The sequence below is a fragment of the Paramisgurnus dabryanus genome, chromosome 14, assembly GCF_030506205.2.
Source record: "Paramisgurnus dabryanus chromosome 14, PD_genome_1.1, whole genome shotgun sequence".
Lineage (NCBI taxonomy): Eukaryota > Metazoa > Chordata > Actinopteri > Cypriniformes > Cobitidae > Paramisgurnus > Paramisgurnus dabryanus.
In genome coordinates this window covers 8,139,163-8,211,251 of record NC_133350.1, presented here as the reverse complement: position 1 = coordinate 8,211,251, position 72,089 = coordinate 8,139,163, and the positions used below count along the sequence as shown (strand labels likewise).

The 72,089-nt window shown below is 38.1% G+C and overlaps 1 protein-coding gene and 2 long non-coding RNA genes across 4 annotated transcripts; 2 read left to right on the top strand and 1 right to left on the bottom strand.

Annotated features, from left to right (window-relative positions):
• Positions 1-31,687: 31,687 nt before the first annotated feature.
• Positions 31,688-56,159, bottom strand: nkpd1 (NTPase, KAP family P-loop domain containing 1). 2 transcript variants are annotated; one of them, XM_065241023.1, is made up of 5 exons: positions 56,061-56,159; positions 39,263-39,329; positions 38,564-38,698; positions 34,245-36,010; positions 31,688-32,830 (listed from the first exon to the last, which is right to left on the bottom strand). In XM_065241023.1, the coding sequence occupies exons 2-5, from the start codon at positions 39,276-39,278 to the stop codon at positions 32,570-32,572; spliced, it is 2,178 nt and encodes a 725-aa protein (XP_065097095.1). In that variant the 5' UTR covers positions 39,279-39,329; positions 56,061-56,159; the 3' UTR covers positions 31,688-32,569. The 2 variants fall into 2 exon arrangements, with proteins under 2 accessions (XP_065097095.1, XP_065097096.1); XM_065241024.2 differs by lacking the exon at positions 56,061-56,159 and adding an exon at positions 39,671-39,817.
• On the top strand, positions 44,557-45,376 carry LOC135719402 (uncharacterized). The gene is made up of 4 exons (XR_010521079.2): positions 44,557-44,612; positions 44,762-44,822; positions 44,974-45,035; positions 45,198-45,376. It is a non-coding gene; the product is annotated as an uncharacterized lncRNA (long non-coding RNA).
• LOC135719403 (uncharacterized) lies at positions 48,807-52,169 on the top strand. The gene is made up of 5 exons (XR_010521081.2): positions 48,807-48,866; positions 49,130-49,201; positions 49,782-49,832; positions 50,190-50,343; positions 50,634-52,169. It is a non-coding gene; the product is annotated as an uncharacterized lncRNA (long non-coding RNA).
• Positions 56,160-72,089: the final 15,930 nt, after the last annotated feature.

The window sequence follows — 72,089 nt, the reverse complement described above, 5'->3', positions numbered from 1 at the left end:
TACAGCACATATATAAGTTTTGAAGGCTCTGTGGATGTTGAAGGTTCTTTATAGAACCATACAGCATGAGAAGGAACATTTTAGGACCCTTTATTTATTTGATATCTTTCCAATTTTTGATAGCAATGTCGTCATGGTAACCATGCCTCCATGCTACTAAATGTAATAAGCATTTGTTGAGTTTCAGCTTATAGAAAGCCTATTAAGTAGCATTTGTCATAAACAGCTTACTTGTATACAGTAATTACAATTTATTGGCAATAAATTCTAGCAGACTGCTCTTTTTTTCTTTACGTCCTACTCTTCTCTTTCAACATACTGTACTGTTATGGCAGACTCACGCAAAGGGGTTTTAGAAAATGAGGGTTGTCAGGTCTGCTTCTTCATCAGCTCTGAGTCTCAACATCTCAGTGTTGCCAACACAGTTTTCAACAAACACTTTCTAAAGCTTGAGTCTGTACCTCAGAGAAAAGAAATACTGTATTTGAAATCCACTGTACAACTAGACCTCATATCCCATCATGCCCTTTCTTCACAGCTAACATTATAGCACTGTAAAATACTTTATTACAGTGCAAAATCATAACTGTAACATCCCTAAAGGGTTTACAATGGGTTTGTCCAAAACTTTGAAAGCGCTCGCTTACGAAGCAGCATTCTGAGGAAGGTAGACCAGTCCATATTATAAGTTTGTGTCCTTTATTTACAGGAAGTGTAGATTTTCCAGATATTCCAGAATTCTGTGTGTGTTTGTTGGTAATAGAAAAGAATATAAATTGCATCTGAATCGGTTCATACATAAATGCAGTGGGGTAAATTTCATTAGACCATTTGAGGCATGTTTTAATGAATCCTTCTGCATCCAATCTATGCCAATGATACAAAGAAACTCATTTAAACCTTAGGATGTAACAGGTTGGGATGGGTAAAACATTTTTGTCTTAGATTGATTAAATCTGGTGAAAAGTGCATATTGTTAAATAGCATATTAGATGCAGCATTTCATAATAAACTTTAAAAAAGGCCTTATAAGGGCAAACAGTACATTTGTCGGAGATCGTTCGATTTTTGGTTCATTCACACTGCCGTAAAGATCCCGGAAAGACACGTGACGTGTTTAAAGTCCTGCCCTTGGTAGTTTTTTTCTCTTTTTTTTCTGTTTTGAAGAGCTGAACAATATATCTTGTTGCGATGACGCGCGGGCATTTTTGTTTTTTACAAGCTCATATGAGCACATGCTATTCTTTTATTCTGAATAATCTCAGATTCAGTCCAGTTTGCAGACATTTCCTGTCGTGAATGTTGATCTTGTTCACACAGCGGGTTTTCCAGGAATGTAAGATGTCCTCTTTCCAGGAGCGATCCCAGAACATTTACCGGACGTGTTTGCGCTCACACAGAAGTCTTTCTGGCAATTTTATGGGTAGTTACTGGGACCAAAGTGTTCTTGAAGTGGATTCTCGAAACTACTAGAGAGGGAGACGCGCACATCCAAACACTAGCAGGTGCTGGAATCCGAAAATACAACTAAATGAGACAAAAAAAGTTTCTTGAAACTACACCAGGACATAAATGTATGCTTTCGCCATTGCTTGCTTAAATTAAAAATAAGCATCATACACTGTAAAAATTTACATTACCATAATTAACATTAACATAATTAACACTGTAACATTTTTAAGTTTAATAAACTTGTAATTACAGTTCATTCCAAATTTCTTGACTAGTGAGGAGTTGTTAAATTATAAAAACTGAATTAGATTATTTTAACCTTTTTATAGCAACTCTCTAGTCAAGAAAGTTGAAATGATATTGTAAATTCAAGTTAAGCATTTAAGTGCAACAAAGATTTTTTTACAATGTAGTTATTCAAAATTTGCAAAAATTCCATGCAAATGTTAAACTTACCATGAAAAAAATGGGTTTTTACAAAATGTTTTCTACTATACTGATATCTCGGATATCTCAGATTTCCCCCCAGCATAATTACACTGTAAAAAAAAAATTCGCTGCAATATTTTTTGTTGAATCAACTCAGATTTACATGTCATTTTAACTTACTATTGTTTATCTTGAAAGAGATGAGTTGTTATAACTACAGATGTGTTGTTATAACTTATAAAATATAGTTGGGGAAAAAGTCAACTTCATTCTATAAGTTGTAGCAGCTCATCACTTGTCAAGATAAATAATAGTAAGTTGACATGACTTGTAAATCTGAGTTGATTCAACAAAAAATTAAGGCAGAGAAGCTGCAGCTTTCAGACTTGTCATGTAGTTTTTTCCTCATAAATGCATTCAAAATTTTTAATACAAAAATATTTAATGTCATCCTCCTCCATTTGTTGCGCATTGTTGCTTCTGGTTTGTGCATTTAATTAACAGAATTCCTACAAATTATGTTGTTTCCTAAAATGCTGGAATACTTCCCTTATCTAATATAGACTGATATTTTTCAGATGAATAGACTTAGGATGTATAGGTTTAGGGAAATATAAACATATAAACACAAATACATTTTCTGGGAATTTATATTTAAAGGTTTGACTGAAAATGTCACATAACCTTGGGCAAGAGCCAATTACAATTTTGTTTAGGCTATGAATAAATTACATTTTCTTAAATTTTCTCGTCTTATTAGTTTTTTTTATGAGGAACTTATGGCTTTTATTTATGGTATTTTAAATTACTATATTCGAAAACCAAGAAGCCCGAATTTTTCAGTACACAAGTGGGCTTGTTCTGTTACTGCTTTAGGTCAGATATGCTAAATAGCAGGCTAACTAAACAACATAAATATTCATTGTTGTATTTTAAATAATTCCACAACCTAAGGAGTGGAGGGCTATAACCATAAATTCTAAGAAAATGCTGGTTTATTTTCACAGCATTGGGTCAAAAAGGGAAAAAACACTAATTTAACCTATGCTGGGTTGTTTTAACCCAAAATACTGTTTTTTTTAACCCATTGTTGGGCAAATATATTTTCTGGGTTAATTTAAAGCAACGGCTGGACTCAACCCTTTTTGACCCAACAGTGGGTTAAAAATTACCATGCATTTTTTAGAGAGTAAAGTAAAATCAGTGCCCATCTGCCGATACCCCCAGGCACAAAATTGAAGCTTTACTTATGGGTGTGACTCACTACTGTGTGCAGCACGGCAGGCGCTTTCTGATTCAGTCACATTCAGTGTTGAACAGTAGTTCTCTTCTGAGAGAATGAGTATTTTGAGATCTGTGAATAGCCTACTTCAAGAAGCTGAGAGCTCTCTGAAGCTCAGACGTACCTCGTCTTCTGAAGACAGGTTAAACCGCAGGGACGGTAGAGCTACAGTAGTGAGTCTGAAGAGCAGATGTCCCTCACGGTGTTGTATTCTTATCCTTTATGTGTTTTTACGAGAAGCTGTTCTTTTCTTGTTCCTGCTTGACATCTTTAAGGCTGCTTCGCTATACAGTATTTGCTCTCCTCCTCACGTCTTGTGGAGCAGAAAGGTCTCTGAAGTAAAGAATAGAAGAGATTAAATGGCGTCAGCTAGGAATTCTGGGGAGTGACTTATTACTGCGTATACATTATTGTATAGTATACTACTTTTATACATGTACAGATACATGCTGTTTTATATAGAATTTCAACAACATAGAAAAAAACACGCTTCATTTGCTATCTTAAATTTTTAAGTATAGTTAAATTCTAAGTCATTTTAACCAGGCCCGGCTCCACGGGGGGCTAGAGTGGGCCTGGCCCACCCATTCAGAGGCTTGGCCCACCCTGGCCCCACACCACATAACAGCCAAAAATCTGTAATGTTATACGATATTAACAGACGTGAAAATAATTCTTAAGAAAAACAGCATTTTAGATAAAATTAATATTTTTAATTTTTAACAAGTTTGTTTTAGTTAATGTTAATAGTTATTTTAAAAGTACTGCCCCTTTTTAACAAAACATTACAAGAATAAAATTAATTCTTACAGTTCATGCTTCATTCAACTAACAGGTTTGTTTTAGTTAATGTAAATAGTTATTTTAAAAGAACTGCCTCTTTTTATCAAATCTGAAGTTCCTTAATTGATACAAGATCTGTTAAGGGGTCAAAGAAATATGTTTCAGATGACTTTTTATTTGTATAGCTTTTTCATTGCCTCTGTTTTTGAACAGAGTAGACATGCTGGCTTGTTTACTTTAAATTTTCTCTTCTCACGTCGGAGATGCGGGTTGTAACTTACTGTAGCTTTAAAAAACAATTCCAGTCAGATTTATTATTTCAAACTGCATGTATTCACCAGAAAAACACGAAATTTCGGCTTGAGTAACGCTCTCATTCTCTCTCTATGTGTGTGTGCACGCACATCTGGACCATGAACAACGCGTGCCACTATTCTGAGAGAGACAGAAGACAGAAATGACAGATGTGATTACGATCGGCTAAAATGCTAATGACATTCATTTTATGCCAACAAACACACATGTAAACACTATGGCAATATATCGACAAAAAAAAAAAAAAAAACTCTACCGAGGTCATGTTCACTTTTCATTATCACAACAGGCCTAGGTTTAATCAAACTGTCCTAACGATACATTTTCCCTTCAAGCAATTTCAACTTGTTTTCAACTCATCACTCTACACAATTTTAAGTCGAAATGACAGGCAGTTTGACTAAACTTAAAAACCTAAAAGTTGCTAATTAGTTTAAAAGTGTATAGCAGTGAGATGCTGTAAAATAAAATTAGTTGAAATTAAAAGTTTGATGAGTTGAAGTAATGAGAAACATACATTGGTGGCATGCCTTACAGCACTGAATACATCATTTTTAAAGTGTAGTAATTTTTCTTTAGACTTCAAAAAGTTTAATTGATGGCAGACTTTAGTGGTAGAAAATACAGAGCTCAGATGCAAAACCTTTTTAGTGCATCTAAAATGTATTCTTATAAATAAGCATTTTCTCAGACTTTTTAGTATAGGTTCAGTAATTTCACTTTAAATGGACACTCTCAAGGACTTTGCTGCCGTAACATGGCTGCAGGAGGCACAATGATATTAAGAAGTGCCCTGCCATTGAAAGTTACTAAGGGGACTATTTTCGGCTGCTGTGTGATATCATTGCGCCTTCTGCAGCCATGTTACGGCAGCAAAGTCCTTGATTATTACGCCAGAATGAAAGTATAGTTCCTAGCCATATCTGCCTAGAAAATCGCAACTTTTAATTTTCCATCAGTTTTTGTACACAATGTAACTACAGAAGAGTCACTTTAGTCACTTTAGTCATTTCATTGGTATTTAACCAATGCTAGCTTTTTTTGGCACAATATCCACTTTAAAAATTAAAACAAGACCAAAAAAAACAAAAAAGTTGCAAAATCACTAAAGATGCAACCAATAACATTGCTAATGAAGAAAGTCAGAATTATTTTTAAATTAGCAAACCGAACCGCACATTAGCAGGTGCTGTGATGCATGTGGCTGCCACATTCATGTTTTATCAGGTCCAAGTACTTTTAAGGTACCCAAAACAATGTGACCCATGGTCGTTTTACCTCCATCTTCCATGCATTTGAAAACATCGCATTTAATGGATTCTGCCAACAAAGCAGTATTGCTGAATGACCGGAGGGCGCGGTTTAGCAGATTTGAAGAAAAACTATTTGATGAACATTATAATTTTTGACAGAGATGGCATTCAGGGGCTTTTTAATCTGAGCTCTTCAAATAAAAGCTTAGTATGTAACTCAATTACATGTTGCCAAAGTTACAGTGGATCTCTGTGTCACAGTTTTTTGTCTTTTTTAGAATCCCAAAATGACTCGAGGGGGAGATCAGATTACTGTGTGGGCCATACCAGCTGTTCGGTCTTGTTTAGAAATCAACACTCTTAAAAATAAAGGTGCTTGTAAGGTTATTCACAGCGATCCCATAGGGCTTTTTTGTAATTCTTTAAAGGGATAGTTTACCCAAAATTGAAAATTCTGTCATCATGTACCCACTCTAATGTTGTTACAAACCTGTATACATTTCTTTGTTCTGATGAACACAGAGAAAGATATTTTTTGTGAATGTTTGTAACCAAACCGATCAGAAGCACCATTGACTTCCATAGTATTATTTTTTCCTACTGTGGTTTGTAACAACATGACAGTGAGTTAATGATAACATATTTTTTATTTTTGGATAAACTATCTCATTGGATTAACTATCTCACCAGACACGGAAGAGGCGGCAAAAACGCGCTATTTGTGCATAGTTGGAAACTTAAATATTTGAGTTTACTCGCTTCTAATTCTAGTCATTCAAAACATTCACGTGCAATTTGCGTCATGGCAGGGGCTTATATAGCTCAAATTGAGTAAACTAACCAGATTGTTCGACCTCCTCACTCACTTTCTTCCAAACAAGATCCTTATAATTCCTGTAAAAGTATGAAGATGTCTTGTGTAGCGATGATGATTGTCCTCACGCAGATCATGCAAGACTAACCATAAGGCAAATTCTGGCATGCTTGATATCGTTGGACTCTGCAATGATTCAGGAATCCAAGGAAACAAGCCGCATGAAAATACTTCAACCGCAGCCAAAGTTAGGCATATGAAACTTTCGTCTGACCACTAGGTGGCGCTATGACGAAACTGTGCAGGCACCCTCAGTTCCTAACTGTGATCACAAGTACAAAGTGTCATGTCATTAGGCGTAAGTTTGGCAAAGAAACAGCCTTTAATATTTAAAAAAATGTGTAACTTGATTTTTGCAAGTTTTGGCCATTTCTGAAGGAAATTTTAACATAATCCCAATAGAGTCTTACCATGCTGCAGGATGCCCATTCGTGTTTTTGCATTGACTTAACATGTAAATCACTCGCGCTTGCTGCCTTTTCCGTGTCTGGTGTGAACCCACTGTAAGAAAATAATGCACACCCAAAGTGGTAATGCTACATTGCAGGTTTGCATTATTTTTGAATAATTCAAAGGACCGGAGTCATTTATTCCACCTATACCACAGAACATTTCTCAGCCAATCAGAATAAAGCATTCATCAGCCCTGTGGTATAAGGGTGATTCTCACGAAATTAGACTTATGAGATGTCATGAAACATTTTGATAAAAAGGTAAATGCTATCAAAATAAGAAGCATACAGTTACAAACATCTCTTCATGTAGTATTTTGCACATGATTTCAAATGACATCATACAAACCAATTTTGTTGTTTTTTTTTTACACATTTTTATGGGAAAATTTTCATTACCGCAACATGTCCACGACTGGATTTGGGTTATTTGACATGGAAATATTTATAATTAAAAAATCTAAAAAATTAAAAGCTTCAGTGCATGTTACAGTATAAACATTTACAATAAAGAAACATGTGGTATTTGGTGATCATTGTTAAATGTAGAGACAATAATAAGGAATATAAATGTGTCCAAGACCAATTTCCTCATCCTCCGCAACAATTTTCAATAATTGTTTAAGCCCTCAAGGAACTAACATTTAAAAAAAATTGTTGGAAGGGACATAATTGACTGTGACACTTAAGATGTCTACCAGGTAAGCAGTTCCTATTTTTCTCTTCATACAAAAGTAAAAAAAAAAAATTGTCATAGTACCTACTGTAGACACCCTTTTAGTTCTCATTACCGAAACATGAGTTTGTAAATGCATATATTTAATGTTATATTATGTTGCTGTAATAATAATTTTTGATAATGATAATCAAAAAAATGTAAATAAATCTAAAGGAAATATTTTTAAATTCTCTAAAAATAATGGTTATGGTAAGTTCAGACCTTAATCTTATATGTGCAAAAAAAATTGGCTTCAAGGACTTTTTGAAAATCTTCTGTGGCATTGTGTAGCACCTTTACTTTTAAAAATGTATATTTCCTAGTGACAGACTTAAACAAAACATATAAAAATTATAAATTATAAAACACTTAAAAATATATTATATAACACATGTTTAAACCAAATAATTGAATTAAACCGTTATGTTATGTTACAGTATGTAATACTTTGTTTACTCCAAACACTGGTGGTGCCGAGGTTACGTTTCTATCTCTTACATAATTGTCTCTCCAAACAAGCTCTTCACGTATAACCTACAGTTAATGGCCAACCACGTTAATTAAAGAAAAAGCATCGCCATAGATACCACAACAGTCTTTCATCCGCCTCCTACTCACTGTCTCCATGGCAAACCGGCCAGCATTAGAAGCTCTCGTGCTCGAGTAAGATCATCAGTGCTCCTAATGACTGTAAGGCCACAAACTCCTAAACCACCCACCAAGGTGCTTTGGCATCATCAGACCTCGCAAGACTGAAATGGACAATTAGGATCCCAGCCAGCTACTGTAGCTTCATTACGAAGCAGCACATGGTCATCACTGGTCATTAATACACCTGTGTCACTGAGGGCCACCAATTAGGATCTGTTCCAGCAGACCCTGAGATCAGCTTTCAAATGCTAATATGTGTCTCAGACGGTCTTTTAATGCCTCCGCAGCTCTCCATCCATTTCCCAAAAACAGACAGTCTGCAGTTTCATAGGAATGAAAGCACGTAAATGAGTCACATGCATGCTTGTTTGCCAAATGATCACGGATACAATGAGGGCGAGTCTATTAACGGTTACATTTGACTCGAGCTGCGCTGCAAAAGATAAATCTCAAATTATGAAAGGTGAGGGGGATGAGTTGTGGTGACATTTTGTCCGAGCGAATGTCCTTCATCACAATCACAAAGGCTTAATTAGGAAGCCGTGCAGTGGGAGGAATGAAGAATTAGCTTTCATTTTACCTCCATGGCAGCTGAAGCTGGGATCCGCACCCTGTTTTGTTTCCCGGAGGTCTGAGTCGTCTCCTAATCTCTCAGATTAATTCACGGAAGCATTTGGGCCCTTGAGAAAATGAGAAAGCAGAAATGCGCAAGCGGTTTCCAAGTCTTGCCGTTTCCAAGTTTCTTTTATTTTTTTTCCAAGTAAGCAGCCTTGAGCGGTGCAGGTCTGACTGACACCAGCTGACTGCTGTTTCATGGTATCAGTGCCATGACTGCTAATGTCTTTATAGCTGAGGCACATCTGCCAAATCAAACATCAATAAATAAAGTATTTTCAGTGAAAAGAGAAATAACTCTCTCATTCTCAGGCTGACAAAATAAAAACTTGCATTTTATTGCTCTTCAGAAGCTGTATATGATATTTACATATTTTCCAGAAGACACAACCCAGTTGGTTTAAATCCAGGGCCTTAAACTAACTTTTTGCAACACCTGCCAATGGCTGTGACTTGAAAAAACTTACTGGCAATAAATAGTTTTTACTGGCCATGACACTTTTTTTATCTGCACTAGGGATGCACCGATAGGATTTTTTTTGGCCGATACCGATTTAAACAGACAACTTCTGGCCAATACTGATGCCGATACCGATATTAAACACTTATATACAATACTATACAGTCGGTCTATTAGCTAGTTTATTTCTGCATCAAATTATTTTTACTGAACATGGATTGGATCTAATTAACATTCAACTGACCAACATAATAAGAGAGGCACAAATTAAGCTAAAACAAATATACAGCATGACAACCTTCAAAGGTGGTTTTTGCTATTCAGCATTTATTTTTTTAACAACATTAACTCATTTTTTACATATAATGGATTTCTTTATGCAGTTAATTAATAAACAAACGGTATCGGCCTTTCTCGTGCTATTGCCGATATGCCAATGGTTTTAAATTCATCAAAAATAAATATTGGCGGCCGATACATCGGTGCATCACTAATCGGCACTAACTATACATTTTTAAGTAACACTATGCAATAAGGTACTATGTATTAACATTAGTTAGCTACATTAGTTAATCTGAACTGACAATAAATAATACTTCTACATGATTATTAATCTTAATACTCTTAATGTTCTCATGAAATGTGTATAAATAGCATGCAGTTGAAAGTCGTGCAATATGTAGGGCAAATTCCAATTTTCCATGCATATGATACGCCAGTCCTCCCCTGTTCACTTATATGGCACATCTGTTTTTTTATCATTGTCCCTTGAGTTTGGGGTTAGAGCAAGTTTTTGTTAAATAAAATGACATCCAAAACCCAATTGTAATTTCAAGCGACTATAGTTTAAAAATAGAAAAAAACGTCTCGGTTACGTATGTAACCCTCGTTCCCTGAAGGAAGGGAACGGAGACGTCACGTCGTGACCGACGAATTGGGAACCGCTCCGCGGGTGACCTATCTACTTCGAGAAACTATAAAAACGCCAATGAACTTGGCATGCAGGTATTTGCATAATGCCGGCGCCGCCCCGCCAGGTGCGTATATAAGCCGCAGGTGCACAATACCAAATTAGCTATATTATTGCTGAGAAGCCGAGCAACAGTGCCCGGCCTGAAAAACAGCAATGGAACAGCAAACTGTGGCGACGGGACGTGACGTCTCCGTTCCCTTCCTTCAGGGAACGAGGGTTACATACGTAACCGAGACGTTCCCTTTCAGTCGGTCACTACGACGTCACGTCGTGACCGACGAATTGGGAATCCCTACCAAAACGCCACTGCAGCTGAACCTTTCCAGTGTCTGTAAAAGCCCTAAGGCGAAATGCAGAAGGCCGGTCACTACCTGTTCCTTAACCCACGATAGTGAAGCAGCGAACTGGGGAAGCGTCTAAACTGAGCGGAGCTAGAACACTGCGGAAGCCATCCCCTAAGAAGGTTGAATGGATGACATAAAAATATGAAACAACCGATAGGTTGCTCATAAAAAGTCTCTGAACAAAACATAGTATGCAGAGAGATGCAGAGCAGGCTCTGCTAAGGAAAACGTGGAGGATTAGTACCCCACGGAGTATACACACAAATGAACCCCACGTAGGGGACAAATGTGGACGCCTAGCCTACACAGGTTTACAGAGAATACATCAGTGATAGGTTGACAGCGGATGCTCCGCAACACCAGCTATCAGGGCGGTGGAGGAGAGGCAAAAACAGTTTTTTTGACGTTTTTGCCCCGATGGCCTTCCATATTGGTGCAGATGTGCAGCACCAAAATAGAGGCTCCAAGCCGACACACGAGCCGACCCTCGGCATTCTTAACTAGTTAGTAGAAAGAACCCGAGTGGAAACCGGTTCGACACGAACACTATAGAATCTTGTGAACGTATTAGGTGTCGCCCAGCCTGCAGCTCTACAAATATCTGTTAGCGAGGAACCGCGAGCCAGTGCCCAAGATGATGCCACACTGCGTGTAGAGTGGGCACGTAAATTAAACGGACAAGGCACATTCTGCTTTTGATATGCAAGGGCTATAGTATCCACAATCCAATGGGACATCCTCTGCTTGGTGACAGCTTTTCCTTTCTGCTGACCACCGTAACAAACAAAGAGCTGATCTGAGGTCCTAATGCTTTGCGTCCTGTCTATATACACACGTAGTGCACGAACAGGGCATAACAAAGCCGTGGCTGGGTCTGCCTCCTCCAAAGGCAGCGCTTGGAGGTTCACCACTTGATCTCTGAAAGGAGTGGTGGGAACTTTGGGCACAAAGCCGGGCCGGGGTCTCAGTGTTACGCTGGATGCAGCCGGCCCGAACTGAAGGCACGATTCGTCGACCGAAAATGCATGAATATCCCCTATCCTCTTAACAGAAGCCAAAGCAAGGAGAGTTAATGTTTTCATTGTAAGAAATTTAACACTCACACTATGCAGAGGCTCAAATGGGGCTTCCTGGAGTGATTTCAGCACCAAGGACAGGTCCCACGGAGGAATAGAGGGAGGACGCGAAGGATTCAGTCTTCGAGCGCCTCTGAGAAATCTAATGACCAGGTCGTGCTGACCCACTGTTCTACCGTTTACGGGTGAATGGTGAGCTGATATCGCAGCGATATCGACCTTAATAGTGGATGGTGACAGCCTATTCTCCAAACGACGCTGGAGATATAAAAGCACAACACTAATCGGGCATTCTCGGGGGTTTTCACTTTGGGAAGAACACCAGTCGACAAACAGGTTCCATTTAAGCGCGTAAGCCTTTCTCGTAGACGGCGCTCGCGCTGCAGCAATAGTGTTAGATACCTCTTGCGGTAAATCACTCATTTCCTCTGTGCCCCGTCCAGAGACCACACATGGAGGTTCCACAGGTCGGGGCGCGGGTGCCATAATGTGCCCTCTTGTTGAGAAAGAAGGTCCTTCCTCAGGGGAATCTTCCAAGGAGGGGCTGTCGCGAGGAGAGAGAGTTCTGGAAACCAACTCCTGGTTGTCCAATACGGTGCCACCAACAGCACGCTCTCCTCGTCCTCCCGGATTTTGCATAGGGTTTGCGCAATGAGGCTCAACGAAGGGAACGCGTATTTGCGCATGTTTCGCGGCCAGCTGTGTGCCAATGCATCCACGCCGAGCGAGTCGTCGGCTAGTGAATAGAACAGGCGACAATGGGTCGTCTCTGGGGAAGCAAACAGATCTATCTGCGCTTTGCCGAAACGTCTCCAAATCTGCTGAACCGCAATGGGGTGGAGTCGCCATTCGCCGGGACGCGCAGCCCGAGAGAGCGCATCCGCCTCTACATTGAGCGCGCCCGGGATGTAAATGGCACGAAGAGACCTCAAATTCTTCTGACTCCAAGTGAGGAGATGACGGGCGAGATGCGACAGGTGACGCGAGCGTAAACCGCCTTGACGATTGATGTACGCCACGGTCGCAGTGTTGTCTGTGCGAACTAATACATCTTTGCCCTGTAACTCGTTGCTGAAACGGACGAGCGCAAGATATACAGCCCACATTTCTCGGCAATTTATGTGCCAATGCAGCTGGGGTGCCGTCCAGACCCCCGAAGCCGCAAGCCCATCGTACGTGGCCCCCCACCCCGTGTCCGAAGCATCTGTGCATACTATTGCATGCCTGGAGACCTGTCTCAGAGGCACACCGGCTCGGAGAAACGCACGGTCTGACCACGGAGTGAAAGTGCGACGACACGCAGGTGTAATGATAACACGGTGAATGCCGCGCAGCCACGCTCTCCTCGGGACTCGATCGTGAAGCCAATGCTGAAGCGGTCGCATATGAAGCAGTCCGAGCGGAGTTACAGCTGCGGCTGCTGCCATATGCCCCAGGAGCTTCTGAAATTGTTTCAGCGGGACCGCGCTCTTGCTCTTGAATGTATTCAGGCAAGTCAGAATCGACTGTACACGCGCTTCTGTTAGACGAGCTGTCAAATCGATCGAGTCCAGTTCCATCCCGAGAAAAGAGATTCTCTGCACGGGGCAAAGCTTGCTCTTTTCCCAGTTGACCCGAAGACCCAAACGAGCGAGGTGTTTTAGAGTTAAATCTCTGTGATCGCACAGCGTCTGACGTGTTTGAGCTATTATGAGCCAATCGTCTAAATACGCGAGAATGCGCACACCTTTCTCTCTCAGGGGTTTTAAAGCCCCCTCCACTACTTTGGTGAATACACGGGGAGACAGAGAGAGCCCGAATGGGAGGACTTTGTACTGGTATGCTCACCCCTCGAACGCAAAGCGGAGAAACGGCCTGTGCCGGGGGAGAATCGATACGTGGAAGTACGCGTCCTTCAGGTCGATGGATGCGAACCAATCGTTTGGACGAATGCATGGAAATATGCGCTTGGGCGTCAGCATCTTGAACGGCATTCTGTGAAGTGCACGGTTCAGCGAACGCAGGTCCAGGATCGGTCGCAAGCCGCCGCTTTTCTTGGGTACAATAAAGTAAGGGCTGTAAAACCCCGACCTCATCTTGGCTGGAGGGACCGGCTCGATCGCGTCTTTCGCCAATAAGACAGCGATCTCCGCACGGAGGACGTGCGCATCGGCAGCTCTCACCGTAGTGAAACGAACGCCGGAGAATTTGGGGGGACGCCGGGCAAATTGGATTGCATAGCCGAGACGAATCGTGCGTAAAAGCCAACGCGACGGGCTGGGAAGCTGTTCCCACGCCCCCAGACACCGTGCGAGAGGGACTAAAGGCACGATCGGTGTACCCGCGGCGGGCGCAACGGAGGTGATCGCCGGTGTGTGCGTATTGGCCGCACCGACAGCAGTGTTGTGCATGATAACACTCACCTGAGTCCGCTGCTGGGTGGGTGAGTAAGGGAGGCTCTGCTGAAGACACCTCACGCCACTCGATGCACCCTCTGGCGAAGGGGGAGGAAGATGATGGGTTATGAGCCCGTGATTGTCTTCTCTCCCCTGAGAAGACAGAGAGCGCGGAGGGGTTATGAGCCCGTGCGTTGCTCTCGTACTCCTCTGATGAGTCGGAGAACGAGGGGGGGTTATGAGCCCGCTCGTGTCTCCGGCGCTCATCTGAAGACCTAGAGATGGAAGTGGAATTCGCTCTTTTTGTGGAATTGTGGGTGCCGACTGAAAAGTCGGCGGAACAGAAAAATGAAACAAAAGATTCCCCAACCGGCCCTCCTCCGGTGGGGGGAGTGGTGCCTTCACCATCTCCCGAAGAGCGATCCCCTCCATCTCTAGGTCGCCCGTCTCAGGGCCGCTTCGATTTTCTTTTTCCACCCTTTGAAGCGGGCTGAGCGGGCGGGGCGGGCTGCTGACGACCGGTTCCTCGCTTCTTAGAAGAGCCCCGGGGAGGAACGGAGGCGGCCGCCGCAGGACGCCCTCGGCGAGGAGCAGGCTGAGGTGCCGACGTGGACGGGGCAGGCGCAGGACGCTTCCGACGTGGCATGATCTGAGCGATGGCCTCAGTCTGCTTCTTGGCCGCGGAGAATTGCTGGGCAAACTCCTCGACCGTCTCGCCGAACAGGCCGGCCTGGGAAACCGGAGCATTCAGGAGCCGGGTTTTGTCAGCATCCTTCATGTCCGCCAGGCACAGCCAGAGATGGCGTTCCTGGACCACCAGGGTGGACATCGCACGACCGACGGCACGTGCGGTGACCTTGGTCGCACGAAGCGCCAGGTCAGTAGCCGCACGGAGCTCGGAGAACTCCGCCGAATCGTGACCCCCCGCGTGCAGGTCCCTCAGAGCCTTAGCCTGGTGAACCTGCAGCAATGCCATGGCATGCAGGGCTGAAGCTGCCTCCCCACAGGCTTTGTAAGCAGCGCCGGTTAGAGCGGACGAATGCTTACAGGCCCGTGAGGGGAGAGTAGGCTGGTCCCGCCAGGAGGAAGCGACACCGGCCGGACACAACTGCATTGCGACCGGCCGCTCCACTGACGGGATACCAGTGTACCCCCTGGCATCTCCACCCTCGAGGGAGGTGAGAGGTGAAGGCTGAAACGGCCGGTTCCGGGAGGAAAACAGGGTTTTCCACGACCGCGTCAGCTCTTCATGGACCTCGGGGAAGAAAGGCACCCCCGAAGTACCAATCGTCGAGGCGGGACGGTTCGGGTGGGGGAGGTTCAGTCCACTCCAAGCCGACCGCCGCCCGAGCGAGCATGGCTGCCATCTCGGGGTCGAACGCAGGGCCCGCAACCCTTCCCGAAGGAGGGAGTGGGTCTGGATCGGCGTCCGAGATTGACAGCCCCCCCTCCGATGCTACGGTGGACAAAGTCTCCGGTGGAGGCTCGACAGAGCGCGAGGACACCGTAGAACACGGGCCACTCGTCTCCATCGGGACCTCCGCTGGCAACGGATCAGGGCGCTGGGAGCCACTGGACGAACCAGCAGACCGACCCAGCACCGTTATACGGAGATCATCCTTCGCAAGCCTAGCAACTGCGCTCTTAGCAGTACCAGGCTTGGAAGGCGGGGGCCGTTCCCGGAGAAACGACACCCGTCTCCGCAAATCCGCCATAGTCATGCCCTCGCAGATGGAGCATGAACTATCACGCAACGCTGCCTCAGCGTGCTGGAGCCCCAGACACGAAACACAGCGCTCGTGGCCATCCCGGGGAGCGATGAACACACCGCATCCAGAAACGGAGCACGGGCGGAATGCCATCTTTAAAAAGACGCACCCAACCGTGACACGAATGAGTGGCTGTCTTTAAAAAGACACAAAGCTCAAACGTGCTGCTCTTTTAGGGAAATCACTCTTTTGTGCGAGCTGGTGAAACACACAGGGAGAGGCAAACGCACTCACTCGAACTCAAGTCCTAAATTAAAGAGACAGAGAGAGAGAGAAGGGTGGAGAAAACACTGCGAGCCTCCGCTGAGGTGTCTTTGCCCAACCAGCTTCAGCAAGCTGAGATTTTTCTTTTCCCTCTTTAGAGACAGGATCTACGAAGATCAGTTTAAACAGCTTCTCGAGAGCAGATGTCTGCCGGCTTCGAAACAATAAAGCTAATTTGGTATTGTGCACCTGCGGCTTATATACGCACCTGGCGGGGCGGCGCCGGCATTATGCAAATACCTGCATGCCAAGTTCATTGGCGTTTTTATAGTTTCTCGAAGTAGATAGGTCACCCGCGGAGCGGTTCCCAATTCGTCGGTCACGACGTGACGTCGTAGTGACCGACTGAAAGGGAACATGAAGAAACCTACATCCTTAAGCTAATCCCAAATCTTACCCAAAACCCAAGCATCAATGGTTTTAAAAAAAGAGAAACCAACAAAATAAAACGACACAAAAAGATGAGCCGTATAAGTGAACGGGAAGGGCTGGCATATCATATGCACACATAATTGAAATTTTGCGTATGTATTGCATGTCTTTTCAACTGCGTGATATTTTTACTAAGTGGTTAAATGAGGTTAAACTTGTATACAGATCCTTAAAATTGTTTAATAATAAAAAAGCCCTTAACCCTTTCCCCGCCAGCATTTTTCATGATTTTCACAAAAGTTTGATGCCTCCCAGAAAATGCTCTTCTTTACATATATAAACATACAATATATCAAATCAAAGAACAGCTGCTTTCAAAAAAAAGTTTTATCCTACCTTCATTAGTTCTGTTTTTATCACCTCTCAAATGTGGGTAGGTTTCTTCAAAAACACCAAATTTTGAGCAAAAACTTGAGATAATTCCATTTTTTAAGGACTTTTGATAGAGGTCAGATTCAGAGTGATCCTCAAAACTTACACAGAGATACAGCTGTTTGCCCTAGGGCGATAGTTCAGGGTTTTATAAGTTGCTCGTCAATGGCAGGGAAAGAGTTACATTTATTTTACTTTTCGATGAATAAATGCTAATTTGAGTAAGCCTCGCTTCTAAGCTTTTTTTTCTTGTATTTCTTTTTATTTATTTATTTTTTACTTATTCTGTTCCATGTTGAGTTTGTGCTCTTATTTTGTATTTTTGTAATTTCCAATTACTTGTTTGCTCAACCTTTGAATGTTTGTAAAATAGAACGAATTCATAAAAAAGGGCATTCTATTTATATGCATTTTTAATATTCTTTACGCTAGTCTCTCGCTAGTCGTGAGTTTGAGTTTCAGTTTTGGTGGAATTTCGACTTTGTGCTGTGCAGAACGATCGGATTATGACGTGGAAGTACAGTGGGAGCGATAAGCACTGTTTACAACTTGTTCTCCCTAAACCTTGATGTCATAATCACCGATTGGTCTGTGCAGCGCAACCAATGAAGTCGACAACACCTGTTAGCGCTGTGCCTAGAATTTATAAAAACGTTACCTGCCAACAAGCGATTGATACAGTTTCATATACTCGCCAATGTTCATTTTAAGCCCTGTTTACATCCCTGTGGCTCATGTGTTTTACCTTCTTGAGCATAAATAAATATCTGCAGGCTTTTAAAATAGTATATGAGTCCCTCAAATGTCCTGTTAAAGTGACGATTTATATATCAACACTGTATAGTGCAGAATATAAAAACAAAGAATGTGCTGTACTGTACCTGAAGGATTTTTAATGTCGGGTTTACTGCTGAGGATAAATAGGCACAACAGTTATAATCCAAACACATGCACATGCCGAATAAACAGAGCAAGGAATGTATGGATTTGTAGGAAAATGATTTGAATATAAAGACACTTTCCATACAATAAGGATCCATTCATTACAAATAGTTAAAGGGATAGTTCACCCAAAAATGAAAATCACCCTCATGTCGTTGATGCTTCAACACATTCTAACTGACTCACTGATGTCACATGGACTACTTTGATGATGTTTTTATTACCTTTCTGGACATGGACAGTATACCGTATGTAGATTTTCAATGAAGGGTCAACAAGCTCTCGGACTAAATATAAATTATCTTAAAATGTGTTCTGAAGATGAACGGAGGTCTTACGAGCTTGGAACCACATGAGGGTGAGTCATTAATGACATTATTTTCATTTTTAGGTGAACTACCCCTTTAAAGCATTAGCTAACATTAACAATAAGCAGTATAGGTTGATAGTATTTATTATTATTTATCAAGTTTGTTAATACCATTACAAAGGTTTCTTTGTGTTAGTTCATTGTGCATTAACTAATGTTAACCGTTACAACTTTATATTTAACATTTAACATTTATTTATTTTGCAGACACTTTCATCCTAAGGTGAATTTGAAGTATACAATTTTTTTCACTATTTGCATTCCTTGGGATTGAACCCACAACCTTTTGCGCTGCTAACGCAAAGCTCTACCAACTGAGCCACAGAAACACTAAGGACGGTTTCACATTTGGTGCGATTGCCTGGTCCGAACCCGAGTTCGATTGCTCCCCCCTCCCCATGCCCCCCATGGACTGTGTTCACATATTATTTTTGCATCCGAACCGCAGTACGCTTGCATCATCAAGCTGCAGCCGGCGCGTTCTCATGTTGCTTGGTAACCGCTGTAAACGAGAAGACGACAAGAGATGGGCTGCGTCCCAAACCGCATACTTCCATACTATATAGTAGGCGAAAAGCACTACTTCTCGTACTCTTTGCCTACTATATAGTATGGAAGTAGGCGTTTTGGGACGCAGCGATGATTTCTGAATGCCTCCGCAAAAATTGACGTCGGCGGACAGCCCGTTGTCATCGAAACGACTTTAGTATGTTTGGGGCAGACAGACGCAAGTGCGTTTCTGTATTATTTCTTTGAAAACAAAACCAAAGGTTTAAAAAAATAAGAACAAAAGTCAAGCAAGCATTCTATCCATTTTGTTGTCAAGGTAAGTGCACGCACACAAACACACGTCTGTTTTGGTGGGAAATTCCATATAATACGTAATTAACAGTGGTTCACTTCCGCGATTTGGTACGATTGCGCTCACATTAGCAGCGAACCGATCTGGAGTTCACATGAACCGGACCCCAGACCACCCTTTTTAAGTGGACTTGAGTACGTTTCGCGGGTGCGCACCCGAGTTCGGAAGACAGCGTTCACATCATCCAAATGTACCGAACTCTGATGTCAATCGAACCCGGGTGCGCACCAAAAGTGCTAATGTGAAAACGCCCTAAGACTTTACAATAAGGTTTCATTCATTCATATTAATAAATGCAGTATAACGTCAATGTGAACTATCATAAGCAATATCTTTTTACAGCAAGATGTGGTTTTAACAAATGTAAACGTATTGTAAAGTATTAACATATAATTATGCTAAATTATAGAAATATATTTATTTCCATTTTAACATCTGTTTGATACAGTATTCAATTTCAGAGCTCTCACATAACCCAGGATTTTTTCACCTGCACATATGCTAAAATGACACTAGTGGCACGAGCCTTTTCCCTGCTCACAAGTGTTCATCTGGCTTGATAAGTGAAAGTGAGCTTTTACTTTTTGAAGTACTGAGACAAGCACTTTTGAAGAGACAGAGGCCCGTTCCTTCCTACATTCATACAGAATTTTGATGAGGGTCATTAATATGAAATAATAAAACCACATGCAGCAAATGCTGTAAATGAAGCAAATGACTTCCAGTCATGAGGTGATTTCACTCATTTGATTAATGTGTAAGATCTGCTTACATAGTTTAATTGTGTTGAATGTGAAAAAAATCAATAAATACTGAAAGTACAGTATAAATAATAAAGCAAAGGTTACGTGGCCAATGTTAAATTAAACCTACAACAAAAAAATGAGTGATAGTGCCTGGAGTATACATTATCCCCGCTCAAAACTGGTTTGTTTACCAGTTGATTTCAAAAGACCTGTTTCATCTTAAAGTTAATTTGATTGATTTCCCCGAAAAGTCTGTGGCAGTATGTTAATATTGAATCATTGAACTGATTTAGACAAGCCCAACATAGCAACACCGGCTCGATCAATGACTTGGAGACGTGACTGTCTGTTTTTGTCTGATTCATGGCAGACAGACGTCATTTGCCATTCTGTTTGGTGTCACCAGTGATGCAAAAATTACACCCTTTACAGTAAAAGCAAATTTAACTTAAATTAAAGTCTACTCAAAATATTACTCCATTATTCTGAACAATAAAACAGTAAACACATTAAGATGCATTTAATGAACCTGTAGCTCAATTGGTGGCTATTCACTTCAGCATCGGATCAATAAGGGACAAACCCATTGGGTTGTAATTTAACCTATGCTGGTTAAATAACCTAAGTACGAATTGTTCAAGGTGGCTAATTCATACATTTTTGTACAAATTGCCTTTGCCCTTGGGATGTTGGGGATAGAGGCAGGGCTGGGTGGGGTTGTGTTATTGTTTTTTATGATAATCCATACATTTTGCATGAATAACTTTGTATGAATTCATACGATTTAGCAAACTAGTAAAATATGTATGAATTCTCATGAGATCAGCCTGGCTGGGTTGTTTAAAGGGACACTCCACTTTTTTTGAAAATATGCTCATTCTCCAGCTCCCCTAGAGTGAAACATTTGATTTTTACCGTTTTGGAATCCATTCAGCTGGTGTCCGGGTCTGGCGGCAGCACTTTTAGCATAGCTTACCATAATCCATTGAATCTGATTAGACCATTAGCATCGCGCAAAAAAAATAACCAAATAGTTTCAATGTTTTCCGACTATTTTTCAGGCAGTGCCCGAAAATAGTTCCTTGCTATTGAAAGTAACCAAGTGGACTATTTTCGGGCAGTGCGTAATATCACTACGCCTGCTGCAGCCATGTTACAGTAGCAAAGTCCTTGATTATTACGCCAGAATGAGAGTATAGTTCTTAGCCATATCTGCCTAGAAAATCACAGCCTTTAATTTTCCATTTGTCTTAGAACACAATGTGACTACAGAAGAGTCATTTTTAAAATAGGAAAAATATCGAAACTCTTTAGTTATTTTTTTGCGCGATGCTAATGGTCTGATCAGATTCAATGGATTATGCTAAGCTATGCTAAAAGTGCTATCGCTAGACGCGGAGATCAGCTGAATGGATTCCAAAACAATAAAAATCAAATGTTTAACTTTGTACCATATAGGTACAAATGTGTATCTTTGAACTGCCAATAAGTCCTAATATGCACTTTTTGGGTACAAAGGTGTACCTTTTTGAAAGCATACTGTCCCAGTGACAACATTTGTACCTTTATTTCTGATAGTGCGTGTTAAAATTGCCACTTTGTAGGTGTGATCCAATGTCGGGTTTTTGGGTGTGTCCTTTTAAATGTAAATGAGCTGATCTCTGCACTAAATGGCAGTGCCGTGGTTGGATAGTGCAGATTAAGAGGCGGGATTATCCCCTTCTGACATCACAAGGGGAGCCAAATTTCAATAACCTATTTTTTCACATGCTTGCAGATGATGCTTTGTCAATACTAAGTTACTGGGTTGATCTTTTTCACATTTTATAGGTTGATAGAAGCACTGGTGAGCCAATTATAGCACTTAAACATGAAAATGTCCCCTTTAAGCCATTGTTGGGTCTAATATTAACACTCTCTGGGTTCATTTAACCCAACGACTGGGTGAATTCTTATTGAAAATACCCCAGTATTTTTAGAGTGCATGGAAAATACATTTTGATAAACAAGTTGTATTGGATTAAAGCGTCTGCCTAATATAAAAATTGGAAAATTATTTATTAAAAGCTAATTTAAGCAGAGACAATTAAACAACTGTTATTCATAGCATAAGAGCATCGCACACACATTCAATCTCACACTTTGTACATATAGAAATATTCTCACCTGCACATCTTCTGACATGTATTTTACAATACACGATGTGTTAATCAAGGGCTCACTGCTTTCAATCACATCAGTAGCTTCAGGCAAACAAGTCTTGTTTCAGTCTTACCTCTGATCATTTCTAAACAAACAATCGCGCACCAATCACTCTGTCCGTGTCGGGTGACTGCAGATGCACTATGTCAGCTAACACACAAGAGGAAAAAAACAAGTTGCCATCATTATTTTTGGAATTATCTTGAGGTCTCTCGCTCCTCCACACGTCAATCAACACACCAATTACAAACTGTACCGAATGCCTCTCATCTGTTACACGGATCTCACTGGATCATTTGCTCGGGTGCCGGTTGTTGTTTATGCTGAAAGATCAGCACTCGCTGAATGTCATGTCTACATTTACGCCTCTCTCCCGGCCTGTGCACGGATGTCACAGCTCTATTTTGTGCACGCACCCTGTCGCGCTTGTCACCCTAATTAAAAAGTTTCAAACATACTTTGAAGTTCATTAAAAGATAGTGGTTGTATAATTATCAGTTCATTATGGTAACTGCCCACATATCCATTTTTGTTTAGATTTTTTTTTGCTACAGCTGTTGCTAGGTTTAACGTCATTAAAGCTGTTATTCCTGAATTGAAAAGGTGTTAATTGAATAATTAATGCATCGCTGTCATGATTGTAAATTTGGGGATATGAAGACCCAGCTCCCCCATCTCACGCACCTGTGTGACACATCGAATGAAGGCCAGTCGAATGCGTTTCTCGAGTTTGTGACTTTGACAATGTGTGATTTCACCTTAGAATTAGCACAATGAACGTCGAAATTTGACTTTTGTTACATTAGCACCTTTTATCTTAAAATTGCTCAGGTGAAAAACGCTTGTTCTTGATAACTTGGGATAAAAGCTGCAGAAGAGCTTAAGTGCCTGCTTTAAACAAATGTATTTCGCTTACAGCTTGGCAGAGATGAACTTTGAACTGTCATTGTAAGGAATTAAAGCTACTAAAAGACTTCAAAATATAAAAAACAACTTATAATGGTCTGCAATAGAAAGATTATGTGGATGTGAAAGGTTCTTTTGTAGATCTAAACATCTTTACAAAGAACCGCCGAGTAATCTCTTTTTTTTTAAGAAGGAACAGGTTTAAAACAGGCGTGCCGCCCACGTCCAAGGATTTTAATCAACCCCTGGTGGTTGGCTGCAGCCAGAATCATGAACCAAACCCTTTTCGTTTAAACGGATTTGATGTGAGCTTAACTTAAAAATGAAATTACATGTTTTTTTATTTGCCAACAAAGGTTTCTGTTATTTTAGTTATTTCTTAACACGCTGATGTACTAAGTTTTAATTTTTTTAGTAAGGTTTGTTTAAGTTGGTTATTAGATGTTATTAGAAGGAATGTGATGACTTGATTTGTATTTTTATGATTGAGCCAAACTGGAAAATGGGCGGGGCCTTGATACTGTGACTCCACCTTACGATCACTGCTGCGCTGACTCTTGCTCCAAATAACGTCATCAGCGCAAGATGTTAGTGGCCAGATTTTTGGCTTAATTTTTTACAATGAAGGTCTATTTTTTAATAAAGGGGTGTGACGACTTAATTTGTGTGTTTGCCAATAAGTCAAACTGGAAAATAAAGGCGGGGCTTTGATACCATGACTCCACCTTACGATCATTGCTGCGCAGACTCTTGCTCCAAATAACGTCATTAGCACAAGATGTCAGTGGCCATATTTTGGCTTTATTTTTTACAATGAAGGTTTGTTTTTTTTAAACGGGTATGACAATTTAATTTGTGTGTTTGTGATTAAGTTAAACTCGAAAGTGGGCGGGGCATCGATACCATGACTCCACCTCATGATCACTGCTGCACAGACTCTTGCTCCAAAAAACGTCATTAGCACAAGATGTCAGTGGCCATATTTTGGCTTTATTTTTTACAATGAAGGTTTGTTTTTTTTAAACAGGTATGACAACTTAATTTGTGTGTTTGTGGTTAAGTTAAACTGGAAAATGGGCAGGCCTTGATACCATGACTCCACCTTACGATCACTGCTGCACAAACTCTTGCTCCAAATAACTTCATTGGCGCAAGTTGTTAGCTGCCATATTTTGGCTTATTTTTTACAATGCAAGTCTATCTTTTTAACAGGGGTGTGACAACTTAATTTGTGTGTTTGTGATTAAATTAAACTCGAAAGTGGGCGGGGCCTCGATTCCATGACTCCACCTCACGATCACTGCTGCACAAACTCTTGCTCCAAATAACGTCATCAGCGCAAGATGTTAGCGGCCACATTTTTGGCTTAATTTTTTACAATGAAGGTCTATTTTTTAATAAAGGGGTGTGATAACTTAATTTGTGTGTTTGCGAATAAGTCAAACTGGAAAATAGGCGGGGCTTTGATACCATGACTCCACCTTACGATCACTGCTGCGCAGACTCTTGATCCAAATAACGTCATTGGCACAAGATGTCAGTGGTCATATATTTGCTTAATTTTTTCAATGAAAGTCAATATTTTTTTTAAAAGGGGTGTGATGACTTGATTTGTGTGTTTGTGATTAAGTTAAACTCGAAAGTGGGCGGGGCATCGATACCGTGACTCCACCTCACGATCACTGCTGCCCAGACTCTTGCTCCAAATAATGTCATTGGCACAAGATGTCAGTGGTCATATTTGTGCTTAATTTTTTCAATGAAAGTCAATATTTTTTTTTAAAAGGGGTGTGATGACTTGATTTGTGTGTTTGTGATTAAGTTAAACTCGAAAGTGGGCGGGGCATCGATACCGTGACTCTACCTCACGATCACTGATGCTCAGACTCTTGCTCCAAATAACGTCAGTGGCCGCTGACATTTTGCACCATATTTTAGCTTATTTTTTACAATGGAGGTCTATCTTTAAAAAAATGGATGTGATGACTTGATTTGTGTGTTTGTGATTTAGTTAAACTGGAAAATGGGCGGGGGCTTGATACCATGACTCCACCTTACGATCACTGGTGCACAGACTCTTGCTCCAAATAGAGACAGGGCGCAGCGCGTCATAACCTGAAAACCACGCCCACCGGGGGGGAAACAATCCAACCATCTCCATTGACTTTGTATTGTGAGAGGCTGCCTCCTTGTCATTTCTGACTTATAGCCTAACAACAAACAGAATAATGCGTAAAAGCTGCTGTGTTACAATATGTACAGCTAACAAGCCAAAGAACCCAGAAATAAGTTTTTATAAGCTGTCGAGCCGTAAAACTCAGCCTTTAAGGAAGAAAAAGTGGATCGCCGACTATGTTTCCCCCTAGTGGACGCAGTTCTACTAATAGAAGTACTATGAAAAGTTGCCTGTTTCCACTTTTGTGTCTTTAAACGCTTGTTCTTTGAGCTCGACAGCTTATAAAAACGTATTTCTGTTTTTTTTTTTTTTTGGCTTGTAAACTGTGCACCTAGTCACACAGCAGCTTTTAGGTATTATTCTGTTTTTAAGTTTAATCTGTTAATACATTTTTATAAGCTGTCAAGCTCAAAAAATGAGCTTTTAAAGACACAAAAGTGGAAACAGGCAACTTTTCATAGTACTCCTATTAGTAGAACTGCGTCCACTAGGGGGAAATGTAGTTGGAGATCCACTTTTTTTCTCCTTAAAGGCTGGGTTTTACGGTTGGATTGTTCCCCCCCACCCCACCCCGGGGGGGCGTGCTTTTCAAATTTGCATAACTGCGCTCTGTCTCTATAACATCATCGGCACAAGATGTTAGCGGCCATATTTTGGCTTAATTTTTTACAATGAAGGTTTGTTTTTTAATAAAGGAGTGTGACGACTTAATTTGTGTTGTGAATAAGTTAAACTGAAAAATGGGCGGGGCCTTGATACCATGACTCCACCTCACGATCACTGCTGCACAGACTCTTGCTCCAAATAACATCGGCGCAATTTGTTGGCGGCCATATTTTGGCTTAATTTTTTACAATGGGCGGGGCCTTGTAACTGTGACTCCACTTCACGATCACTGCTACACATACCTGTATTCTTGCTCCAAATAACGTCATCGGCAAAGATATAAGCAGACATATTTTGGCTTATTTTTTTACAATGGAAATCTTTTTCAAAAGGAATGTGACGACTTGATTTGTGTGTACGTGATTGAGTTAAACTGGAAAATGGGCGTGGCCTTAATACCGTGACTCCACCTCACGATCACGGCTGCACAAACACTTGCTCCAAATAACGTCTTTGGCACAATATGTCAGCTGCCATATTTTGGGTTTATTTTTTACAATGGAAGTCTATCTTAAAAAAAAGTAATGTGAAGACTTGATTTGTATGTTTGTGATTAAGTTAAACTGGAAAATGGGTGGGAACTTGATACCGTGACTCCACCTCACGATCGCTGCTGTACAGACTCTTGCTCTAAATGACGTCAACGGCGCAAGATGTCAACTGCCATATTTTGGATTAATTGTTTATAATGAAAGTCTATTTTTTTACAGTCTATAGTTTGGAACAGTAAGTAAATATTGTTAGATTTTTTTTCATTTGAAGGGTAACTCTGTGGTAAGCTTTCCAAATGAATTATTATTACTGCAGATGAGCCTAACATAATCTCTTCCAGCATATTACTACCTCTATTGAATTTGTGTCACCCACAAGTGTCTTATTAACTGTGAATATCCATCAGTAGAGTCAATACAGCTGTGAATGTTTAATTACATCTTAGCCAAAGAGAAATTTGATCTATAATTTCGTACTGCTGACAATTACGCCATTAATCTACGGTCAATGCACTTTACAGTATGTTTCATGTAGGGATTTGCTGCACTGAAAATCCATTTAGATTTAAAAAACCCATCTGAGCTACATCTGTGATTATGTTGAATCGCTTTCTCTCCACCGTTTCTTTCTCAGCCAGTCCGTTCACGTAGTTTAATGTTCATCTACTGGTTTAGCTTGGTTTGCTCCGAGACCGATGTCTCTGTTAGCTCAACCGCCACGTTTGTCGACCTTGGCCTTCGGAGAGAAATTGCAAATGCCAAGGAAATACTTCCTCATTAGTTTTACCCTTAGCTTACAGCCTTCACAGCAGGAAGCTTGAGATAACCAGAGACTGCATAAAGATGGGCTGTTTCAGCAATGTGCATTTATATATGGGGTTTCACTCAGAATATTGCACGGATCCTTCAAATATGATGACGGGGGGAGCCCATCTAATTTCAATAAAACATTCCTATTTCTAAATGAAAAGTCTCGCAGTTATTAAGCTGATATTTTATTTACATTACTTTCGTTTTACGTTATTCTTGCATGTAAAAGCGAGATGGTGCTTTACTGTTCGTTTTTATGCTTTAAACTTCATAATCAAGGCGGAGGCTGAATGCAAAGCTTCTCTTTTATCACATCTATTCTCATAGTCATATCAAATACTGTTGAAGTCGTTGGGTTTTACTAAATATAAGTGCCAATCTACATAAGGCATATCACAGAAATATTTCAGGAGGTATTTGTGAAACAAAAGTGCATTGTGTTCAATAGCCCTTACGGGACAACAGCCTGAAAAAATTGCTGAACGATGCAGTATTGTATTTTAAGTCTTTTTTTTTGCAATCATCTTAATGTTGCTCTGTGCACTATCAGCAGAAGTCGCCATTTTCCACATCAAAATCACATTGCACTGCACTGTGAAACCATTTCCTTGTCTTACACAAAAGCCACTTTCCTGCATTGATTCAGAACAAGAGGGGGTAATGATGGACCCCTCTGCCCCAACCCTTTCCTGTCCCATTAGGTTACCTTATTACGTGTGTATGATATCGATTGCATGCGTACGCACACTTTGATGATCACAATTTCAAAGTCATATTTCAGGTCAGCGCACGCTGAGCAACCTCTGCTCCTTGACTGGTTTGTCTTAAACTGCACAAGAAGATTCATTAGAGGCAAAGATATTAACTCTTATACGAGTCTGTTGAATGCTTGAATCTGATTGGCTGATGAACGTTCTGAGGTGTGCAATTATTTTCTGGGAAATGCATGGTGAACGTAGTTCCATGCAGCTCTCTTGAAGGCATTACGGTTACCATATTACTTCGCATAGTTAACTGTAATAACAGACTACTAAAAACAACATGACAGACGATTTTCTGAGGCGATAACAGCATTGTTTAGAAACGCAGGTAGCCTCGTTCACACAATCTCTCTCTCTCGCTCGCTCACTCTCTCTTCTATCTTTCTCTCTTTGTGTCTCTGTCGCTCTTTTTCTAATAACTTCATTAATAACTGCATTCGAATGCTATCAACGGCTCAAGCCTCCATTGTCAGCTTTAAAATGACGTTTTGGAACAAGCAAAAGAGCAGCTGGATGAGATGCGGAAAGAATTATCACTCACACAATAGCGATTTAAGTACAAAAACTCGACGAATCCCTTTAAATATATCTTGTGATCAATATCGTGAAGTGTGGTAACCGTAGTATAAGCAGAATAATAGACTTTGGCCCGTTGAATTATAGAAAAATAATGCACACCCGAGGTGTAACGGGCACGACGGCAAGCACCTCGGAAGTGGATTATTTTCAGCCTGATTTCACAAATTTCCGTGGGACAGTCACGGATCTCCGCATTTTTCCGTGGCCCTGCTACGAACTGTCTTTTTCCGGGCATTCTCACGAATTGGTTACTAAATGTTTTGTCCTATTTTCTTACCATTTTCGCTTCGGTTTAGGGTTAGATTTACATGAAATGACATCCTTACCCAAACCCAACTCTAACCCCAATGCCAGGCGACAACTGTTTAAAGTTTAGAAAATATAAAAGAATAAATCAGAAAAAAATTGTATAAACCAATAGTTAAAGTGACATACTAACGCAAACACCAAATCTATTCCTCAACCGAAGCGAAAATGGTTTGAAAATAGGAAAAAGCAGTTGAGTAACCATTCCGTGGGAATGCCACGGAAAAAGACAGTCCATAGCAGGGCCACGGAAAAATTGGAGATACGTGAGAATGCCACGGAAGGAAATATGAGCAAAAAATTCTGTGACTATCCCCAAAACTTTGTGAGATCTGGTTGATTCTTTTTCTAATAATTCAATGGCCTGTCGTCAATAATTCCTTACTTCACGTGCACACCATATCATCTTACTGCATATTTTTAATGGCCACACTAAGACAACCTACAAAACATGCAAACAGATAATGTAAGTATAAATAGCTCAGTGGGCAGCACATGCCTCAAAGCAAAAAGGTCCCCGGCTGGGTCAGGAGGTCTTTGTGTGTTTGCCTGTGCTTCCTGTGTCAGCGTGGGTTTACTCTGGCTTCCTCCTACAGTCCAAAAACATAGGCTAGGTGAATTTTTTATAGATTACAGTAACTTATTTATAGAAGATCCGGTTTTTGCTATGAATATAGCCAAAGTTGCTGGAATGGTGTTAAGCATATAAACAAATAAATTCTACTTTTGGTAATTTTCTAGAAAGTTTCAAGTGTCAAAAGTATTCAGCTGTTCGAATAACTTTTACATTATTGTTACGTTCTATCAGATTCGTGGGAGATCTCAGCTGAGCTGCATGGGAGAAATATATATTTTCTCAGCACTTAACGGAAGCACCAGAAGAGCACAAAGAAAATGTGTGACAGGCAGCACGATTAAAAAAACATCTGCACGCTGTCATTCACTACTATATTAAAGTTTTATAGAAAGTAAAACTAAAGTACAGATTCTGAAAAGTGCCAAAGTTTGCTCACTCGTAGCCCAAAATGCATACTGTATACCAAACGACTCTGGAGCTGCACCCTCTGTAAAGTCTTGAAGTCGTTGAGGTGTTCACACTACATGAAGCTATGTGAATGTCCCAAACGGGAGGTCACACGCTACATGAGCTGTGAACAACTCTGTCACCCAGCGACTCTATCAGGTCCACAAACTACATTTTGTCACGAACTGGGAACAGGAAACGGTTTATTTGAAAATGGACGTCAGAACGAAATTAGCACTGCAAGCTGTTTAAGCGATGATCTGTTCTGAAAAAAAAAACTTATAAAAGAAAAAGCAAAGAATATGGGTGAAAAAATGGATCTGCATATTATGCGGTTACATCAACCCATTCCTTCCTTTCATTGGCTGTAGGTCATAGCGACATGGGACATCACAGGATGTCGAGTTGGACTACAGCTCCAGATATTTATCATGCTAGATATTTGCCTGGTGTCTGCGAGGGGTCAGCGAGGCTCTTTGATTAGTTCACACATAAAGATTGGCAAGGACTGATCACCCACTGGTTTGCCTGCGATCACAGCCCGACCTGTCGGTGAGCTGAACTCGATGACTTGTAAATTGGTCTTATAATCTTGTATTGTGAACTTGGCATTAAAAACTTTGAGAATTTAATCATTGTGACAATTTAATGGGTTGATATTGAAAGCAACCTTAGGTGGAATTTCACATTAATGTTGGGGGGCACCTGCCAGCAAACAAAGGTAATGCAATACTTTGAGATAAGTGTGAGAGTTTGGCTTCATGGTTTTTATATTTACAATATGGTGTAAATGAAAGAAAACAATTTTTTCCTTAAAGCGCACATATGGTCCGATTCATGATTTCCTTTGGTGTGTAAGTGTGTATTAGTACATGTTAATGATATGCAAAAGGTACATAACCCAAAGTAAACGATGACGCGAGTTTGAACGTAAATCTTGGATTGTACAGGATTGTAGGCAACAGTTTACTTCCTGGGATTGGTGATGTAGACAAGAGCAACATTATCATCATTCCTCCCGCTTTGACTCACAGCCTGTAAGTTAACTCCTGTTAGCATTGCATTTTGAGTGCATCTTTCAAACATGGTAAGGAGCGTCACATTTCCAGCTGGCGTCAGAGATAGTCAGACCAATCACAACATACAGATTAGCTGGCCAATCAGGGGACACAAAGCTTTTCATATCGAGGAGTTTTATACAAAATCAATGCGTTTAAGGAAAGCAGGATATCTGGGGCTACGAAAATATACTGTATGTAGAAAATAATGTGTTTTTTTTACCATAAACCACGCAAACACATTGTATTATACCAAATATACAAAAACGTTGTATTTTTAGCAATGAAATAGGTGCACTGTAAATTCAGTATTCACTCAAAAAATATGTTGGGTTTAATTAAAGCAACACCAAAGAGTTTTTTTTTACCTTAAAATAACGTTTCCAAAAAGGTTTCAGTCGTTCATCCACTCGAAACAGGGTGAACGGCACTTTCAAATTTGCTTTGCGGCCCGCTTTCGGCCAAAACCGCACTAAATAATTTTCCAACCATCAGGTCGCGGTCCTGTAGTTCGAGTGGAAACTACAAAAACTTGCTTTACAGCAGACCTACAATCCAATCAGAGCCAGCTTTGTTGCAGTAGGCTAAATTATTTACGACTGTGGTAATGGACAATTGCGCTTCCAACCTTTAGGGAGAGCAAAGAGCAAAAACTCTTTAGTGTTGCTTTAAAAGTATTATGTCAACAGGTTCCACACAATTTGTTTAAGTTAACTCAACAAAACAATAATTTAGTTCATTTTACAAAAAAAATAAGTAAACTTAACAAACCTTAGCAGAGTCAACAAGCAACAATTGAGTTAATTGAACATGAAAATTTGAATAATGCCATTTTATAAACTCCACCCCTTTAATAAGTTCATAACACTAAATTAATCAATCAAAGTGCAGCTGCTCAATACCACTCATCATATAGACCTTTTTTAATCACAGTTTATCAAACATATAACAAACATATTTGAAATGCAATGTTACATTTCATACCGTTGGTTTGTTTGTTTTGTTCTAAAACATATCAGAAGTTCATTTACTTATACTTGGTCATTTATTACTCACTTACCCTTACCCCGTAGCATCTAATGGTGCTACACTTCTGCAAGAGTGTACAACAATTCTGCCAGAACAACAATTACCCACACTGCAAAATTCTCTTAAATACTTTTATGAAACAATGTTATGTTGGCTGAACAAATAATTTTTAAGTAAAGCTTTCAAGACACACTTTTTGTTCAATGAACTAGAGTAAGTTCAAACTTGTTAAATATATTTTTTAAGTAAAATTGGCAAAATTGAAAGTTATTTTTTGTGTAAAATATTAAAAATATTAAAATTATACAAATCAAATATAAATTCTCATATTTCTATTTCATGAATAGCTCAGACAAAAAAAGCTGATTTTAGAAAGTCTGTCTTAATGACACCAAAATATCTCTTTTGTGGTATCATTGCGAAAAAAATCCTTATCGGGACCTTATATGTATTCATATAGAAATGACAGTCAGTAATTGTTACATTTTAAAATACTGAAAATGTTTTAGCGATCATACAATTTATATTTCCTATATAAAGAAATAAATCTTAAAAATTTGCAGAAGTGTTCCACATACATTTCACAAATATTTTCTTCTTTCAAACGTCATCATTCCCTGGATATGATTCACTGGTGTACATTTACAGTCTTGTGCATGCCTAGCCATAGGAAAATTATATTGCCGTAGGGATTCGGCATTGTTTCCTGAAACATTCTTAGTGCAATGAATGCACCGATGCACACCTCAAGGTCACTTATATTCTATGCTGGTCCTGCGTCCACATGAACACATGACCACTTCAGGGCGTGTGGCTTTTGAAGACTGTGCCAGATCTGTTCGTCTAGAAGGCATGACCCCGAGGAAATGAATTTTAAAATTTGTCCATTCACCAAGAGTCATTTGCAGGACCTGCCTGAGGTCTCTGGGGTCATTGAAGAGGATTGTTTGACCATCTAAGGAATTCTCCCTCACTCTTGTGATGTATTTCTCTGAAAAGCTGAGTCGTAACAGCTATAAAAGAACAAATGTTTAAAATTATAATCATGCTTATGTTATATGTACATTTATTGTATGTACACTACACATTAAGGTGGTCCTTATTTTTCAACTTTTAAAAGTTCATGCTCTCACCCCACCAATATTTTTGAATTAATAATAAATAAAAAAATTGGCAACATTTGTTCAATATTAATTAATATTTAGAGGTTGCTCAAGACCTTTGAAGTTTAACACATTCGCATATTATATGATACTTTGTACTAACATGTATAATTGTTTAATAATAAATACTTATGGCAGCAATGGACTTATTTGACCATGCTCCATGCAATTAAAACTTCTGTTTTAGTTTTGATATGTCTTTCAAAGCAAGAAAGCTTTAATGTGAATAAAGCACAATAGACAATATACACATTGGCTGAAGCAACATGAAGCAAGTCCGCTATATGGTTACTCAGAACAGGAGAGACTGAAATAACTGAAACAAAGTTACCCTCCAAAAAGTTTTATGTGTGTTGTGCGTTTAAATGGTTCAGTTTTTGCAAAAATATGTGATTTCGGAAATATTCAAAGGCTTTGAGCAACCTCTAGATATTCTAGGAACAATTCAGAATTTTACACAGTGTGTTTTTATTGATATCCAAACACATTTACGGGATGAGAGTTGAACATTTAAAAAAAATTATAATAATTTGACCCATCTACTACACATAGATCAAAAGAATCAGTTTAGTGCTGGGCAAAGATTAATCATGATTAATTGCATACAAAATAAAAGTTAATGTTTGCATAATATATGTGTGTGTGCTTTGTGCATATATATATATATATATATATATATATATATATATATATATATATATAATATAGAATATATTAACATATAAATAAACAAATACTACATACATACATACATACATATAAACATTTAAATGTTTCTTTAATACATACATGAATGAATGTGTGTGTATTTATATATACATAATAATTACACACAGCACACACTTATATACTAAGCTAAAAATCACTTTTATTGTGTATGCGATTAATCTTTGCCCATCACTATCACAATATGTAACACTGGACTACATAAGTCATAAGTAGCATGGCTATACTTCCAGCAGTAGTCAAAAATGCATTGTATGTATTCAGTTTTATGCCAAAAATCATTGGGATATTAAGTTATTTAGTCAATTTCCTACTGTAAATATATATATATATATATATATAAAAATATCAATAGTAATATGTGTTGCTAAAAACTTTAAAGATTTTCTCAATATTTTGATTTTTTTGCACCCTCATATTCCAGATTTTTTATATAGTTGTATCTCAGCCAAATATTGTCCAGGGTCACATATTTCATATACGTATTGTGAAAAACTACACAAATATTTATTCTATTATAGCAATTGAGATGACAAACCTCTTCACAAACATCTTCCGTTTTCATGCTAATGACTTTTTTTGCGGCAAGTGAGTTGAACACATTTCTTCTCGCTCTTTTCAATTCATGGCTCCCGCGTATCTTGGCCAGCTCATTCTTGATGGAATAGTTTAAGTTCACAGTACAAAGCACAAACCTTTTCACCTCCCCTATGGTGAACTTGAAGTCTTTCTTAAGGAACTTCTCAAAAAGTTCAGGGTCCCAGTCTCTTTCCAAAAAGTTCTCAGCCTCATGTCCTTGCAGGTAGAGTTCAAGACTGTGTTCATTAAACACATCCCATAATGCTTTGGCGTCATCGGTCGCACAGATCGTTTCGTTTTGTCCATCTATCTCGGCTCTCTGTTGGTCATCTTCTACACACTGAAGAATCCAGCTTAGTCTGCAAGGCCAGCGGTCTGCCAAAACCACCCATGCAGCGATCATCTTAGTAGGTGGAAGCTCCAATTTCAGAGTCTCCATAATAATAATCGTTACACGAATGGAGTTAATCACTCTTCTCATGGACATAGTGTCACCAGATAAATATGTTTTAAGCTTGCTGGAAAGGATGTCTTGAAATGCAGAGTCAATAGTTTTAGCCACTTCTACTTGACTAAGTTCTGCTGCTGGGTACGTAACATTTTTTTCTTTCAAAAGGAAGACTTGATCTTCTTCATTATGATCAGATTTACTAGTAGACTCATCTACTACAGAGACTGAGGTTCTGGGAGGTCCTAGAGACGATGTATCGGTGTCTTCACGGATCTCGGATTGACCACGAACAATGTTCTGAAAGACCCTGCATTTTGATGCATCACACAGTGGAGGCACGGTAAAGGGCAGTGTGATTATTCGGTCTAGAAAGTCATACGCTGAATTTGTTTTGCCAGAACAATTCTCGGCCAGGTCCACCTGCCTAACCAGCACTTCTGGGTCAACGGCGAGCAGAGAAATAAAGGGACTCTCTTCGTCAGATAAAAGTATGTTGATAGCATCCAAAACTCCTACGATTTTCTTTGGCGTGCACCGATCCAAATTGGTGATCTCCAATACCACTCTGATCTTTCTCCTCTCGAAGAGCTCCATGAAGTGAACGAAACAGCTCAACAGTCTCATCTCTTTACGAACCTCATGCATCAATCCCAGCTGCTCACTAACCTTTTGGTTGTCCAGCCCTTGTCTTACTTTAAGGTCCTGGTTGATGATGAGGTTCTTCAGTAACAAGAATATGAACTTTATGGCCCCAGCTACAGGAACGCCAAGTATAGTAATAGCAAAGCTTTCCATTACTGGTTTACCCATGTGTTCTGAAAATCCATATATGATAAGACAGACCACAATGACAATTGTTCCGACGAATCCCATCAGTATTACCGCCCAAATGGGAATACAGCACAACTTTTTGCTCCTCCATTCTTTTAGAGAGTCCTCAATCTTTTTTCTCGGCGAATCCTTTTCTTCATTGTATTGCGCAATCCTAAAAAGACTCAGCTGGAGCTTACCGAAGTTATTCTGAAAAGACGTGAACAATTGCATAACCAGTCCAGCCCACAGCATGTCACTGCCAGCAAAATGCCAGGCACTGAACCTCACAAATATGTACCGAATATTCTTCCGGTTCTGATTCTGCTCTGTCCACACAGGTCGATAGAAGAGGAGATGCAGGATGAGAGACAGCAGGTCACATATGGAGGGTTTAACTGAGCGAGGCTTTTTTTCCTTTGTGTTCTTCTGTTCTCTTCTTTGGGCCTCTAGATTCATATGGACTAAAAAAAATAAGGATACAGAATATAAGCATATTATGTCAAGTGATAATTTACGCACAATTCTTTAATTAAGACTACTGTATGTTTTATATACTGATAATCTGACCATTTTGTTTTAACATATCGATTTTAAAATTTGAATTATATCAGACTCTACACATAAATATCAAATGAACTAAAAATCATATTATATACAAACATTTTATGCTTTTTTGTAAATACTGCTATAAAACATCCAAGTCGCTGTTGTATGACCAGGACTAGAATATATCAATGCACTTCTATATAGCTCAAGTGGTAAAGCATAGCACTAGCAAAGTCAAGGTCATGTGTTCAATTTTTTACACTTATATAAGCAATAAGGTACAGGAGGCTATGCTGTATCGTAGAATTAGTCATCATGGCTGAAGGGTGTCCATGCAACCCCTTCAGCAGTGACTTGTTCATGATACAGCACTAGCCTCAAGTACTATTCAAGCCAAACGATATGTATCACTGCAGCTTTTGTGAAGTTAAATCACTAAAATCCTTTTTTTTTTCAGCTGAAAAAACTATTCCTTGACCAACTGCGAAAACCAACATATTTTTTACATAGCTTTACGTTGCTAAGGGTGCTGCACAGTGATACACACAATTGTTGGGTGCAGCGTTCATAGGTGTGTTATATTATTAAAAAAATTATATAATGTATAATATACTTCCGGGTTTTATAAGTTGGGTAAAAGCGCCACCTGGTGGATAATAGCGTAAATACGGATTGCCGGAAAAAATTGTCATTGGCAGGGACGCATTTTCTCTTAATTGGCGAGTTAATGTGACCCTTCGTAGTTTTTCAACCTTCCTAATATATTTTTAAGACCCTTGTGATGATACATCAACTTAAAACAGGTTGAATGGCATGTCTACCATAGCCTGATGGGGTCTGTATCGCTTTTACTCGTATTTTTAAACTTGGGGTTTCGGGTAGTAACCCGAGCACAAAAAGAACAAATCTTCGACTGCTTCGTCACTTCCCCAGCTTTCTCAAATTCGGACGTGAGAGCGCAACTATTTATTTTTCTGATGTTTTGTCATGGCTGAAGCAGCAACTAAGAAAAAAAAAAAAAGGTTTTAGTGGAAGAGACCAGAAAGAGAAAACGGGAGAGTGACAAAATAAAAGAAAGGACGAGGATCAATATTGGGCCAGCGTTCGCTCGCTGGCATGAACTAAAGGAGACTAGTAAGTAATGTCATATTGCTTGCATATATAAGTCCCTGACTTGGGGTTTCGGGTAGTGACCCGAGCACAAAAAGAACAAATATTCGACTGCTTTACGACATACGTCACTTCCCCAGCTTTATCAAATTCGGACGTGAGAGCGCAACTATTTATTTTTCTGATGTTTTCTCATGGCTGAAGCAGCAACTAAGAAAAAAAAAACAAGGTTTTGGTGGAAGAGACCAGAAAGAGAAAACGGGAGAGTGACAAAATAAAAGAAAGGACGAGGATCAATATTGGGCCAGCGTTCGCTCGCTGGCATGAACTAAAGGAGACTAGTAAGTAATGTCATATTGCTTGCATATATAAGTCCTGACTGGCGCCCAAAAACATATTTTTTTAAAGGTGAATTTTGCTGGAGGCTACTTGTGTAATGTAGAGAGAGACTTATATCACGTGACACTGTGGGGACGTAGTAGTGTCATGGACCTACAACATGGGCGACCCCGGTTCAAATCCCTTTTAAGGCAATTTTTTTATATAAACTTTAACCAAGCGACCACTGTTACATCTGGCTTGTTAACGTGAGCTATGCGATCTTTTGGCATTTGAAAAAAATAAAACCTATGAAATTATATTATATGACATTCTGGAAGGCACACCGCAGACTTTGTAACCTAAAGAGTTGTCTTCTTTTCCTTTGCGACAGTGCTGCGGTGCTTGTGGCCTCTAGGGGCGCTAGACGTGAAAAATACATGTCTAGCGCCGCCTAATGGCCAAAAAGTTCCGCAGTGTGCCTTTAACTAGTCAATGGTGGGGAAAGAGTTAAGATGTGTTTCGATCAATCGGAGACAAGTTCACATCTACACCTAGTGTTTTAATCTGTCTCTTTTGTCCACTTTTGAACACTTCTGTCCTGACTACTTCAAAGGGATGATCTATGGATGGAGAGTCGTTAAAACACGAGCGGGAGAAATGACGGGTTTAAAAGGATAGATATTTTAAGGAATGTTTGTAACTAAACCGATCAGAGGCCCCATTGACTTCCATAGTAAGAAAAAAGAATACTATGGAAGTCAATGGGCCCTCATCAGTTTGGTTACAAACATCTCTCAAAATATCTTCGCTTGTGTACAAAGAAATTGATTCAATAGGTGGTCTTTTGTGGCTGCTTGAACAATTTCAACCACATGAGCGTCTACACCAAAAAGCAATCCAATCAAATTATTTTTTTCACTACCTCTGAATGCGGTCGAAAGTGGACGAGCTCAAAACATTTCACAAATCCATCTTAATACCAGAGATAAACAGCCTCAGATTGAGAACCTGATGATAAAATGTAGACATGCGCTCACCCTCGATTTTTTTGAGAACCATGTTGATCCTGTTGTGACATTCTGAATACAAGCCCACGGTGAGAGGAGATGAGACCTTCGTGAGGGTTTTTGATAATGCGTAAGCATATACATTATCAGAGGGGATATCTGTCACTTAAAAGAAATAAACATAAACATCATATACCTGTATACTGATCTTCATTGATATCATTTAAAATTAACTTGCATTTGAGGTTTCAGAAAATTAAGTACCAATGCACATAACATTTACAGCCACAACTTAAGGTATCCTTTTAGCCAATGTTTGTTTTCAGGGTGAGACCAACCAATGCAGGTGTGTTTATTCATGACCCAATAAAAAGGCCATTATAAACCCATATACACCTAATCACTGAGCTATAAATGCAGTAAATGTGCAGAAGACAATTTTTATGAGTTTATCTATAAGGGCAAAGACCACGTTTTACTCAAACAGAAAGAATAATGGATTTGAACTTAATAATAGGTTTCGGCCCATTGCTGTACAGCTCAATTTGAAGCATTTTGTACCACTGGCATATTCTATAACCATTGATTTTGTTTTTCATTTTAAAGCCAGCGCTTTATAATTGGTCTAGCTTTGTTTGTGAAGTAGCTGTGTGTTTTTTTTTTAATAGTTGTACTCAAGAACGCTTAAGTATTCTTTAGTTTGTCATTTCTTTTGTGTAGCACTCATACCCTTTTCGATTGCCATTAGTTCTGTATTTTTCTGTCCTTGGAAAACAAGTTTCTTCCACCAGCCTTCCTAAAAGTGAAACCACAACAGACAGCAATTACAATGAGAAATATTATCGCTATATAAATGACGTTATGCACGGACACTTATATCATGCTGTCTTTATTAATCCGAAAAATACAGAGGCGATACAATTTACAAAAGAATAACAATGTTATAGTCAATTTAGTATGTGATTACCACAAATGCAATGCGTTCAGTAATAGCATAACATATCGATTTATATTCAGACGAAAGATTTCTCCCTAACAGTTCATGTTGTTTTGTAGAAATGAAGCCACAAGGCATGCATAGCTCTTGTTAAATCTCTTACTATGAATAATATGATAATGAGGAAGAGAACGTCTCACCTTTCGCAAGCAGATTTAACAAGCAATCCTTCAGGCACAGTTTACAACTAAATTGCCGGTAGACTAAAATTCCCTCTCTATTTTAAGAGCTATTTAATGTAGACAGATAGACGGAGGGGAAAATGTTTTTGGATTACAAAAACAGAAACACTGAGAAGTTAAGTGGTAGTCAGAGAGAGAGAGAGAAAGAGAGACTGTTGTGTGTAAACATTAACTTATGAGAAATGAACATTGGGCGAGTTCAAGTCGAACTTTGGACTAGGCGTAAAACAATGTACTCTCAGTTTTCTTATATTTAAACTGCTCAAATTTCTTTAAACTCACATATTTATGACATTAATGTTGTTTATTTGATTATAGCTATAAGAAACTGTGTGCGAGTGATCCTTCTTGATGTCAAGGAAACGTTTATTACCTTTTCTAATATATAAAGAGCCTGTGGAGATGCCTCTGGTAACCTGGCTTGAGTCTGATGTTATTTGCAGCTCATATACACTTATATGAGGCTATATCAAGATATACAAGTTCACAATATTTTGCCAAATAAATGCATTAGATATTAGATTGATAAGCACTGTATTACGATTATTATTTAATGCAGACCCACGTTTATCATTTCAATGCTATTCTTTTATAACACTCAAATGATAACATTTCTTCTGCGTATTGTAGAAGAAATTCCTTCAGCGTGATGCAATAGAGAAACATAAAATATAATAAAACAAAATAACGTTTTCCCACGAAGGAGCATTTTTATTTGTTTGTACTTGAAGAAACATCTGTCATAGTTGTCCGAGTCCAAGATACAAAGAGAACAGGAAAAAATTTTAGCTCAGCAAAAACTAAACATGATTATATGCATCTACAATAAAAAACAAAAAAAGCAAAACAGATTAAAAACAAGGTTCAGTGACAGCACCAAGCAATTTTAGAATAAATAACAATAATCACACAGGTAATACATTCACAATCACATTTTCATCTCCGCTCCGAGCATCTCTGGTTTTGGTGTTCCTCTTTTTAAACCGCATGCATTTTCAAATTCAACTTCAAATGTATGAATTTAGATATATTAGCATTTTGAAAGCCTTTTTCATCAGAAACTTTTAGGTCCAAATAAGCAACTCGGATGCAAAATGAGATCATGATATTAACCGTATGCTCTCGTCATATTATACGTTAATTAAATACTTTCACTTCAAATCTGCTTAATCCTAGCCTCAAGCCATAGAAATATCGGTTTGTTGGCAGAATCCATTAAATACTAATTTACAAGAAAACATGTCAAATGCACTCTTCAAATGCCTCAATCTCGCTCACTGCAGCTCTATCAGATACAAGGGCTGGGACGATTAATAATGCAAATGCGCATTTTATCAATCAATGAATTTTAATGAATTACGGTGAAATGCCGACACATCCAAATCCCAGAGGGCGCTCTCGTGCAGAAACTCCATTTGTACCGCAGAAGTAGCCATTACAAACGGTATTCCAGGAAAGGTCTATAGACGGTTTCAGCAGTAACAACATAAACAAGCAGCTGTCGTGGTCCGCACGTAACTTCCGGTAAACTCCGCTAAGAATAAATAACAACAAAGTACCTTAAACGTAGTTTATTTATATAAAAAGCAAAAAAACAACACATAGATTACCTAGGAAACCAAAACATTTTTTTTTATTTTCGACGAGGCATTTGTTCAAGAGATCAGTATAGCAACTTGTCAGACCATTAAAAAAAAACAAAACCGGAAGTAAGGTTCGGATCCAGACGTGTATCACATGCGTCCGATGAAACCGTCTATGAGCATATTTATATCTGGCCCAGTCTCACGAAATAACATTACTATAGTCACGTAAATTTTCATGATCGTATCACGAATTTCTGTTTGTGTGTCATTGTCACGTATTGTTTACTTAACTGTTTTGTCCTGTTTTCTTACCATTTTCGCCGGGTATAGGGTTAGATTTATATAAAATGACATCCTTACCCAAACCCAACTCTAACCCTAACCCCAGGCAACAATGGTTTAAAAATCAGAAACATAAAAAACTGATTTTTTTATAAACCAATCCTTAAAGTGACATCCTAACACAAACACTAAATCTAAACCTAAACCGAAGCGACAAGGTTTGAGAATAGATAAAAGCAGTTGAGTAACCAATATGTGACAATGACACAAACAAAAATTTGTGATACGATCACGAAAAAACGCAGAAATTTATGACAGTATCACGAAAAAGGATAAAAAAATAACGTGAGGTACGTAATTTCGTGAGACTTTGTGGCTATATCACTGTTCTTAAAATTGTTTTATGTATTTTCATGCTAATAAAGAATATTTTGAATAATTTTGTTGCTTTTTAAATGCACGTTATAAACGACTAAGACTCATAATGATTTTAGATTGATAAGGACTTCCTAGTGACCAAAACGCTGTAGTACACGCATGAGCTGTGCATGAAACACAGAATCGGAGCCTTGCGATTCAAAACCGATTTTTAATGGGAAACGTGATTAATCAAAGCCCTATCCAAAACTTTACAACATGCCTAAATTTATAATAAAAATGCATTGACTAGTACTTCTTTAGAAGATAATAACAGTTGTCTGAGCTGATGGTGTAGGGCAGTAGGGCAGATGCACTTTCGCTGACCCGAGTTCGAATCCCAGCTTGAGATCCTTTACCAATCCCGTACCCCTCTTTTTAGGGCTGGGACGATAAATCATGCGGTTCTGTTTGCTATGCTTCTCAATGAATTATGGGTAAATGCCACTACATCCAAATGCAGAGGGTGCTCTCGCGCAGGAACACAATAGACGCTGCAGAAGAAGTACCATTTACATACGCAGCTCCACGATATGCCTATAAACATATTTATATAGCTGTTCATCAAACAGGTATTCTCATGATAATAAAGAATATATATACTGATCATGTTTGACGAGTGCTGCTTTTTCAAATGCACGTTATAAACGACTCAAACTCATAATGATTTTAGATCGATAAGATTCCTATTGATCAAAGAGCCATAATACATAAAAGAGCTGTGCATATCGCCTTTGCAATTCAGAATCAATAATCGTCCCAGCCCTACACTGTTAGATGTCGCTGTAAATTTAGCAGCACTGTACTGTAAAAATCCACAGTACTATACTGTATGTGTACATTACAGTAAAGTACTGCAGTTCATAGTGATTTCTGGGTAAATTTGTTTGAGCGGGAAAATTTTACAGTATATTTTGGTCTTGATGTAACCTTGCTGTAGCCATTGCTGTAATGTGCCAGGTGTACCAGCAATAATCAGAGAAAGTGCGCACGAGTCAAATCACACAGAGGGAGAGAGAGCACAACTCCTGGCTGCAGCTGAAGGAGGAGGACGATTGATTTCTGTCAGTCCGGTGAGTTTGGTATATTTTCGGTTTCATGAAAACTAAATTTTTAGTAGAAGATTTTGGCAATAGTTTGTCATATTGTTTTAAACGTGCAATGAGAGAGAAAATGGTCACCAACAAAGTTTTAATCTCCCTTAGAAAGTAAGCTAACATTACACAGATGCCTACCGCTGCTTTAACTCGCTTTACACCTTTATAAATGAATATAGGGTTGTTTTAACTAAATTATGACGGTTTTGGTGAGTTTATATTTGTTGAAAGTGTGGTAACAATGAAACTATTTCTAACAAAATCGACAAAGACCACCCGCCAGCGCGGTCTTGCGGTCCCAGCATATGATCGTTTATCTCGGTGTTTTATCTGTTCAGTTAGCGGTAGAGAGAAGTATTAAGTTCGACTTGGCAAGGCTGACTCGTAGATTAACGTTAGCTGTGCACGTGAAAAAGCACAGTTTCATATTCACATTAATCTGTATTTGCGTCTTTTTCAAATATGAAAAGTTGGATATAAGAATATCAACATAAACAGACAGGACTCGACACGCCGTAAACTTAATATTCAACACAGACCGTAGTAATCAACTCCTCAACAGAAGTGAAACCAAGAAACCTCATATTTAACTGGATATATGCATTGCAGTTGTAACTGCGGCCAAATATCGTTCAGACCTGGGCTCATCTTATTATCAGATGATTGCTGCGCGCTTATTGTTATCATTACGGTATATTAGCAAAACCAAAGCATATTTTCTTTAAAGCGTTTTACACGCCCAATAAGTTGTCCGATACATTTTGTATGGCATATTATTTCCACCACTTCAGATGTATTACATGCAATATAAGTTTCCAAAACACCTCAAATCAATGCACAAAAGGAGGATGGGCTCCGCATTTACGTAATAGCATGACAGGTACCTTCTTCTCGTCTGTCATCTGATCCTTCATCTCTGGATGTAAAATAGTCCATTATAACATCGTGTAGGACACTGGCATCAACAGGATTGCTCAAATTGCGGCGATCATGTTAATCCTTAAAGTGAGCAACTTTGTAAAAAAAAAACTTTGCGTGAAATAGTGTGTTACACCGCCGCCTGTCCGGGTGAAACATTAAAGAGGCAGGCTTGTTACCTTGTCACTATAAATCGCTATTTCCTCACTAAATATATTTTCAGAGATTTTCTGTAGACAAGATGTTAGAATAATAATTTTATAAAAACCCAATTCTGACAAAAGTTACATTTGACTTATTTAGTTACTTTTCTGAAAATCTTATTCCACTGGTATGCATCATATTAAACAAAATGCTTTCAATGTCAGCCAGTAACACATCATATCTTTTTTTACAGCTCTAACGTTACAGTTTGCTCCACTTTGCTCTCTGGTTTATATGTTTTCTGTAAGTATTGACCACATTTATATATAACCATAGACTGTAAAAAAGTCTACTTATTTCTATGGCTAACAGATTTTGTAACATTTGTATTTTTTACAGCCTTACCATTGCTTGTAAGCTGGATTGAGTAAGATGGATCATCTTTAAAGGAACCAGGCAAGTACATGATGTACAGTTACACGTTACTAGTCATGTATTTTTTCGACTGCAATATTAAATGCTTTTACGTCACATGTAAAAGTACACAGGAATGTGGCTGATCACTTTTTATTTGTAGTTTACATGAGTGTCCTTGCACTTTTCAGGAGTTAAGGCAGATGTGGAGGCACACGGGTGACACCAGACACACACCAAGCACATTGTTCGGTAAGTTTACACTTTACCACTACAGTTTCTTTAAATACCCATGTATACACTCATACATAATTCCCACACGCAACACTGTCACACGACCACACACACCCACACAGAATAAAATATTGTATCCAAATCAGTAACAATTGTACTTTCTGTTCAGGACATTCAATCATGACATGATCCATGTGGATGCTGTCCATTGAGGAAAGAGTTTGTTCAGAGGTAAGTGAATCTTCTGTATTTTAATGTAATTAGGTGTGGAACATTAGAATAAAAGCAAAAGGTTTCAGAATAGGGGTAAATTCAGGGCTGAGTTTAGGTGTTTTTTAAGAATCTTTTTCTATCTTATATTTGTTGACTTAAAGTTTGTGATATTTCTAACAGGTTTCTGGACAGAATTAATCCCAAAGATGGGAAAAAGTGCACATCCACACAAGGAGCAAGCAAAAAGACAAGGAACTTGGTGCAGAGAAAAGCTGTGGCCATTAACCCCCATGTGAACAGCTTCATGCAGTCCCTGATAGAGTTTGAATGGGCGACTTCAATCTAAAGGCCAGTGTCAGTCTGCCACAGTTTAATGCATTTATTTTTAGTGTTCAATAAAATTCAAATAGAATATTTAAAACTATGGGCCAGTGTTCTTTTTAACACAGTTAAATGTTACCTTTTAGTTGATGATGGACTTAAAACTTCAAACTATGGAACAGTGTTCTATTTGCCACAGTGAAATGTTACCTTTTAGTCGATGATGGACTTTAAACTGAAAACTTCAAACTATGGACCAGTGTTCTATTTGCCAGAGTTAAATATATTACAGCAGGGGCCTCCAAACTTGTTTATACTTTATAATATTTTATTTTATTTTACTTGTTTATTATTGTTTATCTTGTTTTAAATGATTGTTTCAATTACATGTTTTTTTAATAAAATTTTTGATATAAACATTGCTTGGATTGCCTTTTAATTCATAATGTCATGTCAAGGATAGCATTTTTTTACTATATTAATAACTATAGATTTAAACCTAAATATCTAGCTATAATACATTATTGTATTAACTGTAATAAGTAATAAATAGTATTTATGGGTCAATATAGACATTACAGTAAATTACTGTAAAAATAGGCTATTATTGTAAAATTACAGTACAGTACTGCTTTGTAACTATACGGTACTAGTTTGTGTACTGTAAAACTGGATTACAGTACAGTACTGTAGAACCAAAATACAGTAACTTACTGGCAACCGTGCTGCCAGTACCGTACTGTAAAAATACAGGGAAATCGTTAACAGTGTACATCTCTCCACCCTGTACTTTCCTGTCCTTTTTCCTTACATACTGTCTATCAAAAAGCAAAAATGGACCAAATAATAATAAAAGAAGATAACACTTATTCTTTAATGATTTTCTCAAAGTCCCTTTTCATTGGAGGAGGTGCTGGCTATCATCCTTTTGTAGAGAGAATGCAGAGTCTTTATATCTCATTCCTAAATTAGATTCCCTGGGCTAAATTAAGTGTGATAATTGGAATTACAGCAACTCCCAAATGTTTCCCATAGGATTAATTACAACTGCCCGTACAATCTATCCTGCCTCGCATCTGCTGTGTAAGACACAGAGGAAATCCTTGTATGGGTCATCCTGTTTTCTCATAGGCAGCCCTCTTCAACAGTACTTTCAGTATACGCAGAAAAAATGCAGGCTTATGATAAGATGATCAAAGAAGCTTGGGGGCTGTTACGTAAAATACGAATAAATGAAAAATCAAATGAATGAATGATTGAAAAATAGCTGCGCCAACCCAAAATCTGTGCCGCGTTCTTATTCATCAGACTGTTCATATTGGACTTTTTGTTACAAATAGTGAAATACTCTCTTTACACGGTTTAGGTTTTAATCATAGGTTTACCACAATGTAGATCACGCTAAAATAAGGCCATCCATCATCTAAGACAATGAGATTGCAGTTTCCATCATAGCTTTCCTCAGTAATTGCCACAACATTACAAAATTAAGGCTTTACGGCTCTTTATTCTGCCTTGTTCTGCCTCGTGACTCTCAATTATAGCCTGAAATGAGACCCTATAACTTTAATAAAGTTTTCTTTCTTTTCCTGAATGATGCTTCTCCTGGTTTCCACAATTTCAGCATGGAAGTAATGGTAAACTTTTAACGCTGAACTGTGCACAGCGAAGTGGGACAAATGAGAATGCATTCAAATAAAAATCTTTCCAGAAGGATGGATGAACTGATGCTGACTTATTTACACTTTTGTTTAGAAACAATGTGCACAGAAAAGTTTGCCAAAATTAGCAGTACCTCAATAACAGAGTATAGCGGCTTGGAACACGGTGTGACGAATGAACTGATAAAGTGCTCTCTTTACATAAGAAGAGGAGATATTGTTGTACATACAGTGGTGTTGAAAGGTCCTCGAAAGTTATTTTTTTATAGGTCTCATTTTATTTAATAAAAGCATGCACTTGACCTGGCACTTAACATGTTTTCACATGTCATCACAGCATGATTTTACAACAGGATCTCAAAGAGCAATTTATGTGCTTCAATGAAAACGAAGAAAGGTGACCTTTCAGTAACCTTTTATAAAAAAACATTTTATCGTGGTCATTGCTTATTTAATTATTACAAAAAAATGCTTCTTTAAAAGGAAATCTTTAAAAAAGAAAATTTTGTCATGATTTAAGTTAGTCACCCTGAAGTTGTTTCAAACCTGTATAATTTCTTTGTTCTGTTGAACACAAATTCTGAAGTTTTGAAAAATTTTAATAACCAAATATAACTTGGGCACCATTCACTTCCATAGTAGCCTATTATTTTTTCCTACTATGAAAGTCAATGGTGCCCCAGATCTGCTTGGTTACAAACATCCTTCAAAATGTCTTTCTTTGTATTCTGCAGAACAAATTAATTCATACAAGTTTGGAACAACATGAGATTGGGTAAATTAAACAAATTTTTTTTTTTTTTTTTGCTAAACTATTTCTTATGCTACGTACAAACCAAACGCGGGGCATCGCGTTACTCGTAGATTACTAGTTGAATATTTTCAATTTCGGCGAAGACGCGTTTGAGGCGAATAGCATCACCCATATCGCGTAATTCGCATCGCCCCACACGAAAACGCGTTTGATTGCGTCTTTGCATTGACTTTGTATGTAATCAATTGGCGCAAATCGTTGAACTCGCGTCTGGTGTGAACCCACAGTTAAGCAAATGTCCTAAAATAAATAATACATGCAAAAAATATTACTTTCATATCAAAGAAAAAAGGCCCAATTTGGAAATACCAAAAGCCTACCCTTCAATTAATATGATGGCTGTGAATTAGGGATGCATAACGATTCATCGCGATTAATCTATAGCAGAATAAAAGTTTTTGTTTACATCACATATGTGTGTGAACTGTGTATAATAATTATGTATATATAAATATGCACACATGCATGTACAATTTTAAGAAAGAATATAAATATGAAGTATTTATATATAATATCAATTATACATAAATATAATTAAGCAATATCGCTCGAGTAGGAGTGTGATATAGCTCTATATCATCATGGCTGTGATTAGGCCAGAGGCACGAGGCCGTAGGCCGAGTGCCGGAGGCAATCACAGCCGTGATGATATAGAGCTATATCACACGACTCCGAGAGCGATATTGCTTTTATACAACAGTTCGACGGCACACGTTTGAAAAACGAAAACTAAAAAACAACAACGGAGTTATTTTAAAAGCCTCTTTGTTTGAGAACTACTTCTTCCGCCACGGATTTGAGGGCGGCCAGAATGACAGGTAAAACTTTCGGCTGCTTTGAAGCTCATAAGAGACACCCCTCGCTGCAGACTGTAGCGCGGTGACATCACGTACTGACGTCAGGTATGTTCTACGTATCGTATGTCTTTAATGCGCATGTACAAAATATTTCACTTTAATCAGTAGATGGCGGTAATGCGCCTAAAAGTTTAATGCCAACCTTAATAATACAGCGAAGAAGGAGTTTTTCTCGAAAGGGATTAATTCGATTGCGGTAAATCGATTACATAAAATAAATATTTATGCTTTATGTTTGCTTTTAGTTGTTATTAAACATTATTTCTGTTCAAAATTGTACATTCGAACTTGTTTGCTTATAAAACTCATTGTGTTTCTTCTCCCTAGTGGTTTCATGTTGAGGAATTGAGTTTCCCTATATTTATGAAAGAAAATTTACGTTCATGTGATGGGTAAAACCTGTTTATGTGAGATATACAAAAAGCAAACCTTTAATTGATTGCATATGTGATTTTCTAGATGCATGTTTCTGGATTCTGGAAGGCGTAACTTACAGAAAAACAATCACCAAGTACAGTCCAGCTAAGCCAGGTTAGTTATTTTTTGCATAACTGTTTTTTTAGGACTTAAAAAGAGAGACACATAATATTTTAGTGTTATTTTCCAGAGTTGTATAGTACTTAAGTAATTTTACTTTCTACATAAAAGTAAATTTTTAATTATTAATATTTTATTAGTGTTTTTCTTTGGAAAACATACATTCCAAAACATATTATCGTGATTTTTACTCCACTACATTTCATAATTTCAAGTTTTTGGTTTACATTTAAGTACGTAAAACATCTAGTAATTTTTTGTACTTTTAAGTAAAAATTATTTTCGTACTTTTACTCAAGAAAGTAAAAGTACACAATTTTTATGTAATCAGGCATTAAATAAATTTTAATATGCGATATAAAAGGAATACACAGTATGATTCTATGCTTTAGAATGGTGTGAACATTTTTTAGTAAAGAAAAGTAAATTTTCCCTACACAAACACTTTGATAAAGCACAGATGCTTGGAAAATGTAACTAAAATACTTAAGTATTATACACCTCTGTTATTTTCTAACTAATACATGCCTTAAAGGACCAGAGAATGAATTGATGCCATCTGTTTGAACCACAGTGCTCAGTACGAAGGCTTCCTTGAGGACTGCTTCAGGATGTAAAAGTAACAGTAAGTAACAGCAAGCATACATCTATATTTTTACCTTTTACCCTTTACCCATGCAGTGATGTACAGTAGTATGTGTACTATTAAATATGCCCTTGAATGTTAAAAGATTTTAAAATATTTTTCTTTGAATATTAAAAGATTGTTAATGCTAGTCTTTCGGTTGTGAAGGATCTTCTTGAACCACAGGTAATGCTGATTACCTTGATTAAGTATTGAATTGGTTCACTTTTATTTATTTTATTTATTTATATATATACTTGATAACTTGACCAAGGTATAAACTGTCAATCTATCTGTTTCTCTTTTTATTGTCTAATGTAGTTGCATTTTAAACTGACTGTTGGCTATTTTTGACAGATGTCACCTGAGATCCTGTGGCAGATCCTGATGGGAGTAGTCAAGGTTGATGGCGATGTGGCTGTCTTGAGGCTTGCACTCAAATGCTAGATGTTTAGGGACATTGTCAGTGAGCCCAAATTTAAAGAACAGGCTCACTTTTTGTGGCTTGACAGTAAGTTCTTTAAATCCTTAATAATGTGGAGTACTCTAAAAATTATTTAAGAAAACTCTTTGTCTGTCTACATTTTTATTCTCTGGTAGACTGTATTGCCTTCAAAACCTTTCAACTTTCAGCTAGAAAAGTACCCTGAACTTAAAATTGTATTAAGGATATCTTTGTTTAGCATGTGTAAAGCAATCTCATTTAAAATGTTTTCCTTATATGACTATGTTAACATGATATGTTAATGCCGTTCTTTATAATAATTGAATATGGTTTGATCTGTATTTTGTCTAAATTAGGTCATGAGAACTGGATTGTGTTCTACAGACAACAGTTTCGGATGCCCTACTGTCTGACTCAATGCTTCCACTGTGGAGAAATCTTTAAAGACTGTCCACCTGGCAATGTTGGGGAAAAAATATTTACACAAGTTACATAATAATATACGAGCATATATTTGACATGACTTTAATTCTCCTATTCATTAAAACTTATAAGTATACAAGTATAGGTTTTGTCTTTATTTCACTTGATACTTGATGCTAGTATTGCATCCCTAAGTTGATGTTTCGAATTAAAGTGCAGTTCACCTCACAGATCTTTCATATTCTAATGCTAAACAGGCTCTTTAATAGGACTTAGGTCAGATGATGATGGGGGTCACACATTGTTTGATTTCTTTCTTATTTTAATAATTAAAATAGTCAGTGATGCTTTTTGCAGTATGGGATGGCAGTCAAAATCATTACTCTGCCACTTCTCCCTAATGTTACAGTCTTGTTTGAACATAGTGGCTATTCACCAATAATCCAGAATGACATTCATCTATACTATTTAGTGTATTTTTGCATGTCAATAAATAAAACTGTTTAAAAATGTCTCTGTGTATTCTTATCTCACATCAAATGTATTATTTTTTCAAGTTTTGGTTTGGGGAGGGGTAGAAATACAGTTTTATGCACTGAAGGATCCTGTATCAAGAGGTTCTTGGGATTCCAGAGACACCACCAGGTTTAAGTACATGTTTGCTTCTTAACTGTGTTTTTTAATGATGCCTTTTTCTAATATTTTCCTAAAAATATATTTTAAAAAGCCTTATAGTCAAACCTTTCTGTACTGTGAATCACTCGTGAATCTTATAATAGTTCAATGATTTCTGTTTAGGTCCACCAAATATAAATTGTTATACGAAATAATTTGGTTTTTTTTTTTTTTTTTACGAATGCACACTTTTTTATAACCATATTGTATGAGGACCACAACTTGTTCTATAATATGGAACAGCATGTTTTTCAAAGTATTAAAAGATCTTGACATTTTTACTTCATTTAAATATAACAGCATCCACACTGTCATATAACTGTTGAGGGTGAAATACAATTTGAAAACTTACTGGCTGTATTGGAAAAATAAACAAAAATTGCATGTGCATAATCATTTGGAACGCAGTGTATTATATATCATTTCATGTGTCGTGTTTATAAAACGAAGCAACATTGTGTTATCATGGCGATTTTTATGTGTTTTCCAAAATAAAGGATGAGGAGACTGAAAACATACTGTACTTTACCATAAATGTCTAACTTTCTTTGAAGGCAAATATGCCCCAAAATATAAAACCCATAAAAGAACCCTATAGGTGTCATTAATGTTCACTGTTCCGGTATACAAAATAGAGTTTGCTCTGTACACACGCGTTTAAAAAAAAGTAACTTCAAAATACAACCGATAATGCTGAGTTTGCTCTGTAATTCCCTATAATTGTTTTTATGCGTCTCAGAGGCGTGTCACACGTCGTAAAAGGACATGAATATTAAAGACATACCATGCGTCACTCTGCGCATGCGCACCGAAGACATACGTGACGTCAGTACGTGATGTCACCGCGCTACAGTCTGCAGCGAGGACTACTTGGCTCATAACAACTCAATGGACGGAAAAGCCGTTTCTTTATATTACCGTTTCTTGGTCACAAAGTGTAGTTTTAAGATTAGTTTAGTCGAGAATGTATATGTATTATATTTAAATCTGCAGTCGATTAGTAAAGATAGCGCCTGTTTGAACGAGTGCTTACTGAGATTCGGTACGAATGAGAACCAAAGCATGAGCGGACGTGAGTGTTCACTCGCCCCGCTGACCACCGCCCTCTCTGGGCTACATCTCTGACAGAGATACCCTGGCTCTCATGTTGGCCTTGTTTGTTTATGATCGTCAAAATGAGATCAAATCAGCAGTATGTGGTGTCATGATCAAACGATTACTTGTTTTTTATTCATATTTAGTGTCTTTTGTGTAGTTATTGTTTTGGCGCGAGGTAAAAGCTAATAAAACTATACTTGTATAACGTTACTATTGCTTTCTCATTTATTCTTAACGCGATACGAGCACTCGATTATTATTATTAAACTTTGTTCTTGTCAGTACTATACAAAACTGTTTTTTATAAGTGTCAGAGAGATGTTTTTGCATGCTGCTTATAAATATACCAGTGGCGATATCTCATAACATGTTTTAATAGTCACATCACGATAAAGTAAATGATCAATGTCCACATTTAAAAGCTGCGGTGCTTACCTGCAGTTCCACGGTGTTTTCGCGTTCTGATAAAAGATATAGCTCCAGAAAAAAACGAGTGTTTATATTCCTCTTTCCAAGTGTTAATCGTCCACACGATGTGACAAGACATTTCTCCCATTAACTTTAACGTAACATCCAAGAGCGCTGATCTTTGACAGAATAATTACTTCCGATTGGGGATTCACAGACTGATTTATGAGCTAGTAAACTAATGAGACACACGGAGAGTGATTCAAAACAGCGCATCTGTGTTTTTCCATTCAGAGATGAGCCTGCTTAGGACCTCCATTCACTAGGTGGCGGAATGATACGAAAGGTGATGCGGTTACAGTGCCGTTATCAGCACAATATCGCATAGCTCTTAGCCAATCAGATTCGAGAACCAGAAAGAACTGTTGTATAAAAAGGTATATACACACGTAAACATTTATTAAATATATACATACATGTGTGTGCATCTATCTTTACAAAGTTATTACACACACACACACACACACACACACACACACACACACACACACACACACACACACACACACACACACACACACACACACACACACACACACACACACACACACACACACACACACACACACACACACGATGTAAACAAAAACTTTAATTCTGCTATAGATTAATGGCGATTAATCATTATGCATAAATTAAAATAAGATTTCAAATCTACAAGTCTACACAACTAGAAATAGTTTGCACACAAATTTTGCTTTCATTTTGTTTATTGTCATCTAAAAATATATAATTCTTGAAACTTGTGTTCCTAAATTAACTTTTTAATGTTCATTCATTTCTTTGTGAAATAAGTCACAGTCTTCAAAGACATCAGAGCTTCCGGCATTTTAAATATCACTAAATGCTTCTGACTCAATAATGTGTGGTTAAAGAACCGAAATATTTGTCCTTAAGTCATGCTGACCCCTGTTGATATTACTGCAATGGAATTGTTACTACCTTTCAGTCCACGTTTCTTGAACAATGCTGCCCTCATCTGTATGTATTGTGGTATTACATTGTTAACTGATGTTGCACTTTCAAAATACATTCTTTCAAACTAATCCAAAACTTAGTTTCCGTTAGCCAAGGTTTGACGAAAAACAAGCTAGAACAAAAAAAAACTGATTGGGATTATAATCAGAATTATTTTAATCAGATTATAAACAGAATTTAAACCAGGTGATAATCCTAAATTAGTTACCGTTTCTCTGCTTTGCAAAAAGGGTAACAGAATGAGTAAAATGTCCCCAATGGGTACGCAGTGTAAATAAATGTTGATATTAGCCTAACATATGCCTAATACACTAAAAACCCTGTATAACATTTGATTTGCATAATTAAAAATCAGGATTTTCACCAGCTGTCAATCAGCGAGCAATTTATAATCATCACATTAATGACACTGATAAGATTTCTGCTTAAGCAAACTAATTTTGAAAATTAATTCACTAAGCAACAGGGAGCTCGTGCTTCAGCCAATGCGGTTTCAAGTGGTTTGTTAGCAGTGGGAACTGAATGTGTTGATGGATTTACACTCCCTTGAGCCTGAAGTCAGCAAGTGATGTACGTTAAAATGCTGGTCTTTTTTTGGTTTTGGGTGACTGATACTATTAGCATGCATAAAAAAACTCAATTGCATTTTTATATAATGCATTTTACAGAGACTTATGTTATTGTGATGCTTTTTAATAAATTTCAGATTACCTAAAGCTTAACTTTAGTATTAAATACATATGCTGATTGTTTTATATTTGCATGTAATGCAATGCTTTGCTGAAAGAAGTACAATTTTGTATGGAGGTCGCATTGTTTTCTTGCCTGGAGGAAAAACATACTGCAGGTCAGTTGTGTTGTTTACTGGCCATGGCCATATGAGCATATGACATCTCCAGGGCACACAGCTTTGGATCTGGTTCTGCTAGACTAGGTCGGCTATGAGGCAGGAGATGAATTTTAAAAGTCAGCCGAGGGTCATTTGTAGGATCTGCCCGATGTTTACTACAGTAAATAAGATTGTTCCACAAGTTGCCCTCACTGTTTTAGCATATTCCCCTAGGCAGCCCCGACTCAAGACCATGAAAAAAAACTATTTTGTTTAAAATGACAACCGAGAAAGACCAGCTTACAAATATCTTATGTTTTTATGTCCATTACAGTATTTGCTTGGAGGGAGACATTTACAATCTGTGACTCCTCCAGATTTAGTATAGCCTACAGTAAAATACACACATCACATACGGCTGTCCAGGAATTTTCAATGGATTTCCATTAAAATGTATTTTTGGCCCCTCGAAGGTATGTGATTACTCACATTTGGAGCTTTTGAGCTTACAAGTTGGTTTGGGGATCATTTTTGATTCCACATTTTAATCAAATAATAAATTATTGTGCATGGTTATAGTTCTTTGAAAAGTTAACTTCGTTTTGCACACCTACCTAATAGAATACATACATGTAATAATATCAATTCATAATCATATAATAATGTTAAAATAATATTAAAACTAATTTACACATGCATATAAACATTGACCTCTGTTCACGCTTCTATTGGAGTTATACATCAAATCGCAGTTGTTATTCGGTCCAAATGCTTCTAGCATCGGGATTTTATAAATTTCATATCAAAATAACATTGATAAACGCAAAGTTATATTTTATTTAGCTTTATAGCTACAAACGTTATGTTGACTCGCTCACTGTAACTATGCCAACGCACGACCCTGAAGACGGTGACGTCAGCGAAACGGACCAGGTACAACAGCTCATTTTTGTGAATATGCGATTCTTTTTTTGATGAAGAGATTTGTTGGTTTCTCTTTAATCAGTTTTAGTCCCGGCTTTAAATTGTTTTCTGGCTGTTGTCCCAACTTCTCGAAAAGCTTCTAACTTTCCCACGTAGAAATATGTGCGCATGAACGCCACGTATCAACACTTATCTATACATTTATAAATGCCGGTTATGATATCCAATCTCAACATAAATCTCTATATTTATAAACAGGTTTGTTTACTTACTATCTTGTCATGCAATGTTTATTTTATTTTTCACTTAACGCCCACATGCAACCTCCTTTCTGAATGGCTGAGGTGATTGTCAAAGAGATAGTTCAGTCAGAAATAAAAAAGCTCACCCCAGCGTTGTTTCGTTTAAATCCTGTGATTGTTCTCCATACAGAAGGTTAAAAAAACAATGTTGAAAGTCATTACATCACGCCATGTTTGAATTCTAGGCGGGAACAAATGCAGATGACACACCCACAATCACCTTTACCTGTTTTGTGTGACGTTCATTCCCCTATATGGTAGTAAAGGCTGCAGCCTTCCTAGGTCGCATATGTAGGCTGCATACGTCATCAAGGCATATTTCAAAATATTAACATTTATAAAGTTGACTTTCATTGTAAGTTCATGGTAAATTGTTGTAATATGCTTATGACTTGTAATGCTTAGTTAACTTTAGGCTTGATGACGTATGCAGCCTGCATATGCCCCCCCCCGAAGATTGATGGCCAACCTGTTCAGACCTGTGGTCTGAAGTTGTGGGTTTGAAAGGGGGCTTATTTATGTCAGCTGTTAAGCAGATCTAAGTGAAATTCTGTATATGATTATCTTTTTTTTTTACAAACGTTTAAATATCGTAGATCACAGTGATCATTTTGAGAAAGGGCGATGTTTCTTATTTTTTAAGACTTCAAGATTCGACTTTATACTATGCTAGCCTATACATTACAGCAAAACATATACTGGTGCGGTGCCTTTTGGTAACATGGACAAAAGAACAGCAGTACTATCTGCAGGTTTCATCTTTTTAACTTTTATTTTTCAAAGAATTTATATAATAATTTCTCAGATTCACAACTTTAACATCATTTATGAATGTGACCAATGGCCAATAGATTATCCCACACTAGACGTCGGATAAACATGCAGATCATGTCTTTATTGGGTCCGTATGTGTTTATTTACAAATATATGTTATGTTAAACGTATATGACCATAACAATTTAACATGAAAAAACACAAATTTATTGTAAACTGTTCATGGGGTCAGTTAAAAAAAGACGTCACTCTGACGTCACACTGCGCAGTGCCTTATAAGGTTTACATTTATTTTATTGTCAGTACTTTATGTGTAAGTCCTGGGGTCAAACTCATGAGTGTTTCTGCTGCTAATGCAATGCTCTACCACTGAGCTATACAGGAGCACATTGTGTATTATAACTATAAGGCAGGAATGTGATTTAACTCTAGTACTTTGTTTTGACCCATACAGTATAGCCTATAACCGCCCAGAATACTACAATGTAAATATTAATGATCCATAATAATGGAAAGATCTCCTGCAGTGACATCTTTGGCCATTAGGTGGAAGTATAGCACTGCAGTTCTGTTATTTTTATTGCAATCGAGAACTTATAAGATACAGCAACAAATCAACAGTTTTCCGAGTTATAAAACAAGTAACCCTAACTTACACAAGATAATAACCATAAGAAACCCTTATGTAAAAATACATGAAATGTAAATGAAAATCACATTAAGATCATAAGATAAAGGGAAAAAATAAATGAAAGGAAATAAATAAATAAGTTAATTAAAGGAAAGAGGGCATAAATAAATTTACAAGCATATAAAAGTATAATATTGAATTAGTTAAAATAAAAAATTTAAAAAAATAAAATAACATTTTAGTAGTTTTAATGGCTTTCATTTTAACAGATATCAAAATTGTACCCACATATAAATTCAATTCTTGTTTAAAGAAATTAAAGTGAGGTTTATTTTTGTAATCAACATAAAATATAAAAAATAATTTTAAAGAAAAAATGTAAAGAATATTTTGGATAGTGCTGGCTCGTGACTGCTCATCCGAGGGATGCAAATTCAAAATAAATGTTCGGAGTGTCATGTGTGTGGTTCCTTTTTTCAAAATATCTGTTCTGCATGTCGAGAGATCCTATGTGCATCACGTGTTTTGTCAAAATAAGTGCCTGCTGCACACGCGTCAAAACGGTTTATGATAAAAGAGAAGCTCACGTTCACAAAATACATGCAAGATACTCCCTTAACAGTAAACTCTGATTACGCATGAGATTATGCGAGTATCTGGCAAACACAAGCGTTTCTTATCATAAACCCTTTAGACGCGTCTGCAGCAGGCACTTATTTTGATAAGACACATGATGCACATAGGATCTCTCGACACGCAGAACACATATTTTGAGGAACCACACACGACGGGCTACTTACATGTTGTAATGAACTTCGCATCGAGCGCCCTCGAAAAAAGAAGTCTCTGGCCGCCACTGATTTTGGACAAATAAATTCAACATCTCTCCAGAAAGGAGCAGGATGTATCAATGTCAGTTCTGCAGTTTTGTTTTGTTTTGTTCGGGCAAGACTTCTGATTCTTGTAATGTAAAGCTTAAAATTGGACTAAGATTCACACATCTTAGTTTCAATTTCATGTGAAATGTAATGTGTCTGATGGAATGTTACAATGAAATAACATCCAATTCTGTTTTGTTCTCAGTGGTTGAATGAGTTGAATCAAAAGCCTTAATCAGATTTGTTCATTCAAGCATTTTAGAGGCCCGAGAGCTGAGATTTCCTACAGTAAAACCACCTTCCAAAAAAGACCCCCAACTTATCCCATTGCACACAGCTCCAAAGGTGGGCTGGCGTTGGCCATTGAGGGAGTGGGGGGTTCGCAGTTGAATCTTAACATGTTTCATTCGCTTTTCTGAAAAATGTTTTGCGTCTGCACGTCCCACAAAGGCTTTGTATGATTACCCTGTCTGTCTGTCTGTCACATTGGGTGTGTGTTTGCTAATCACAAATCCATGTGGTATGCATTTATGTGCGCATCCACTGAACTTCTCCCATCCGGATTTTATCCGCCCTCTCCTTGCACGTCTAAAGGATGAACATATTTCAACTCAATATGAGCTCTGTGGCAGAACGATCAAGATGTGAGGTGATTATTAAACACCAGAGCAATCTCCACAGCTCAAATAAAGCTGGATAAAGGAACAGGTATGTGGTAGAATCCCGTTTCCTCATCCCTCCACTTCCTCATTACAGACTGCGGCACCTACTTGAAAGTCCACGCGCATCTCCCACTCGCCGCACTCCTGTGCAATGAGGAATACCTTTATTAAATCAGAAAGGGGAGAAATCTAATTTAGACTTGATATCATGAACAGGAATGTCTCTCATCCGCCATAATGTCTGGTGAGAACATTTTTCCAAAGCTTCTTTTGTAGGTCACTTAAAAAAATGAAGCTTTCACTTTTTCCAATAAGTTTGTTCTGTGTGTTAAAAAGGGTTGCTTCTTTTACTTTGTTAGTTTGTGATGAGCTCTTTACCTTTCGAATTAAATGTGAGATATTCCACACTTTTTCTTTTTCCCAGGAGTCTGTTTATAACATTTGGATTTCTTGCCGTGTAACTTTGTTTTACTACGTTTTCAGCCCTTTCAATTAAACAGGCTGTTTTTACTATTACACCATCGAAAGTGACATTTAATTTAGTTTAAACACTTTTTCCTATTCCAGTTTAATGTGCAGTGATAACTAAGTAAACGATTTGTATGCTGATTCCTTTGTAAATCCTTGCCGCTGTGCTGTCGGTGACACATTAAAACAATATTGGCTCTAACTGTTCGACTGACCAATGGCAGGTCCTAGGTTTTGTTGTTTGTTTGCGGGCGCTTGTACCTCAGAAATTAAAGACTTCTGCATGCAAATTTTGTGGTGTATGCCCACTTCTCCAAGTCGCTAAATGCCAAATAAATGCAAATAAACTGTATCATTATTTCCTAACCACCTCCTAGCAAAGATCACAGTGGTTGTTGGGCACTTTCAATAACAGGGGATGCAGTATACTTTAAAGCTGCAGTCGACAAGATTGTTTTGATCATATTCACTAAAACTGACAATATGCTCCGACAGAACAACATAAATTAGACTGTTTAAGAAAAAATCTATGCTTCTATATCCACCTAGAGCAGTAATTCTCAAAGTGTGGTCCGCGGACAACTAGTGGTCCGCCAAACCCCCCCAGTGGTCCGCAAAAAGATGACCTAAACTAGGCAAGTGTTTATGCAATCGTCACTTATTTAAGTAGATTTTTAATGCACTTGCAAGACTGATATCAGTTCTTGCCATTCTGTTTTAATAACGTAAAAATGGATCGGTGGCTAAACCAAAGAGGAGTCAAAAGAAAAGATCAAGCGTCAACTGAAAGCAGCTTAAATCCACAGATCTATTAGTTTGTAATGTACTAGTTTTTGTTTCATGTGTAAAATCCCTGTAATTTCAGTGATTTGGACATGAAGGGGAACATTTTTTTCAGCATTTTATTTTTACCATAGTTACAACCATAGACTTCATATACCCACCACCTCAGTTTTAAACTAATGGCTCTTTGGAATGACATTAAGTGGGACCTAGGCTATTATACTATGTTTAATTGCAGTTTTTTTTCATATGTGCAGTTTGTTGTTCATATTAAGCTGTAACTCATTTCACATTTACTTTTTCAAATGAACTAAAATGCATATAATAATTTCTGAACATAGCATTGCATTTGTGTTTAAAAAATTAGTTTTTGACTTGAAACAGTTACTTATTAAACTTAAATTTAGCTTATCCTTCCTATTTTGTTGTTTTTTGGGAGCGTGTTAGAGTGGGATTCTGTTAGGTGGTCCTCAGAAAAAAATTTGAAGATAAAGTGGTCCTTGGGCTGAAAAAGTCCACACACGGTTCATCAAGTCCAATCAGTGCAGGCCAGTTAATCTGGCCCAATCAGTGCAGGGCTGTATAAAATTTGCCTGTCAATCACAGTTCCTACACGCCACAGATCCCCCTCGCGCATTTCAATATCACATGCATCCACCTGAAGTTCACAGGTGTGTTGGATTGAACGCAGTACACAGCGTGATGGCCATTTGAGGTACTAGTAAACATTTAAAGGTGCATTGTGTAACTTTAAGAAGGATGTCTTTGTGTAGGTCAACTTGTGTATAGATCAACATGCGTCTAGATTAACCGGTTCTCACCATGAATATAGCCATAAATGCTGGAATGGTTTTAATAAATAAATAAAAAAATAGAAAAGAAAGCAAAAGACTTTTGTAATGGCGCTTTTCCATTGCATAGTACTCCATAGTTTGGTTTGAGGGTTTTTTCACTGGGTACAGTACATGGTACTCAATACTTTTTTAGTACCTAGGGTGACCATACGTGCCATTCTTCCCGGACGCATCCCGTCCAGGATTTTGTGTTCGTCTTCCGGAAGTCGTATTTGTCGACCGCATACGTCATAGAGGATTATTATTATTATTACAGAAAAGCAACCGTTACATTTTAAGGTAAGAATGAAACTACGATTGTATATCTTATGTTTTTAACTGAATGGCGTATGCGGTCAAAAAATACGACTTCCGGAAGACAGGACGGGATGCATCCGTGAAGAATGGCACGTATGGTCACCCTATTAGTACCAGCTCGGTCGGGATTCCAAGTGACCCGAGCTGATACCAAAAACGTGACGCGAAAACACTGTAGATCACTGATGAGAGAATCACCACTATCAGCGTCATCGCTATAATGTACAAGATTAGCTTTACCTTCATGCTAGCTTGCGCTGTCTCGAGCAAACATGTTGTTATCTTGTGCTCTGCTATAAGTTCCCAAACTCCCTTTTAGGGAAGAAAAACATCCACAGGTTGAGAATCAGGAACACCATAACAGTTTTTCAGACTTGCAGTTTGTGGCGGCACATTTGCGATGCTCACGTTCGCATATAAGCTTAAATGCAACTTAAATGAGGCTCAGCGGAGCGCCTCGACTGACGCCACGGGTGTTTGTACAGAAACTGTCATGTGAGACAGAGGTAGTGATAAACGCGATGTGCAAACGTCTATTTGTGGTGGTCAATTTTAATTTTGTGGCGGACTGAGAAATAAATAAATGTATGGGAATGTACAACGACGCTCTCACTTTTATGATGTCATAGCAGTAGGGAGCGCAAATATAACGACACGCCTATAATCCCTCCCACTTTGAAGTGTTACTAAACTCGAAGCCAAAGTGAGGTGATCTGACCAAAACCAAACAGTGGGTTACAATGCAATGGAAAAGCGGCATAAGTGCTATGTACTATTTGTGGATCACAGCCTAAATGCTAGGATGTGTTCTCTTATTATTTGTACAAAGATAACTAAAGCTTTTTCAGGTTACCCCAATAAAAATGTGTTACTGTAAACCTACGTTTGTGTGATCAGTTAACTATAGAAATACATTAAGACAATATATCTGATTTTAAATTACATTTAACTAGAATGATCACATAGCTTGATGTGATTTTTGCATTGCATGGGGACAAACATTACAGCTGTATGTATATTAGAAATGCATTTTCTCTCCTGAAACTTGATTAACTTGTACTGCGGGAGAGACGGCAGGGAGGAAAGTACAGCATGGCGAGCTGTTTGAAAACAGTTAGTGAAACGTCAGGAATGAGTTGTTCTTTCATTACTACACATTGTGCTGCTGGTGCTCGTCATTGCAATGTTAATGTATTTATTTTCAGCAGTTAAACTAAAACTAACAATAACTATCGGGACAGATGGAGTCCCCAATCCATCAGGATGCGAGATATTGCTCGTTAAATTGGGGCCCTGGTGCTGGCATTAGTAAATTGTGTTGTGTGGCATCATACACACACTTCACCTCCATGACCATTAGGGGGCAGAAAACAGTCTTGTTTTGCCTCTGGGGACTCGGGGATTTGATCCTGTAATGCTCCTCTAATCTTTCTATCTCCTGCATTGTTTTCATTTTCAGAGCATTTTGGTTCATATGCAAGATTTGTTTCCACAACAGTGACATAATGTAGTGATATTACGTTGAAAAATGGTGAGTAAGCGAGCATTTATGAAGTGCTGCTGCTGTATACGGTTTCAGAAAAACATGAAAAGTGAAATGGGGGGAATAAATTATATTAGACGAGGCATAATTTTGGGCTTTTAAAGCTCCATCAGCAAAAACAGAAAGAGAGCGATTCTTCATAATGCTTTGTCATAGACAGGATTCATTTGCATAATTTCTTCATTTTCTGGAAAACTCTTGCCCGGAGTGTAGCCTGAAATGCAACCTGTTGTACCGAGAATGGGGAGAGTGAGAGATCAGAGGAGATTGTGCTTAATTTGTGAGAAGCGAATCAATAAGTAGTTAAGGGAAGATCAGACGTGACCGAGAATGCTCATTGTGTCTGACGTCCAACATGAAATCTGCATGTGTTTGTCCATGCATACAGATGTCAACTATAGAGAGATTTAAATCAGCGCTATGAAAGCGTGTACTATAATTTTTCTCTCATATACTGTAGAATGCATGCTGTTCACAGTATGCAACAGAACTTTAAGATGGTTTGTGTAAATTTTGGCAGCATCTTGTGGTGAGATTGCGAATTGCAACCAACAGCTCACCCCTCAATTTCTAAACGCATAGGGTAGCCGCCAAAGGACAAACACGTCATCATCTCAGACAACGTATAGGGACGAAACGCGCTTTGTCGAATAGTCCGATTTAGAAACATGACTACGACTTCCCTGTAAGGAGACCCGCGGTGTATGGAGATAAAAACGGTTCATTTTAACGTAATAAAAACAATACAGTTCATTATGTAAGGTCTTTAGATTTGTACACCACTGATAATATATTAATGTATATTGCATTTCTTTCAAAAAATCTTTCTAAAAGTTACAAAATGAACCTTTAATGCATTAAATACTGCGTTAAATTCCGTGTCCTACAATGCAATGCATCTTTTATTTTAAGTGTAATGGATGAACTGAAAGTAATTATAGATGCAATCTTTTTCTTGACTGATTTGGTGTCGACTGACAAATATTTGAACGATTAGCTAAATGAAACATGCAATGTTATGAGGTCAAGTGACAATAATGTTCATGGGTACTTTAAAAAAATATATACAAGCACTGTGTACTGTGCAGGTTTTACCATTGACATACACTCACAGAAAATTGGTACAAAATCTGTCACTGGGACGGTACATTTTAAAAGTACCAAAAAAAAAATTATACCTGTAGATATGTATACATTTGGGACCAATACACACGAGCTACTAATATGCACCCTTTAGGAGCAAAGTGTATTTTGAGAGAGTACCTTTAGTTTTTAGTGAAAGCTTTTATACCTTTGTCTGATAGTGCACCTTTCCCCAAATACAGACATCAGTGGGGTGCCGTGAACTATCCAGCCTTCACCCTATTTCCTCTATACAGTAGTTTTAAGGGTGGATTTAGAGAAAATGTTTGGGTTTAATACTGTACAGTAGCTGATTAACGGAAATGTTATTTCAGCAGTGACAAAGGATGTTGATAAAGAAGCATTTGAGTAATCATGTGGACTCCAGTGTGTCTATGTAAAATCAATAACCCCAATTACAATGACTAATAATTATAATGTTTTTCACCAGCATGACAGAATGAAAATGAATAAATGGACCAAAAAAAAAAAAACGTCACGCTTTAGTGTTAAATAGATTTTTTTTTGTTAATTTTGTGACATTTCTAATCCTCACTTCTGTGCTGTTATGAAGAATACATGAATGCTTATTGTCAACGTGCTTCCGCTTCCCTAAATTCAAAACTTAATAATGATTGTGTTTTTATAATTAGCCGTTTTTCATGATGTCTGTACATATGTGAATGATGTGCTGGAACAGTGACCCCTTCTATGATTTATTCATTTAGCACAGGGGGTTTTAAACTTTATGATGCCAAAGACCCTCAAATATGATGAACCTTTTGTGAGGGACCCCCTTTCTAAAATATATATCCAATTATGTACAGATAAACATTTTAACTGTTTTAGATAAACCCCAGTGAGTGAGAAAAAAGTCTGTAAAACAGAAAAATTAAAGAAAATGACAAAACAAATATAACAGTTCTATATGTTGTGAAGTCTATAGCAATAAAGAAGTGATAAAATATGAAATTAAGATAAACACTTACAAATAAAACAGTAATAATGTTCTTTGTACTCTGTCTGAAATTTTAAGGGGACCCATATGTGCGCCCAGTGGGGGTCCTCAGAATCCAGTTTAAAACTACTGATTTACTTTTATTTAAAGGGGACATATCATAAAAATCTGACTTTTCCATGTTTAAGTGCTATAATTGGTTTCTCAGTGCTTCTATCAACATATAAAATGTGAAAAAGATCAACCCAGTAACTTAGTTTTGGTAAACCATTCTCTGCAAGCATGTGAAAAAATAGGTAATTGAAATTTGTCTCCCCCTGTGATGTCAGAAGGGGATAATACCACCCTTTAATCTGCACTATCCAACCAGGACACTTTGCATTTTAAAGGACACACCCAAAATGGCACATTTTTGCTCACACCTACAAAGTGGCCATTTTAACATGTTATAATAAATTATCTGTATGATATTATGAGCTAGAACTTCACATACGTACTCTGGAGACACCAAAGATTTATTTTACTTCTTAGAAAGTCTTGTGAAATGTCTCCTTTAAATTTTTTTAAATAAAGGTGCTTCACAATGCCATAGAAGAACCATTTTCATTAAATGGTTCCACACAATAGCTTAAACATCTTAAGAAGATATGACAGAAAGAAATGTATGAAAGAAATGCTACTTAAATAGTTCTTAAAGGAAACAAAATGTTTCTTCGTGGCATCGCTGTGAAGAACCTGTTAAGCATGTTTATTTTTAAGTGTGCAAAATTACTTGAAAAGTTTGTGATTATCAGCCATAAAGTAAAGTTGCTTGAGATGCATAGAAAGTTATTACTTATTAAAATAATTATAACAACTTTAATAACAGGTCCAGGATTCATCTGTCCAGGATGTTTTCTGCCTAAATGCTTGGATAGACTCCAGCCCTCCTTGACCCTGCAGAGGACAAGTGACTTTGGGGGACGGATGGATGGACCTGGAGTTTCAATTAAGAAAGTAACTAGGGATTTCATGTTTACCTTAACTTATACAGTTTATAACACTGAGTTCCCACGACAGCAAAAAGACACTAAGACCTCATTATAGTTAACCAGGCCATTAGAGCTTCCTTTCCACTGAAGCCGATGTATCTATACTGTGTCCTTGACTCACAAAGGTCAAGGAGCTTTGCAAACAAGTAGGACTCATTAGTTTATTTAAGCTGTCCATTGTCCCATTAGCTCCTGCGCTAAGTGTTTTAGCTTCTAGTTCTTTCAGAAGAGCATGTGTTAGAAAGAGAGACATAGAGAGATGGATGAATAAATGATAAACTTCGTCTAAATAGCCAGTTTATCACCCAATAAAGCTGAGACTATATTAGATCTCAGGTTTGTTCCACGTATCATCAGCTTGCTAGTTTGAACAACTTTTGTGTTATCTGTGAAATAGTCCTCTTTCTCTCATAATCACACCCACGATCGGCTCTTACATCTCGTAAAAACAAAACTTAATTAAAAAGAGAAATAAAACACTGTTATATCCAAATTGCCTGCAGAATGAACATCAGAGCTGAAAATTTGAGTTTTATTTAAAGTAATGCCTTATTTTGTGGTCACCATTAACTGAATGCTGTTTATTTACAGTGTAATACAACAAATAAAAGCTTTTACTCAACGCTTTTTCAAAGTTCATAGTGATCAAATTTGTCAAACTCCAAAAATGACTTTGACGACACTTGACCATGCGTCATTTTTTGACGAACTGGGGACTTCAATACTATTAAGTCCGTTGCATTCTCTTTCCTATTTTCTTACCAATTTCGCGTCGGTTTAGGGTTAGATTTACATAATGACATCCCTACCCAAACCTAACTCTAACCCCAACGCCAGGTGACAACTGTTTAATTTCGCGTACCTAACTCTAACCCCAACGCCAGGTGACAACTGTTTAATTTCGCGTACCTAACTCTAACCCCAACGCCAGGTGACAACTGTTTAATTTCGCGTACCTAACTCTAACCCCAACACCAGGTGACAACTGTTTAATTTCGCGTACACTGTTTAATTTTGCGTAATCTAACCCTAAACCGACGCGAAAATGGTAAGAAAATAGGAAAGAGAATGCAATGGACGTAATAGTATTGAAGTCCCCAGTTCGTCAAAAAATGACGCGAAAGGTATACCCTCCGCGTCAACATATTGACGCATGGTCAAGTGTCGTCAAATATTGACGCCATGGGGTGAGACTGTGTTATTTTTTCCGAGCTCCAAGAGCGCCAAGAGTTGAAAAATATTCAACTTTGGGTGAAAAGCTCCGCTCGTCAATGTCAGTTCTCACACGGCTGTCCAATCACAGTGGAGGAGGGGCAGGACATTACTACAGTAACCAACGAGCTCACAGCTAAAGTATCACAGCTACCACAGCGCTCAGCCGTAGAAAGCTGGCACTCAGCCGAAAAACAGCTGGCAATCAGTGTCCTCCAGGCGTTTTCAGCCACGTTTAAACGTTTTGGTGTGCACAACCCCTTAGATGTATTGCACCAGATTTGCCATATTTGTTATAAGAGCTGTGACAGTCTTGAATTATGATCTGTTCCCCAAACAAAGATATAAAATGTCCTAAGACTTGGACTTTATAGTCTCATTTGATGTGTTTTTATACATTTTAAAGCTTGGTCATCATACAGTATCATATATGTCAGGGTTTTCTTCTTTTGCATACCACAGAGCAATAATAGCACACACAAAAAATAAATAAATTTGAGGATCATCTGTTGCTTTAAGGTAAAAAAGCTTGACAGCTGAAACATGGACACGGATATCACTCTGAATGTAATAAAGCGAAGAAAAAACCCAATTCGCCTTGCCTGCCTTCCCCTGCAGGTCTCAATCTACCATCCGCCCGCTGTGAGACAGCGAACCCACCCCAAAGACAGACAGACAGCTATGTTTAAGCCGAGATCTGTGTTCACCCTGGCCACAAAACTGGTGGTGATTAGAGTAATGTGGGTTTTTCGGAGCCCATCGGCAGCCGTGGTGGGTTGGGGAGCAGAACTGGCAGATAAGAGCCAGCGGTGAGGAGTTTTAATTAAATAATGGGACATTATACGGCCGGATTATCTGAGTCTCCAGCGCGAGGTTGCAGAACAGCAGGATGGCCGGGCAATGGAAGTGCTGAGCGATGCAAGACTGGACATCAGCCAAGAGAGAGAGAAAAAACTAAAAGGCTGAAATCCAGCAGTTGCGTATGAACAGACGGCCGAAGGAGGACACACATACTGTACTGAAACAGAGCTGTGCTGCAGAACTTCAATGAGGTTGAACACAAGATCTGGACTTGGGGTTAAATCAATGATGTGTGTGTCTGAGCCACTGTCTGACACTAAATGCCACTTACCGATCACACACATACGCATTCACACACAGGTTAAATAATTAACCTTACCGTTTCACCTCGCTTACATCATTATGCCAGCGCTCCCAAAGCCTTTTTTGTTTCCCCACTATGGCCCCGGTTCCTGTTGTTTTGCACTCACCCTGGTTTAGGGCAAATGAGGCAGAGAGTTTATTTTGCAGTTTTTGGACGCTTTCTTACTGAAAATACTTATAATACGGTGGACAAGTTAATGCAACCAGGTTGCACGACAGGTAGCTTACAATATATACATGTGAAAAGTAAAAGTTGGATCAAATTCTTTAATAAAAATTTCACTTTAACTAACAAATGTTTCAGTATTACCAATTTCATTTTTTCAATGTTACCAATTGAAGTAATTTACACTAAAAGAGAGAAAATTTAAGTATATAAATCAAAATTTTATGTTAAATGTATAAAGTTTATTAAACTTAACTTTAAGTTGATTTAACTTGAAATAATTTGTAATATCAATTGCTCTGTCCATCATCTCCACTATTAGTTAACAGAGTTCAATGATTTTCTATTTTTAATTAAATTATTATTATAAAATAATTATATTACTTTTAAAGTTATAAATATAACACAAAATTCATGACTGACTTTACAAAATCATCATCAACAATAGAACAACATTAGAAATATATAAATAGGTTAAACCCTTTATGACATTTTATTAACAAATAAATATAAAGTTCTTATCAGTTCTTTTTTTGCAAAAAAAGTAAATAAATAAATAATCAAAATTTAGGCACACATGGTTATGGGTATTCCTTACAACATGTACTGATAATTTTAAGTTCACTTAATTTTTTTTAGTTTTAGTTTAATGAATTTTATTGTTTAACAGTTAAATGTACCAAAACTCAAAATAAGTGATGTTAACGATATTACAAGTTTCTAAAAACAAGACAATGATTGAAGACTCTCAGAAAAAAGGACAGAGCTGTCACTAAGATGGTGTCTAATAGAGTAGTATTACATCCTTCATATCTCCGAAGAGTCTTTAGTTTTATCAGATTTATAAAGACAGATTTTCTTTATCGATTCGTTCCGATAACGTACGAAAAAAATTCGGAAGGAAGAGTTACGAGCTGCGGAAGGAGCGAGTCAACACTTTATACAACACTGACTGGATAACTTATGATTCACTACATGTTCGTGTCATTTATATAATATGCACTTACTCTATTTTCAACATAACACAGAAGTCTTACTTACCGCATGCAACTCATGACCCGGTTGAGACTTTTCAATGAAATCCAGCGTTAAACAAACACACGCAAAACTCTGCTGCTTCCTCAAATAAACAGACTATATCCATTGTGTCCATAATTCTGGCTTTCTTCTCTCTTCTTTCATGCCATTGTTGAGTCTTGTTATAAAACAAAGCTGTCGCGTAAAGTGATGCCTGTAACTTGGCATCCTCGGTTCTCGCTCTCCCGCTGATTGACATGGCCGTGGTTTTCCGGGGGAAGTGCTATAAAAAGAAGTGATGCGTATGGCTTACCCCTGATATGTCAGCTGGACCCATAATCTAACCCTAACCCTGGTGCAGTGTATTCGTCACGGAAATACTCTGTAACACGTCAAACTGCTTTTTTAACACTGCATTTGTTTAGCATAACCTGCAACTCTTAGATTACAAGCTTGACTCTCTAACCATTAGGCCTGGCAATGACTGCTTTAGTTAAACGTGTGTACATCTGACGTACCAATATGCACCCTGTATGTACAAAGGTGTACTTTGTGAAACGGCACTTCTTCAGTGACAGTTTTTGTAATTTGTTTCAGAGAATGAAGGTTATTTAAAATTTCATATAAAGGTAATACATTTTTTAATGGTGATTCAGATGAGGTCAGTGAACTGTAAGATATAGGCTCTGCACCAGTACCTGCCTACTTAAATAACAATTTAAGACATCAAGCTCTTGTAAAAAAGTACTTTGCATAAAGCTGTCAAGTGTCTACGAAAAACTTAAAAATATTTATGTTGTCCATTTTTCAATCAAAAGAACAGTATTGCTGTTTTTATTTATTGTTTGATTTTATTTGTGACATTAAATTTAAAGAACAAAGTACACCTCATGACAAAAAGTTTATTTAGTTGAATTTTCTGCAGTAAAGAACTTTTTCAATTTCAGGACAACATAAAAATAAATGTAGGCAGTTCATGTTTACATTGTTTTTCAACAAAAGCCTTTTCCATTATTCAACAGCAAGTGTAGTATAAAGCTGAAATAAAATGCAGTTATATTTTATATTTATTCTGCAGCCCTATTATGGGAATTGTTTTGACAGGTGAAACTTTTTTATTATGGGATCACCGAGTTTCGGGATGATTTTTATGGCATCTGTGATAAATAATTTTAAAGGATTTAATGCATTGGACATCTGCTACATTAGTTAAAAATTGTTTAAAAGAAAGATGGCTAGTTCAGAGCTAGTTCTCTGTAGACAACAAGTGTCTCCAGTTGTGTTCAATCCTCTGGATGATGTTGTCCCATCTTTGGCCTGGTTTGTGTGAGCTGAATTCTGGGAATTCAGGGCTTTTGCTGTTCACAGCATGATTGATTATCCATAAAACTTGCTTGGCACTGCTGAGTTATGGTGTTAGAACAGCCAATAAATTGTTTTAGATGGCTTATTACAACAATGTTGCTGGACCGACATATTAAATTATTGGGGACTTGTAAATCAGGGGACTTTTTTAAAATGAGCTCATTAAATTGATGATAATTGCATTTCTTACTCTCTCTAAAACATTCCCACCGTTGTAAACGTATTTAGGGTTTTTCAAATATTGTCATCTATCAAATATTATTATGGTCATTATCTCACTTAGATAAACACAACCATTACGTTTTGTATACTGCTACAGTATAGGCTACTGCCTACATGTAGATTATTTCTGTCAGAAAAATATTAGCACAGTGGTACATATACACTCACATAACAAATTATTAGGAACACCATACTAATACTGTGTTTTACCCCCTTTCACCTTCAGAACTGCCTTAATTATACGTGGCATTGATTCAACAAGGTGCTGAAAGCAGGGCACGAAGCTCCCGTTCCACCACATCCCAAAGATGCTCTATTGGGTTGAGATTTGGTGACTGTGGGGCCATTTTAGTACAGTGAACTCATTGTCATGTTCAAGAAACCAATTTGAAATGATTCAAGCTTTGTAACATGGTGCATTATCCTGCTGGAAGTAGCCGTCAGAGGATGGGTACATGGTGGTCATAAAGGGATGGACATGGTCAGAAACAATGCTCAGGTAGGCCGTGGCATTTAAACGATGCCCAAATGGCACTAAGGGCGCACTCACATTATCCAAACCAAACCAAACCAAGCCCCAGCGCGATTGTCACCCCTCCCTACTCCCCCAGATGCACGCACTCACACTGTACTTGTATCGATCCGAGTCCGGGCGCGCTTTCGTCATTAAGATGCGATTGTTTTGAAAAAAGCAGGAAGTAAAGCTCTCTCTTAACACTGGAACCCACCGTAATGATAAGTCTGTGTTTTTTATTCGAAGTCGTTTGGTGCGCGATTACAGACAGCCCTCTCACATGTCATCATATTGCTTAGTTCATCTGTCACGTGCGCAGCTCGGATATTCACGTAACCCCGCGGCGCGCATCAAAAGGTTATTACGGAGGCAGATGAAGGTGAGTGGTCGCGCAACTGACGTCTTCACCTTTTGAATCGCGCTCAGGCGCGAATGCGCTCACACCACAGCCTTC

Coding starts and splice junctions, on each gene's coding strand:
- nkpd1 (XM_065241023.1), bottom strand. Junction 36,011..38,563: donor GGTTCTCAAAAAAATCGAGG/GTGAGCGCATGT, acceptor TATTTTTTTTAG/TCCATATGAATCTAGAGGCC. Junction 32,831..34,244: donor CGGAAGATGTTTGTGAAGAG/GTTTGTCATCTC, acceptor GTTCTTTTATAG/CTGTTACGACTCAGCTTTTC.